Source organism: Hypanus sabinus, chromosome 7, assembly GCF_030144855.1.
Source record: "Hypanus sabinus isolate sHypSab1 chromosome 7, sHypSab1.hap1, whole genome shotgun sequence".
Taxonomy (NCBI): Eukaryota; Metazoa; Chordata; class Chondrichthyes; order Myliobatiformes; family Dasyatidae; genus Hypanus; species Hypanus sabinus.
The window spans coordinates 106,619,595-106,689,981 of NC_082712.1; the positions used below are offsets into that span (position 1 = coordinate 106,619,595).

A 70,387-nucleotide genomic window follows, 5' to 3' on the forward strand; every position below is an offset into this window, starting at 1 on the left:
TTGCAACTCCTCTCGCCTTTGAATTAAATGAAGCTGCAATAACATTTCCAACCCAGTCTCTTTTTAATTTCTGATGTTCTATCTCTGTTAAGTGTGTTTCTTGTAAAAAAGCTATATCTATTTTCATTTTTTTAATGTATGTTAAGATTCTTTTTCTTTTCACTGGTCCATTAAGCCCATTAACATTAGAACTTTAAAAATTCAGTAAATTAGTCATTATTTTTAATTGTGTTACTCCAATCTATAATAATACCTAATCTTTCAACTTCCGTGGTATCTTGGGGAATCTTATTAAAATTCTCCATGTTGCTATGTGTGTCTCCACCAATCATCCAGGCAGAAAGATAGAAGAAAAATAGATTATAAAGAAAAAAACAAAATACCCCTCTACTAATGTTGTGAAAAAAAAGAACACAACATTACCCCCCTCTGTTGTACGGGTCATGGCAATTGCCATGATTACACATGTGAATCCCACAGTAATTGATCCAAAGCTCCCCAGCCCCCCCGCAACATAAAAAAGTATATATATATATAAGAAGAAAAAAATACTATTCTCAATTAGTATTTCTCAAATTTTGCCTTTCTCCCCTGTATCATCCTTAAATGTCCATCACTTCCATTCAGTGTCTCTGTCTTCATCTTTAATCCATTACACTTGGAAATCTCTATGTGTAGTTAGTGAATAATTGGGAGTTTTTGTGCGAACTCCTCCGCTTCTCGATAATTGGTAAAAAATCTTCTTTTTCCATCCTCCAAAAAAATTATCAGTGTTGTTGGGTGACGCATTATAAATTTATAACCCTTTTTCCATAAAGCTTTTTATGCTGGATTAAATTCCTTCTTTCTCTTCAAAAGGTTATAACTTATATCAGGATAGAAAAGAACTGCTTGCCCTTCTATCATCAGTGGCCCATTTCTCTTTTTGGCACATTGGGCAGCCGCCTTCAGGATCTTTTCTTAATCTTGGTATCTTAAGCATTTTATCAAAATTGATCGTGGATTTTGATCAGCTTGAGGTCTTGACCTTAAGGCTCAATGAGCCCTTTCAATTTCAATTAGAGTTTCTCCTTCCATTTCCAAGCTTTCAGGGATCCATTTTTGAAAAAAATTTATTGGATCTTCTCCTTCTATATCTTCAAGTCCAACAATTTTAATATTGTTTCATCTACTAAAATTTTATCCATTTTTTCCAACAATTGTTTTCTTTCTGATGTCCAGGCAGAAATATCATCTTCTATTTTATTCATTCTTTCAACCATGTCTTCCGTTGTAGCTTCCAAATCTATAATTCTCTTTTCCATTTTTTCCTGTCTTTTTGTCATTTTATCAAACATAATCTCCATGTTTATCTTTTTTTTGATTACTTTTAATGTGTTTCATTTTTCTAATTTACGCATTATTTGCATCAAAGTCTTTTCTATATTTCCAGAAAAACTTTTACCTCCATCTTCGTCTGATTCTTCCAGAGAATCTGAATCTACCTCAGATTCACTTTCACTTTTGGTTTCAATCATAACTGGGATTTGTAGTTCTGGTTGCTTCTCGTTTGCTCATGCTCCTTCCTTCATGTTTGCGCAGTTCTCATTAGTCTTCTTCTTTAGAAATGGTCGATGTTGCCCCAGTTTCCTGTCCTGCCAGCAGAGAACTTGGAGGTTCTGATTAACCCGTCCATCCATCTCAATAATTGTCCGGCAAAGCCAAACTGGGACCACTTCAGTAAGTTGAAGAGCGCTGGTCTGAGCCCAATCACTACACATCGCAGTTCCACTCCACAAGCTTGGACCGTGATCAGCCCATGCAGGTCAATTGCACGAGGCTCTCTGCCGAGGTCCCGGTGTTGGAGTCAAGGTTGCTGCTTTTACTGTGGGGAAGCAAGACACCTGCAGTTCCAATGTCCAAAGCTACAGCCAATTCGGGAGCTGCTAAGACTATCCAGTGTCGGGAGAACAGTGATGATAGCAGCCACTACGGCCAATCCCACGGATTCTGGTTTTGTGCTGAAGGTAGAGAACTTGAGACAAGTGAAGGCTTTTGTGGACTCTGGGGCAGTGGGTAATTTTCTGGATTTAGGTACCGCCTGTCAGTTCAATATACTGCTGCTTGAGAGTTGAGCCAGTTCTTGCCTGCAACTGTCTTTGACAGCTGCCCTCTAGGTTCAGCATTCTGCACATGAGAAGTCACTGTCTGAATAACAGTGTGGTTATCCTCCACCTCTTTCCAGAACAAGAGGCCAAGGTTTGGGTCCCTGTGGCCAAAGATCTCATCCAATGCTGGAAGCAAAATTGGATTAGGGCAAGAGCAATTTTGCTGGACTCTACTCAGAAAGTGGAGACCAAGGTGAATGGAAGGAGAAGACAAGGACCTGCTTTACAGCCTGGGCAATTTGCATCTGAGTGGAATCTAGAAAGTTGGCACCAAAGTTCATTGGACTTTTCAGAGTTCTGAGGAAAGTAAACCCGGTGGCTAACACTTGCAGCCCCCCCAAGACCTTAAAGATCAACCCCACTACCACATCTCTAAATTAACACCTGTCTGCACCAGCCCCACCGCCACCCAGGTTTATCGAGGGGGAACAGATCTTCACGGTGAGAAGACATTTGGACTCGTGCACTATTCAACTGGGAGGGATTCAGACTGGAAGAAAAGTGCTGGTTGCCAGGAGACATCCTGGATCCGACTCTTACCTCTGACTAACATTACCACCTCTCCGAGCAGCTAGAGCTGTCAGGGTCAGCCATAGGGGAGGGGTTTCTGTTACGAGACACTCCCAACTACACCAGCCTCTGGAATTTAGACTCACTAATTCCCTGGAGTACTAATAGCTGGTGCGTCCCCTTTAGGGGTTCAGGATGAGCCCACTAACTGGTAATTATGCTTTGGGCATGGAAAATCAAGTACTTAAGTAACACTGGAGCTGGTTTGATGCTCAGTTGTAAGCCTACTAGTAATGTTGTCTAGAGTTTGTTTTGTGCTCAGATCTAGTTTGATACTGTGTCTTGAACCTTGCTCGGATAGCCTAGCATTTGGGTCCATCATCCACAAGGACACTCATCGCAGCACTTCATGATCGTTGAGGTTATTGTCACTGGGTGGAAATTGTTTTGGCCAGTTACAGTCTCCCTTTTGGACACCAGAATGAATGTGGCTGCCTTGAAGTCAGCAGGGACAATGGACTGTTGCAAAGAGATGTTAAAGATGTCCACTAAGACCTCTGTTAGCTGGGCCACCTGGCAAGGATCCTCCTCATCTGGGCTGCAGCCAGACAGAGAGACAGTCCCTAAAGGGGGAGGGGTCTTCCCTCGATATCACTTCATTCATTGTGTCAAATCCAACCAAGACCTCAACGGTGGAACAGGTGGACAAGGTTACTTCAAACTCAATGGCTGTGAAGGCGAATGAAGGCTGCAACAAATCCATCAGCTCCAATCATCATGGTTTCCATGCCATTGGAATCATTTGGTAGATTTGTGAAGTATCGTGTGCTTCTTGGAGTGCAACATCAAGTACACGTTAAACAAATACATGCACAGGCATCTTCGCTCTTTGGGCCAGATCAACGGAATGAAGACCATCATCCTCAACCTTGAGGGTTGACAAATTAGACATAAAAGGCATTCAGCCTACCAGGGAGGGAGGTGTCACTATCGTTTACATGCAGGGTGGACTGTTAATCTGTTTTGTCACTTACGCTATGAATTTCCTGTGAGAACTCTTACTTTGCCTTCCTAATGGCACAGAGAGTGGTGCTCTTCTGACCTTGGAGTTGTTTTATCTCCCAATCTGAGGGCAGCTTCCCCAATCCCTAAGCAATGCATGAAGCTCTGCAGTCAGCATGGTTTCCGGTTTACCAAAGCAGTGTAGTGTATAATCATGGTAACATCTTCAATGCATTTTCCTATGTGGCCAGTCACCGATCTCATTTATTCATAAATGCTGATGTGATGGTCATAGGTAGCCAGCTCCCTGAATATGTTCCAGTTTGTGCTTTCAAAACAGTCCTGTAGCGCTGAGATGGTGTCTTCTGGTAGAAACCGATCTCCCTGTGAACTGGTTTGACTCATTTAACCAGTGGTATGTATGCAGGGATAAGCAAAATGGAATGTGGTTTGAGTATCTGAGGTGAGGGTAGCCTTGTAGGCTCCACGTATGTTGGTATAGATCAGGTCTAGTATATTCTCTCCTCTGATTGTGAAGTTGACGTACTGGGAGAACTTCGGCAGGACTGTTTAAAGTTGGCATGATTAATGTCACCAGCAATGAAACCATTGGCTTGGAGGTGTGGAACTCCTGCAGTGCTCACCCAACACTAGCACAAGAGGATGTAAGTACTAACAATCACAATGCTAGTGAACTTGGTAAGTAGAAATCCCTGTGCCGCACCTTTGCTAAAAACTCCTCCAGTAGTGAGCAGTGGGCCATTACTACCAAGGTATTCACACACCAGTCCTTATTGATGTAGACACACAAACCTCATCCATGAACCATAAGATTAAAAGGCCATTCAGCCCATCAAGTCTGCTCTACCATTTCATTATGGCTGATCCACTTCCCTATCAACCCCATTCTCCTGCCTTTTCCCCATAACCTTTCACACCCTGACTAATCAAGAACCTATCAACCTCTGCTCTAAATGCACCCAGTGACATAGCTTCCACAGTAGTCTGTGGCAATGAATTCCACAGATTAACCAGCCAATTGCTGAAGAATTTCCTCCTCACCTCTGTTCTAAATGGACGTCTCTCTATTTTGAAGCTGTACTCTCTGGTCCTAGACTCCCCCACCAAAGGAAACCTCCTCTTCACATCCACTCGGCCTCTCAACATTCATTATGTTTCAGTGAGACCCTCCCTCATTCTTCCAAATCCCATTGATTACAAGCCCAGAGCCATTAATCACTGCTCATATGATAAGCCTTTTATTCCTGGAATCATTCTCCTGAGCCTCCTCTACACCCTCTCCAATATCAGTGTAACCTTTATCAGCATAAGGGGTCCAAATCTGCTCATAATACTGGCCTAGCCAATGCCTCAGCAGTCCATCCTTGCTTTTATATTCTAATCCTGAAATAAATATTAGCTTTGCAGTTGTCATCCTCACCACTGATTCAAACTGCAAATTAACCTTTAGGGGATCCTGCATGATGACTCCCAAATCCCTTGCACCTTGGATTTTTGAATTTTCTCCCTGTTTAGAAAATAGATGCAAAGAAAGCAGTAAGATAAAATTGATGAGAGTGATGCCAGGGACAAAGGGCTTCTGCTCAAGAGTAAGGTTAGAGGAGCTGGATCAGTTCCTGGAATAAAGGAGGTTGTGAGGTGGTTGTTTGAGGTGGACAAGATTGTGAGGGTAAGCAGATCAATGCTGTCCTGATTAGCAAAAGGTCAACATACCAGGGATAGGGTGTGCAAACTAGTTCAGATGTGGATCTCACTGCTCAGTAAAGAAGGAGCATAAGAAATCTTTCTTTCTTTTTCAATCTTTTTATTAATATCAACATATTAAAAATAACAAATATTGATACATAATTATTGGGATTGCAATATTAAAAGTTAACATAGATGGATATATAAACAATAGGTACAAGAGAATTAAGTCTCCCACAATCATACATGATACAAATATAATGTATGCAAGAGAAAAAAATTGATGTAACAATAAGAAAAAATACAGAAAAAGAAAAAAAATTATATACCCCAAACAAAAAAATTCTAATCTATCCAAAGCTAACCACTAACTAAAAAAAAAAGAAAAAGAAACATGGGCTGTTTATATCTAAGAAAAGATAAAGAATCATCAGTGTCATCCACTCCGATTCTCTCTACATGTATATAATCAGAAAAAAAAAGTAAGAAATAGGTTTGGAAAAAGGTCAAATTACATCATATGAAAATATTGAATAAATGGCCTCCAAGTCTTTTCAAATTTAATAGAAAGATCATATATAATGCTTCTAATTTTTTCCAAGTTTAAACCTAACATAGTTTGAGAAAACCGATGAAATGTGGTAGGGGGATTAATCTCTTTCCAATTCAACAAAATAGATTTTTTAGCCATTAATGTAAGAAATGCAATCATCCGACGAGCTGAAGGAGATAAGTGAATTGGCTCTATCGTTGGTAAAGCAAAAATTGCAGTAATAGGGTGAGGTTGTAAATCAATACTATTGAAATAATATCAAAGATATCTTTCCAGTATTTTTTCAAAGATAGACATGGCCAAAACATATGAGTTAGAGAGGCTGTCTCAGAATGACATCTGTCACATATAGGATTTATATCGGAATAATAACAAGCTAATTTATCCTTGGATATATGAGCCCTGTGCTCAACTTTAAACTGATTCAACGAATGTTTGGAACATATAGAGGATGAATTAACTAATTGAAGAATATTTTCCCAGTTCTTAATAGGTATAGTAAACTTAAGTTCCCTTTCCTAATCATTCTTAATTTTATATGAAACATCTGAATGTATTTTTATAGTTATATTGTAAACAGTTGCTATTACACCTTTCTGAAAAGGATTTGATTCTAAAATTTTCTCCAAAATACCCATAGAATCCAGATTTGGAAAGGTAGAAAGTTGTTAAGGATCCGGCCTGAACACTGGGTCGCAGGGCCTCTGCTGATAGCTCTGGACCACGACAGCCCTTAATTTCTGCCTTCTTTCACCTGGCCATGAGGGTTTTGACCCAGCCCCTTTCCTTATTGGACTTTCGCCAATTACCCACTTATCTCCTCACTAGCACCCACCTGCTTCTGTTTTCACTCATTACCCGGTCCATTTAAACCCTGCCTTGACTCACATTCTCTGCCAGTTTGTCCCAGCTCTGACCTGAGTTGTTCTAGCCTGCCGTTGCGACTGCTGCCAACTGATTTTGCCGGACTCAGTGTTTCTGGATTTTGCCTGTTTTGGAACGTGATTTTTGCCTGTGCGCTCTGGATCGTCTGCCCTCGCCGGTAAGACCTCCGCCGGCCATTCCGGATTCGTGCCTGCCTCCTGTTTTTGAAAGACTGTTGCCCTCGTGCTCCCTAATAAATCCTGGTAAAAGAGCATTCATTAGTCTGCACTTGAGTCCTACCGTAACCCGACCCAACCTGACAGAACGAACTGGCCATTATGGACTCAGCAGACCCCAACCAGGTGCGTGAGGCCCTCTCCCGACAGGGAGTGTTGTTAGGGAGACATGAAGCACAGTTCGCCTCAGTCGATGGAAGTCTTCTCCGCCTCTCTGACAAGTGTGGCCTCCCAATGTACTACAGCAGATTCAGCTGGCGCTGAGCTCTAACCCGCCTCCTGTTCTGGCACCATCAGCCCCACAGACTCCAACCCTACCAGCCCGAGAGCCCCGTTTACCTCCACCTGAAATTTACAATGGTGAACCAGGCACCTGCAGATCCTTCCTGTCTCAATGCTTGCTGGTTTTTGAGCTGCAGCCCGCTACCTTTATCACTGATCGATCCCGTATCGCTTATGTGATCACGCTGCTGTCGGGAAGAGCAAGAGAGTGAGGTATGGCTGTGTGGGACAGCAGAGCCCCTTTTTGCCACATGTTTAAGGACTTCTGTGAGGAGATGAGAAGAGTCTTTGACTGTTCCCAGCAGAGGCGAGAGGCAGCGAGGGAAATGTTGCAAATTCGTCAGGGTAACCGCTCTGTTTCAGACTATGCCATTGAGTTCCGCACGCTAGCCGCCACTACCAACTGGGATTCGGCAGCCCAATCTGACGTGTTCCTCTACGGGCTGAGCAAAGAGATTAAGGATGAACTAGCCACCCGCGACCTGCCTGCTGGCTTCCAAGAGCTAACATGAGGAAATCTGCAGATACTGGAAATTCAAACAACAACACACACAAAATGCTGGTGGAACACAGCAGGCCAGGCAGTAGCTATAGGGAGAAGCGCTGTCGACGTTTCGGGCTGAGACCCAACAGCGCTTCTCCCTATAGATGCTGCCTGGCCTGCTGTGTTCCACCAGCATTTTGTGTGTTGTTGGCTTCCAAAAGCTGGTCGATTTGGCCATTAAGATTGACAGCCGCATAAAACAGCGTCAGCGGGAGCGTGATACCCGGGGGGTCATGAAGAACCACCAGGGGGCGTCTGACATCTTCCCAGCCCGCACCCACATCTCCTTCTCCGAGTCCTCACTCACCCCCATCTAGCCCAACGGAGCTCATGCAGATTGATCATGCCTGTCTGTCTCCTTCGGAGTGAAGGAGGAGAGTCAGTACCAACTCCTGCCTGTATTGTGGTCAGGCTGATCACTATGTATCCAGTTGTCCTGTAAAAGCCAATGCTCGCTCGTAAAGAGACTATGGGTGAGCAGTGCTTCCTTCCCTAGGTCCCCCGTCACTCGAACCCTGCTACCTGCTTTCATACTGGCTGAAGGGAGGAGACATACTGTTTCAGTTTTCATCGACTCCGGGGCTGAGGGAAACTTCCAGTTTGGTGGCCAAACTCGGGATGCCACTCTCCCGTCTGAAGCAACCCCTGGAGGCCAATGGCTTAACTGGAGTGAAAATGGCCTTGATTACCTACTCTACAGCTCCGGTGAGTCTCCTCATTTCTAGCAGTCACCAGGAAAGCATTATTTTTCATGTAATAGATTCCCCCAAAGCTGAAGTTGTGTTCGGCCACCCATGGCTAGCTCAGCACGGTCCACACATTGATTGGTCTAAGAACAGGGTGTTAAGCTGGAGTCCCTTCTGCCGAAATCATTGTCTGCGTGTTGCTCATCCTACTCCGGCTCCTCTGCCTACAGAAGAGTTCCCAATCTGTCCTCTGTACCCCCAGAATATCGGGACCTAAAGCTGGTATTCAGCAAGACTCGGGCCACCACCTTACCCCCGCATCGCCCCTATGATTGCGCTATAGATCTCCTTCCGGGAACCTCGCCACCTAGGGGCCGTCTGTGTTCCCTGTCTCCACCTGAAAGGGCGGCGATGGACAAGTATATCCAGGAGGGCCTGGCTGCAGGAATTATCCGTCCCTCTTCCTCCCCAGCAGGTGCAGGGTTCTTCTTTGTAGCCAAGAAGGACGGGTCACTGCGCCCTTGCGTGGACTATAGAGGTTTCAATGAGGTCACCGTTAAGAACCGCTATCCTCTTCTGCTTATGTCATCTGCATTTGAATTGCTCCAGGGTGCATCTATCTTTTCCAAGCTCAACCTCCGCAACGCTTACCATCTGGTCCGCATAAGGGAGGGGGATCAGTGGAAGACCGCGTTCAATACGCCATCTGGGCACTATGAATATTTGGTGATCCCTTTCGGACTTTCCAATCGTCCTGCTGTGTTCCAGTCTCTGGTAAATGACATCCTTGGAGACATGCTGAACCAATTTGTATTTGTGTACCTGGATGACATCCTGATATTTTCTAGGTCCCTCCGAACACATCCAGCACGTCCGCCGGGTACTCCAACGACTCCTGGAGAACCAGTTATTTGTGAAGGCGGAGAAATGTGAATTTCACCGGAGTTCAACTTCGTTTCTGGGATATGTGATCAGCGCTGGATGGATCCTCAGAAGATCAAGGCGGTAGAGGAGTGGCCACAACCCGCCTCTCGACGGGGTGTCCAACGCTTTCTTGAGTTTGCCAACTTCTATCGCCGATTCAGCATCCTGGAATCCAGCGGCTGAGAAAGACTTTTCTGATCTAAAAACTCGTTTCACCAGGGCACCTATTCTCCTTCAGGCCGATCCTACTAGGCAGTTTATTGTAGAGACTGATGCCTCTGATGTAGGAGTAGGGGCTATACTGTCACAGCGTTCAGCAGAGGACGACAAGCTACACCCGTGCGCTTTTTTTTCTCAAAAACTTTCGCCCGCAGAACGCAACTATGAAATCGACGATCGAGAGTTGTTGGCTGTTAAACTTGCTCTTGAGGAATGGCGGCATTGGCTTGAGGGAACGACTACCCCTTTTCTAGTCTGGACGGATTACAAGAACCGGGAATATATCCGTTCAGCCAAACGCCTCAATTCCCACCAGGCTCGGTGGTCCCTGTTTTTTGCCCGTTTTAGATTTACCCTGACCTACTGTTCTGGCTCTAAGAACGGCAAGCCTGACACACTTTCCAGGCAGTTTCCAACAACCGACCGAGGTTACGACCGTTTTCCCCAAGCAATGCCTGGTCACCGCAGCACAGTGGGAGATTGAATCTGTGGCCCAACAGGGTGAGTCGGTTCCTGGTGCTTATCCCGCTAACCTATTGTATGTCCCCCAGTCTGTCCGCTCCCAGGTTTTCCAGTGGGGACGCACCTCCAGACCGGCATGTCACCCTGGCATCAGATGCACGACGGCTTTCATCAGACAAATATTTTGGTGGCCATCCCTGAGGAAGGATGTCGAGAGCTTCATTTCTGCCTGCCCAGTCTGTGCACAGAACAAGACCTCCAGCCAACCACCTACTGGTCTCCTGCAACCCTTACCTGTTCCTAGAAGGCCCTGGTCACACATTGCACTGGACTTTGTCACTGGACTCCCTCCATCCAACAGTAACACTACCGTTCTTACCATAGTGGATCGTTTTTCCAAGTCAGTCCACTTAGTGCCCCTTCCCAGGCTGCCCTCGGCCAAGGAGACTGCTGACCTGGTGATTCAGCATGTTTTCCGTATTCACGGTCTTACCGTTGAAGTGGTGTCTGACAGACGTTTGCAGTTTACCTCCCACTTTTGGAGGGCCTTTTGCAAACTACTCGGGATCAGGGTTAACCTCTCATCTGGGTTTCATCCACAGAGTAATGGCCAGACCAAGCGGGCTAATCAGCAGATGGAGGTGATGCTCCGTTGTGTGACGTCTCGGGAGTCTTTCTCTTGGAGTCAGCAACTTCCCTGGGTCGAGTACGCCATCAATTCCTTGCCTTCTGCTTCATCAGGCTTATCACCATTCCAGTGCTGTCTTGGCTATCAGCCCCACCTTATTTGCACCTCAGGAGGAGGAAATGGGCCTTCCCTCAGCCGAAGCGTTTGTCCAGAGGTGTTCGCGGATCTGGAGGTGAGCCCGAGAGGCGCTGCTTCAATCGACAGCCAGAATGAAGCAGCAAGCAGACCGTCACTGCATCGAGGTCCCCTGTAACCGCCAGGGTCAGATGGTGTGGTTATCTTCGCGGGATATTCCCTTAAAGGTGGACTCCCACAAGCTGGCGCCACGCTACATTGGACCTTTCCCCATCACCAAGGTGATCAGCCCTTCGGCGGTGCGCCTAACACTACCCCCTACCCTTCACAGGGTCCATCCTACATTCCATGTTTCAAGGATTAAGCCCTTCGTCTGCAGCCCCCTCTGTCCTGCCCCAAAGCCCCCTCCCCCTCCCCATCTCATTGATGGCTCAGAGACCTTTACTGTGCGCTGATTACTGGACGTTTGACACAGGGGTCATGGACTGCAATACCTCATGGATTGGGAGGGCTATGGCCCTGAAGAAAGGTGTTGGGTTCCCGCTCGAGATATCCTGGATCCCTGTCTAATTGGGGACTTTCATAGGAACCATCCCATTCTGGCAAGAAGGGTGGCTGGAGACACCCGTGGGGGGAGGGGGGGGGTTACTGTTAAGGATCCAGCCTGAACACTGGGTCGAAGGGCCTCTGCTGATAGCTCTGGACCACGACAGCCCTTAATTTCTGCCTTCTTTCACCTGGCCATGTGGGTTTTGACCCAGCCCCTTTCCTTATTGGACTTTCACCAATTACCCACTTATCTCCTCACTAGCACCCAACTGTTTCTGTTTTCACTCATTACCCGGTCCATTTAAACCCTGCCTTGACTCTCATTCTCTGTCAGACTGGGGTAAGAGTGGATTCGGCTGGTGGGAAGATGGTCGAGTGAAAGGCAGTGCATGCGTGAATATGGTTTGGAACTTGTTGAGGGAAAGAGAGTGGGGAAGGAGCGTGAATTGCTGGGAGGGGATTGTCCAGGTCTGGTAATGGCAGACAAGGTGAGAGGAGGGGCTGAGGGAAAGAGAGTGGAGAAGGAGCCGGAATTGCTGGGAGGGGGTTGCTTGGGTCTGGTAATGGCAGACAAGGTGAGAGGAGGGGCTGAGGGAAAGAGTGGAGAAGGAGCGGGATAGGGATTTGGGATCAGAGGTAGGCAGCTGGGGAGAAATTGATTATTGTGAAGGGAGAAATAAAGGGAATGAGGAGATAGTGAGGGGGTGGATGAATGAAAACCGAGACAAAGGGAATAAAAGAATAAGAAATGACAGTGGAGAGAGTTCTGAAAGTGAGGAAGATGAACAAGTTCAGAGAGGTGTTGTCATAATTAGGTTTAATGAGAAGGCGCAAGGACACATGAAGAAAATTAACCCGTTTGTGCTAACAACAACTCTGGCAAATAAGATAGGGGAAATAGTATTTGCAAAAGTCCTTAATGATGGCAATCTATTGGCAAGATGTGCGAATGAGGAACAACTTGAGAAAGCACTTAAGCTAAAAGAGATAGGAAAATGCAAGGTGGAATATACAGGGAGGGCGGGAGCATGAAACGGTGGTTGTAAAGGAGTGATCACGGCTGTACCAATGAGTATAAACATGGAGGAGTTAAAGAGAAATCTCAAAGGGGGGAAAGTAATTAATGTTCTAAGACTGAAAACAACAAAGGAGGGAATGAAAAAGGAAAGTGAATCAGTATTGATTGAATTTGAAGAAGGAGTGCCAAGGGAAGTGTTCCTGGGTTTCATGAGTTACCCAGTAAGGGTATATGTGCCAAAGCCATTGAGGTGCTATAATTGTCAAAGGTTTGGACACATAGCTTAAAAACTGTAAAAGGCAGAGGAACATAAGAACATAAGAGATAGGAGCAGGAGTAGGCCAATCGGCCCTTCAAGCCTGCTCCGCCATTCAACAAGATCATGGCTGATCCAATTTTAACTCTAGTTATCACCGAATCCCACAAGGTAACAGTGCCAACCAACAGGGCACCATGCCGCCCATTTTATTTTATTATTCATCCCGCCCAAACCCATGTGATCACCCGGGGGGGAAAAAAAAATGATTTCCCAATTGAGGAGAAAAAAATCTGGAAAATTCCTCTCTGACCCATCCAGGCTATCGAAAACTGGCCCAGGAGATCACATGGTTGATCTAAACCTAACCTCATGTCCACTTACCTGCTTGCTCACTGTATCCCCTAATGCCATTTTTATCCAGGAAAATGTCTATCTCCGTTTTGAATTTATTGAGTGTAGGTAGCTTCCACAGCTCTCTGGGGCAGCAAATTCCACAGCCCCACCACCCTCTGAGTGAAGAAATTTCTCCTCATCTCAGTCCTGGAACGGCATCCCCTTATTTTAAGATTATACCCCCTAGTCCTAGTTTCACCCATCATTGGGAACATTCTCCCCACATCCACCCGATCAAGCCCCTTCACAATCTTATATGTTTCAATAAGATCGCCTCTCATTCTTCGGAACTCCAATGAGTAGAGTCCCAATCAACTCAACCTCTCATCATACATCAACCCACCCATCCCCGGAATTAACCTAGTGAACCTTCTCTGCACTGCCTCGAGAGCCAGTATGTCCTTTCTTAAATATGGACACCAGAACTGCACGCAGTACTGCAGGTGTGGTCTCACCAATACCCGGTACAACTGCAGTAAGACCTCCCTGTTCTTATACTCCATTCCCCTAGCAATAAAAGCCAGCATTCCATTGTCCTTCTTGACCACCTGCTGCACTTGCATACTAACTTTTTGTGTTTCCTGCACCAGGACCCCCAGATCCCTTTGCACAGAAGCACTTTCCAGTTTCACTCCATTTAGATAATAACTTGCTCTATTATTTTTCCTGCCAAAGTGCAAGACCTCACACTTGTCAGTATTATATTTCATCTGCCTAATGTCTGCCCAATCACTCAGTCTATCTATGTCCCCCTGCAGGGTTTCAATGTCCTCCACACTCATCACACTCCCTCCCATCTTTGTGTCATCAGCAAACTTCGATACGTTGCACTCAGTCCCTTTCTCCAAATCATTAATATAGATTGTAAAGAGTTGGGGTCCCAACACCGACCCCTGCGGAACACCACTAGTCACCAACTGCCAGTCTGAGAATAAACCATTTATCCCAACTCTGTTTTCTGTTAGAAAGCCAATCCTCCACCCATGCCAGAATATTATCCCCAATCCCATGATTTTTTACTTTAAGTAATAATCTTTGGTGTGGCACCTTGTCAAATGCCTTTTGGAAGTCCAAATACACCACATCCAGTGGTTCCCCTTTATCTACCCTATATGTTATGTCCTCAAAGAACTCCAACAAATTTGTCAAACATGACTTCCCTTTTGTAAAGCCATGCTGACTTTGTCCTATTAAGCTATGTTTATCCAAATGCCCTGTTACTGTTTCCTTAATTATCGATTCCAACATTTTGCCAACCACAGATGTTAGGCTAACTGGCCTATAATTCCCAGCCTTCTGTCTATTGCCCTTTTTAAATAAAGGAGTTACATTAGCATTTTTCCAATCTGCCAGGACCATTGCCGAGTCCAGCGAGTTTTGAAAAATTATCACTAATGCATCCACAATCCCAACCGCCACTTCCCTTAAGACCCTAGGATGCAAGCCATCCGGTCCAGGGGATTTATCCACCTTCAGTCCCATTAATTTATCAAGTACCATTTCCTTGGTGATTTGAATCGTAGTTAGCTTCTCTCCCCCTAGAGCCCCCTGTTTATCTAGTGTTGGGATATTTTGAGTGTCCTCTACTGTAAAAACTGATACAAAATATTTGTTCAGCGTTTCCACCATCTCCATGTCCCCTACCATTAATTTCCTGGTCTCATCTTCTAGGGGACCAACATTTACTTTAGCCACCCTTTTTCTTTTTATGTAACTATAAAAACTCTTAATATCTGCTTTTATGTTTTTTGCCAATTTACTTTCATAATCTATCTTCCCCTTAATCAATCTTTTTGTTGTGCTAGATGTGGGGGTGATCATGAATATGGAAAAATGCAGAACAGGAGTGCAACCAAAATGCTGTAATTGTGGAGGAGCTCATAATGTGGCATATAGTGGGTGTGAGGTTATGAGACGGGAGAATAAAATTCAAGAAATAAGAGTGAAAAGAAAGATCACTTATGCAGAAGCTGTAAGAATGTGAAGAGAACAGAATAATGCTCCTAATGAACAGGGAGCAATAGAGATGTGAGAGATGCAGCAAAGAGTAAATGACAGGATTAATGTAGAAAAAAAAGCTCTAGTAACATTCATTGCAGGAGTGATTAATAGTACGGCTGAGGCAAAGTCAAAAAGTGACTAAGTTCAGCTGGTGGTCAAAGCAGCAGTAAACCATTTAGGGTTAGTAGAACTGATATGGGAAGAAGTGAGGGAGAACCTCACTAATCAGTCAAGCCAGGAAGTGTCATAGGTTGGTTAATATTCATTATGGTGATTCTTTTGCAATGGAATGCAAGGAGTTTACTGGCCAATGGCCAGGAATTTAAGGACTTTATTAAGGAAATGGTTGTAAAACCGGATGTAGTGTGTATTCAGGAAACTTGGTTGAAACCAGCTTTAGACTTTGTTGTATACGGGTATATAATGATAAGGAAAGATAGAAATCTAGGGGGAGGAGGGGTTGTGCTATGTTAATCAAGCAAGGTATACCGTATAGAGTACTGGAAAAAGGAGACGATCAGGAATACATAGTGGTGGAAGTGTGGGAGAGAGGGGAGGGAGTGGTTATAATTAACTACTACAATCCATGTAAAAGGTTGGATTTGGACAGCCTATTAAGGATACAAGGACAAAACTGACATAAAGTAGTGTGGTGTGCAGATTTCAATGCTCACAGCACAATATGGGGGGATCCGATTACAGATTCAAATGGAATGGTAATTGAAGATTTAATGGAAGAAAGGGATTTAGTGTGTATGAATGATGGTAGAGGAACAAGGATAAACATAACAACAGGAACTGAGTCGGTATTAGATATTACATTAGTGTCTAATATCTTGGCTGGCATCAGTAACTGGGGAATTTGGCCTGCTTCAACAGTAGGCAGTGATTACTACCCAGTTTTATGTTCAGTGGGTGAAAGAGTTGAAGTACGACCAGGTGGTGGAATCCCAAAGTGGGTGTTTGGAAAAGCAGATTGAGGTAAGTTCCAGAAGAAGTGAAGAAGCATTGACAAAGATTGACATTTCTTTTAAATGTAGATGAATTGAACAGTCAGGTGACTTCAGCTATTATTACGGCAGCAGAAAGATCTATACCCAGGAGTAAAAATAGGATGAATAGAAAAATAGTGCCTTGGTGGACAGAGGAATGTTGTCAGGCTGTTTTTTTTTAAAATAGAGCATTCAGGCTAGTTAAAATATGCAGCATTTGATTCAGTATAAGAAGACACAGGCAGTGGTGTGAAGAACTATACGTCAAGCTAAAAGGGCAAGTTGGAGGAGTTTTTGCAACAAGATAGGAAGAACAACGCCTGTGGGAGAGGTATGGAGAATGATTAAGAGGATGGGGGGAGATAGACGTGTTTGGGAATATCCAGTAATGATATCTGAGGAGTAAACAGCAGTCTCCAGCAGGGATAAGGCTGAGATCATGACCAAGTCATTTGTAAAGATATACATAGTTCAGAAAATTTGTCTGAAGAAGGGAAAGAACAATGAGTCAATACCCAGGTGTGTTAAACAGGAGGGAAGAAACAGATGATATAATTGATGATCCATTTATTTTGGCAGAAATGGTGAGAGCAATAAAGAGATCGAGACCAACCTCCCCAGGGAAAGATCTAATATGCTATGTTATGCTAAAAAATCTAGGAGAAGGAGCGCTCTTGAAGTTACTGCATTTTTATAACAGAGTGGGAGGAGGGAAGATTACCAAGTGCATGGAAAGAAGCAGTAGTAATTCCAATAAGGAAACCTGGCAAGGATCCATCAAAACCCACTAGCTACAGGCCAATATCACTAACATCAAATATATGTAGGGTAATGGAAAGGATGATAACTGAAAGGTTATCATATGATCTTGAGAAGAGAGGAATGCTGGCAAGTCATCAAAGTGGTTTTAGGAAGGGAAGGAATTCCATTGACTCAGTGATAAGGTTAGAGACTGAAATAAGAAGGGCCCAGGCAAATAAAGAATCAGTAGTTGCAGTGTTTTTTGACATTGAAAAAGCCTATGATATGATGTGGAAGGAAGGATTATTAATTAAACTGCACAAGATGGGGGTTGGGGGGAAGTTTTTAATTGGATTAAAGATTTTTTGTTTGGTAGAAAAATTCGAGTTTGGATTGGATCAGAATTATCAAAACAGTACATAGTGGGAAATGGCACTCCTCAGGGTGATTTGGTAAGTGCATTTAACTATCATGTGATGGAAAAGTATAGTGATTATACTCGGGTCTATACAGATGGTGCTAAGGAACCTGAAACAGGAGTGACAGGGTTTGGGGTGGCTATACCAGCAAAAGCAATTGCAATCAGCAGAAGAACATCTGATAAGTTAGCGGTGTATACAGTGGAGATGATGGCAGTGTTGGTTGTGTTGCGATGGGTGGAGAAAGCTAGACTAAAAGTGTTGATATGCTCAGATTCATCTTCAGTTCTAGCAAGTTTAAGGTCTTCTCACTCAAACAGCCAGCAAGATGTACTTCATGAAGTCCTTCAGTCAGTCACAAGAGTTGCAAATCAGGGAGGTCAGGTTAAATTTCTATGAGTTCCAGCTCATGTAGGGGTGAAGGGGAATGAAAGGATGGATGAGTTGGCAAAGAGGGCATTAAAGAAAGAAAATATAGAAATGCACATTAGTATCAGTAAAGCAGAGGTTAAGTATGTAATCTGGGGGGAAAAAATCAACCAAATGTGGCAAGAAAGATGGGACAGGGAGGGGAAAGGGAGGCATTTATATCAAATACAAAAAAGTGTTGCAGGTACTAGGGTAGGTAGATACAGAAGAGAGGAAATTGTATGGACTAGGTTAAGGCTGGGGCACTGCACTAAATCAAACATTGAAATTGATAGGGAAACACTAGATGGACTGTGAGGAATGTGAGTCAGTAGAACATGTAGTTCTGAGTTGCAGGAAGTATGGGATACAGAGAGATGATGAGAATTAATCTAAGGGAATTGGGGGTGCAGGAATTCACATTAAAAGGGTTGCTGGGCATGGGTGAGAGAACACAGGATAGGGTATTTTTAGCTTAAGGGGTACAGGGGTTTTTTATAGGATATGATGGATAACAGGAATAGGGTACTAGGATGGCCAAAGATGGGAGGATAATGTGTGTGTGTGTGTGGATTTAGAATGTGAGTCTATTGCACACTCTGGAGCAGAAGGTGGTGTAAATCACCATTAAGCTGGATGCCAATCGCCGTAAAACAAGACAGAGAGAGAGACATTCTCTGCCAGTTCATCCCAGCTCTGACCTGAGTTGTTCTAGCCTGCCATTGCGACTGCTGCCAACTGATTTTGCCGGACTCTGTGTTTCTGGATTTTGCCTGTTTTGGAAAGTGATTTTTGCCTGTGCGCTCTGGATCGTCTGCCCTCGCCGGACTGCCTTTCCCGGGTAAGACCTCCGCCGGTCTTTCCGGATTCGTGCCTGCCTCCTGTTTTTGAAAGACTGTTGCCCTCATGCTCCCTAATAAATCCTGGTAAAAGAGCATTCATTAGTCTGCACTTGAGTCCTACTGTAACCCAACCCAACCTGACAGAAGTACAGTGTTTAAAAAGTTCCTAATCTATAAATATCTAAAAAAGTGGGAAATTATATTTATAGATAATTGTTCAAAAGACATGAAACAATTATCCAAAAATAAATCAGAAAATCGTAGTATACCTTTAGTCTTCTAAGCTAAATAGGCTTGGTCCATAATAGAGGGATGAAAAAAGAAATTAGATATAATAGGAATTGCTAAAATAAATTGATTCAACCCAAAGAATTTCCAAAATTGAAGCCATATTTGTAGAGTGTATTTAACTATCGGAAAGTCAATTTGTTTATGCAATTTAGAAAAAGCAAAGGTGAGTGAAGTCCCTAAAATAGAACCCAATGAAAACCCTTGTACAGATTTGGTTTCCAAATTTACCCAGTGAGGACTAGAAGTTATATTCAAGTCCCATAACGAACATTTCATATATTGGATATTGATTGCCCAATAATAAAATCATGAAATTCAGAGTGATACAGAGAGGTATAAAAATCTTGAAGATTTATCTCATCATGATTAACTGTCAAACCACCATTCTGTTTACGAATCTTATACGTAAATCTTATACGTAAATTAATTATGTATATTGAATACATTTTTAAAATGTGCAAAAAAAGAAATACTATATATTTTTTAAAAAAGTGAGGTAGTGTCCAAAGCTACAATGTCCATTTAGGATTCGGATGGCAGAGGGGAATCGTTGAGTGTGTGCCTTCAGGCTTCTGTATCTCCTGCCTGATGGTAACAGTGAGAAAAGGGCATGTCCTGGGTGCTGGAGGTCCTTAATAATGTATGCTGCCTTTCTGAGACACCGCTCCCTAAAGGTGTCTTGGGTACTTTGTAGGCTAGTGCCCAAGATGGAGCTGACTAGATTTACAACCTTCTGCAGCTTCTTTCAGTCCTGTGCAGTAGCCCTTTGATACCAGACAGTAATGCAGCCTGTCAGAATGCTCTCCATGGTACAACTTAGAAGTTTTTGAGTGTATTTGTTGATATACCAAATCTCTTCAAACTCCTTTTTAAAAAAAAGTATAGCCACTGTCTTGCCTGCTTTATGACTACATCAATATGTTGGGACCAGGTTAGATCCTCAGAGATCTTGACACCCAGGAACTTGATACTGTAAATGATTCAATGGGACTTCAAGTCCATATATCAAGTTTAATTGTTAAACAACCATACACATGAATACAACCAAATGAAACAATGTGCCTCTGGGGCTAAGGTGCAAAACACAAAACCAATAGACACAGTCAGCACAAGACTAATCTACTGTAGCATATATAATTATGATAGCAGAAAAACATTAGTCAAAAGTAAAAAGAATACGGGCCAAGTCCTTGAGTGTCATGGCTTGTAGATTGATGGTGCATGAGATGTTGTCCTCGCGCTATCTTTTCTGCAAGAACAAGCAGCAGTTCCTCATCTCATACTAGTGTAGCTTCAGATGAATTCAATCCAACTTGTCTTCCACCAAGCAAACGCTGGAGCACAACATCAATGGGCGAGAGCCAGCTCCCAACTCTGCATGGTTGCCTGCCACACCACACTGCCTCCGGCATCTCCTCCCATGGGTTGCTACAAGATGACTCCCGTGGCAAAAAGGCCTGGTCCGTGCCACAACCAAGGCCACATAGCTCCCTGGCTTTTGGTCTCGCCAGTGAACCAGATTTGCAGTATTCTACTTTATCAATATCCAAAACGATCTTTCTGTAATGAGCTTTTCAGAATTGTGAGCACTGGGCTCTGAGGGCTTTTGAGCACCTAAATTGCTTCATTGAGAGTTATTAATTATTTAGATTTCCTTGTGTTTTTATGGAGTGACTTGCTCTTTGTAATGCGATTTCCTGGTGCTTTCTGTTTAAGCTTATGAAGTTTATTTTTATAGGCTCAGAGATCCAGTGTTATATAACTTGGAGAATATATATGGAGAATATAACTTCTGACAGTGTCGCGTGGCCAAACCATCAATATTCTTTTAGAATTACGAACTAACTCCTGTCACTGTCCATACATCAAATTCTGGCTTTCCTCCACACTTGAGTTTCAATATCGCCCGCTCACATCATTGCACCTGGGATTACAAGAAAAATAGACTATCATTTGCCCCATTTGTTGGACTGCACACCACCTCCATGCATACTTTGTTATGCATCTTCTACAAATATAAAGCTTGTTCTCCTTTTCTACCCCACCACCTCTAATAATAACATATAAATATCACTGCATATTATTTCGGGCGTGACCAGAGCCAAGTGCAGGGTAAAGTTCTCTGCAATCCATTCCGGGTCCTTCTTGAACTGTACTGAAAGGCACAATGTAATCATTTGATTCCTTTCAGGGAATGTCAAAATCTACAAACGGTCGTCCGGTTATATTCAGATGAACACTGACTTTGGTTTGGAGATGCTTTTTAAGATCACTGAGGTTTTCCAGGTGTATATTACGCTTGAAGTGATGTTCCAGGGAAGCACAAATGGTAAGTGTAACATTTCTCGTTATTTCTTAGTTATTGAAGATGTCTTGTTTCCACTCCGCTTCTCTGGACTCTGGAGTGCCTGGAGAATCTAATCTAGGGACAGCAGATAAGATTAGTGGCAACTGATGGCATTCAACCTTGACAGATGCAGCTGGGTCTCATGTAGTTTTAATGTTTTTACTACTGAATTCATAATTTTAGCATCTAGTGCAGTAAAGGAACAGGGTCTTGTCCATGATGTCGAGCTGAACTAATTAAGCTGACGAGACCTGCACATGATCTGTACCTCTCCATTCTCTCCACTCCAGGGAAAATATCGCTAGTTTGTCCAAACTGTCTTTGGAGCACATCCTTTCTGATCCAGGCAGCATGCTGGTAAACCTTGCCTGTATATTCTCCAAAATTTCTACATCCTTCCAATAATGGGTACCAAGAGTTGAACACATACTCCAGACGTAAGCTAAGAGCCTCTTAAACACCTCTAGAGTATGTGTTTCCTCTAGAATCCCTGGCAGTGCATTACAGGCCCCAACTTCAACCCTGGGAAAAAGATACTAGATGTCTATTCTGTCTATGACTCTCATATCTTATAAATTTCTATCAAATCTTCCCTCGGCCTCTGCCACTCCAGGGAAAATGTCCAAAATTTGTCCAACCTCTTCCCAAAGTATATGCCCTCTAATCCAGATAGCTTCCTGGTATCCATCTTCTGCACCCTCTCCAAAGCCTCAATACCCTTTGTATAATGGGCAACAAGAATTGAATATGGTACTCCAGATGTGACCTAACCAAAGTTTTATAAAGCTTGAACTCAATGCCTTAACTCATAAAGGAAAGCATGTCTTCTTTACCGCTCAATCAACATGCAGCCACTTTTAGGAAGCTATGAGCTTGAATTTAAACACTGAAACCCTTCCACACATCAGTGTGAAGAGTTGTGCCACAAATTCTGTTTTCCCTTAACACTGGATTACCTCACACTTACCCAGATTAAAGTTAATCTGGCATTTCTCTGCCCATATTTGCAACTGATCTACAGATAGTCTTGGGCACATATATGTAGCTAGGTTGCCTAAGACTTTTGCCCAGTACTGTATCTGTCAATGTGGAGCAGAAAATGAGTTTCTAAATCTGGCGGGAGCGAAGGATGTGAAGAATGGTGAGGGTGGAGTGCCATGGGAGGGGTATGGGACAGATGGCAGAGAATGAGTGCTGGGGCAGTGGGGGGGGGGAGGTGGCACGGGTGCAGACACACCCAGCCCTGAGATATCAGGGAAGGTTATTTAATTCCTAACAATTGGTTTAGTGATCATTATACAATGTCTCTCTGGTGCTTCCCACTCCCTTCTTTTTGCCAACCATGATTCCCTTCTCCCTGCCTCCTTCCCACTCTCAGCCCACAATAGAGACCCCTATCAGAATCAAGTTTATTATCACACACACACGTCATAATATTTACAATTGAGTGCAATACATAAAATCACTAAGGTACCGTGCAAAAGTCTAGGGCACCTTAACTATATACTGTATATGCGCCTAAGATTTCTGCAGTCTGTCAATCCTGCAGAATAGATCCCATCAACTATCAGTCTGTTTTCTATGAGCAAGACAGTTCTGAATCTAAACAACCAAGTCAGTGGGATCCCATGCGCTTAAACCTTCTGAATGAGCTTACCTTTCTAAAATTCATCTAGAGATTATCAACTACTTTTCCTTCATCAATTACCTCCATCACCACCTTAAAATAACTCAATCAAGTTAGTAAGAGATGACTTGCTCTTCACAGTCATGCTTATTGTTCCTATTTAGACCATGATTTTCCAAATACTCATAAATCCTGCCCCTAAAAATCCTCTCCAAAAGCTTGCTTACCACTGCAGTGAGACTTGTTTGTCTAGTTTCTAGAATTATCTCTATTTCCTTTCAACAAAAGAATAACATTAACGTCTTGGCAGGACCTCACCTGAGGCTACAAAGATGTAGGTCAGGGCCTCAGCAATCTCATCCCATACCTCTTAATAAACTTGGTTATATCCCACCAGGACCTGGGGACTTGGCCACCTTAATATTCTTCAAGAGGCACTGGACTAATGCTCTATCTCAATGTGCACTATCATATTATTATGCACCACACCAATCTTGCTACTCTCCACATCCTGCTCCTTGGTGAATGCCAGTACACTGTGTTCATTTAGGAGCTTGCCCACATCTTCCACCATCAAGCATATGGTCCCTCCATCTTTGAGTGGTCATACCTCTCTAATTATTTTCCTGCTCATGTATGTGTATGATGCCTTGGGATCTCTTTAATCCCACTGCTCAGGACTCTCCATGGCCCCTCCAGCCTCTGCTAATTTGCTTCCTGAGTTCTTTTCTGCTTTCTTTATAACTCCAAAGGCCTTGTTCACAAGCAGTGTTCATAGGTTTATGGACCATTCAGAAATCTGAGGGTGGAGGGCAAGAAACTATTTCCTGAATTGTTGAATGTGGGTCTTCAGGCTCCGGTATTATTTGGCCATAATGAGTAGAGGACGTGCCCTGAATGCTGAGGGTCCTCAGTGATTGATGCCAGCAATGAGGCACCCTCCTCGAAAATGTCCTCAATGGCAGGGAAGGCAATGACACTGATGGAGCTTGCTGAGTCTACACCCTAACCCTGAAGCTTTGCGCAATCCAGTCCATTGCCCAGCTGTGACAATAAATGTAGATAAGTATTACCTTCAGAAATTTGCATCTCATATAAAGAAAAACACAGGTTCCTGATTTTCAGAATTAACAAGATACTAGCAAAGCTCTTTAGGAAAAGTTTAAGCATTCTACAGCATATTTATATAGTTAACAGTTTATTTTTGTGCTCCTAATTTTAATTTTGATTGATGCTATTTATTTTTCATGTCTTATATAGGGCTATGTGGTAATTTCAATGGAGACTCCACAGATGATTTTACAAGCAGTATGAAAATCATAGAACAGAAACCACATTTTTTTGTGAATTCCTGGAAAGTTACAGCAAATTGTGGACCTGTTTATGATGAGGATTTGGACCCATGTTCGTTAAGTCAAGTAAATGGTGAGTACCTTTGAATTCCCTTACATGATAACCATTTTAAGACAGTTTGGATTTTTGTCTTCTGCTAATATAACTGAAAATATTCATAGTCATAGAACACTACAGACATAAGCAGGCCCCTCAGCCCACCTTCTCTGTGTTGAACCATTTAAACTGCCTATTCCATTGACCTGCACCCAGACAATAGCCCTTCATAACCCTCCCATCCATATACCTATCCAAATCTCTAAAATATTGAAATTGACCACACATCCACCACTTGATTCTGCCCCTCATTCCACATTCACAACAGGCTTTGAGTGAAGAAGTCCCCCCCCTCAAATATGTCACCTTTCTTTCTTTCTTTTTCAATCTTTTTATTATTGTTATTAATATCAACAAAATAAAATTGATACATAGATAATGGGATTACAAACATACACATTTCAACTGAACATAAAAGAATACATAAGCAATGATTACAGTATAAATGAGTATTCCCAAATCATGGACGATACAATATACAAATAAACAAGGCAAACCTAGGTATATCATAATATATATTAAAAAAAACAAAAAAAGAATTAAGAGAAAAAGAAAAAATGGGAAAAAAAAGGGCTGTTTATAATATCTCACAAAAATACAAAATCATCAGTGTCGTCAACTCCGATCCTCTCAACATATATAAAATCAAAACTGGAAAAACAAATAGGCTTGGAACAGGGTCATATTACATCATATGAAAATATTGAATAAATGGTCTCCATATCTTTTCAAATTTAATAGAAGTATCAAATACAACACTTCTGATTTTTTCTAAATTTAGACATAACATAGTTTGAGAAAACCAATGAAATACAGTAGGAGGATTAATTTCTTTCCAATTCAACAAAATAGATCTTCTAGCCATTAATGTAAGAAATGCAATCATTCGACAAGCGGAAGAGGATAAATGGAGTGAGTCCATCATTGGTAAACTAAAAATTGCAGTAATAGGATGAGGTTGTAAATCAATGTTCAATACTGCAGAAATAATATCAAAAATATCTTTCCAATATTTTTTCAAAAGCGGACACGACCAGAACATATGAGTTAAAGACGCTATCTCAGAAAGACATCTGTCACAAATAGGATTTATATGAGAATAAAAATGAGCCAATTTATCCTTGGATGTATGAGCCCTGTGCACAACTTTAAACTGTATTAATGAATGTTTAGCACATACATATGATGTATTAACTAATTGAAGAATTTTATCCCAATTCTCAATAGGGATAGTAAGGTTAAGTTCTCTTTCCTAATCATTTCTAGTCTTATAAAAGGGCTCTGAACGTATCTTCATAATTATATTGTAAAGTTTTGATATTAGCCCTTGTCACCTTTCTAAACGATATTTCATGATCCAGTTTTCTGATTGCCTTAAATGCTTTGTGATACAAATCTAAGTTTTGATGATTATGAGGCAAGGGAACACTGAGGGTATCAAATGAATGGTTTAGGATTGGATCAAACAGAAGAAAACAGGAGCAGGAGTAGGCCACTCAACCCCTCAAGCCTACCCCACCTGACCTTAGCTGGCCTCAACTCCTCTTTTGTGAAAGTCCCCCATCGTCATCAGACCCTCAATTATTCATTTATTTATCTATCGCCGTTTTAAATATATCCAAAGATCTGGTTTTCTCCACAATTGGGGTCAGTGAATTCAGACTCTCTACTCTCTGATACAAAAAATGCACCTTTGTTTTAAATGTCTGGCCTCTCTTATTTTGTAACTGTCTCCTTGTTTGAAACTTTTCACAAATGAAACATTCTCAACACCTACCCTCTTCGAGTCTTTTCTGTTGAATAAGATCCAGGAAGATCATTGAGGTAGAAAAAAGAATGCTGAATGTTGTGTTACAATATCAAAGGAATTGCAGTGCAGGTGGACAGACAAAGAGCAAGATCCACGATGGGAGATTGAGAGTTTATCCATCTCCATTGATCCACATGGATGCTGCTCAATCTGATGATTTTCTTTCAAGGTGTTCTGTTACTACATCCTTCTTTATGTTCTTCTCTGATGTGAGGCTAACAAGTTAAGAGCTTCCTGTTCTTCTCATTCACTTTTCTTTAAAAATGAAGACACATTTGATACACTCCAGTCCAGAGGACAAATTATATACCAAGATCCATATATTACCTATATCCATCATTTTCACACAGTCCCAAAAAATAATTTGCTTTTACATTCCTCTCCCACTTTATCTGCCTTCTGGCCCACTCCCTTGACATATCCACATCTCACAACCTGCTATGTCACCCGATCCTCACAGGCAAGTCATGTGATGTTTGCTTGGGACTGATGCTGAGATGTGAAGTGGATTTTTATCAACTGTACCAGAAGTTTTGGCAATCATTTGGACTGTATTTCCCAAGAAATTTATACTTGTTGGAGCTTAAACTAAAAACTTTTCATTTACATTTTGTAGAAATCTTTGCAGAGATCCATTGTTCAGTATTGTTGGAAGAGACCTCTATATTTGGACAATGTCATGAGTTTTTAGATCCAACAGAATTTTATAAGGTAAAGAAATTCTCTATTGTTACTTCCTCAAATTCAGTATCTTGATTGCTCATTAATACAGTCATAAACTGTCAGATATTGAGAGGGTTGACAGTTTTCTCCTGAATGTTGGTCTTTTCTCTTGCAATCACACTGAAGCTTACTGGAATCTGCATCCTGAAATGCAAGAAAGGAAAGATAAAAGCTCAAAGCGGCTGACTACAAATTTGAATGAATCTGATCAGCAAAAACAAAATCAAAATCTTGATGTATTGTGGTAGATCAAAGCTCCTGTTGTTGGTGTTACACAGGATTAACAATCACTGCTCATTGCAAAATAATGCACATATTCAGGTGGTTTCCTGATCACTCCCCTGCCAGTCCCTCCCCCACTAGCCAATCTACAGTATTTACTTGGTTTATACTTTCAGGAATCTTTTTCGCATTTTTAAGTCTTCATCATTGAATGCACTATCATCATTTGACAGCTTCTGATACTTGGCTTGGCCTGTTGTGAAATTCCTTTAAGCAGGTTTGAGGAGGGGCTCATCCCTATGTCCACTCCTATTTGCATGACACTGTGAGAACTCCAGCCCCACTACCCTGGTGGATCAACTTACAGAAACATGGAAAACCTACAGCAGTATACAGGCCCTTCAGCCCACAAAGTTGTGCCGAAGATGTCCCTACCTTATAAATTACTAGGCTTACCTATAGCCCTCTATTTTACTAAGTTCCATGTACCTATCTAAAAGTCTCATAAAAGACCCTATCGTATCTGCCTCCACCACCATTGCTGGCAGCCCATTCCACACACTCACCATTCACTGAGTAAAAAACTTACCCCTGACATTTCCTCTGTCCCTACTCCCCAGCACCTTAAACCTGTGTTCTCTTGTAGCAACCATTTCAGCCCTGAGAAAAAGCCTCTGAGTAGCCACATGATCAATGCCTCTCATCATCTTATATACCTCTATCAGGTCACCTCTCATCCTCCTTCCTGTAGTGAGGTGACCAGAACTGAGCACAGTACTCCAAGTGGGGTCTCACCAGGGTCTCATATAGTTGCAACATTACCTCTTGGCTTCTAACTTCAATTCCATGATTGATGGAGGCCAATACACCGTACGCCTTCTTAAACACAGAGTCAACCTGCTTTGAGCCTCCCATGGACTTGGACCCCAAGATCCCTCTGATCCTCCACACTGCCAAGGGTCTTACCATTAATACCATTCTGCCATCATATTTGACCTACCAAAATGAATCACTTCACACTTACCTGGGTTGAACATCTGTCACTTCTCAGCCCAGTTTTGTATCCTATCAATGTCCTGCTGTAACCTCTGACAGCCCTCCACACTATCCACAACACCTCCAACCTTTGTGTCATCAGCAAACTGACTACCTTTTTTTTATCAAGATTGCTACCATTGTGGTCCTGCTTCTCAACTTCTTTCCTAACTCCCTGTGGTCTTTTTTCAGGACCTCTTCCCTTTTCCTGCCTATGGCATTGTTACCAATCTGTACCACGACCTCTAGCTATTCTCCCTCCCACCACAGGATATCTTGGACGCAATCAGAAACATCCCGAACCCTGGCATCTGGGAGGCAAACTACCATCCGAGTTTCCTGTGTCCACAGAATCGCCTGTCTGAACCCCTGATTATAGAGTCCCCTATCACTACTCCCTTCCTCTTCCTTTCCCTACCCTTCTGAGCCACAGGTCCAGACTCTGTGCCAGGGGCACGGCCTCTGTTGCTTCCCCCAGGTAGGTTGTCCCCCCCCAACAGTACTGAAACTTGGGGTACTTGTTGTCAAGGGGTACTCTCTAGTACCTGACTCTTCCCCTTCCCCCTTCTGACTATGACCCACTTGTCCATCTCCCGTGGTCCCAGTGTGAGGTTCTGGGAAGCTGGGAGATTCCAGGACCCTGCATATCTGACACTGAGCACAGAAAACTGGCCTACCTCCTTTCCACAAATAGCACAGTTAAACCTATCTCGCCTCGTCCCGTTACCGCCTCAACCCGTTGAGCTGAAGCCCTACCACTCTGCTGCCTCTGACTCCACTGCCCGCTCCAATGTAAATTTCTCCACACAGACTTCTGCTGAAGCAATGTTCAAGAGCTGCTGCCATCTCAGAGAGACTGGCTTCATACTTATCAGATGTTTTTCCTATCTTGATATATCTTCTAACACTGTAGATTTGTCCACATACATTATTTTACTGAATGACATGTGTACTGATCATGAAATGTTGTTACCCACCAATTTTCACCACTTGCACACTTACTGGCATGAAAATAAACAGGAATAATGTAACATCACTTCCTCTCCAAAAATTCCCTGGGATCGAGAGGAATTGTTTCCACTGTGCTTCCGCAGTTTTGAGATGGCTAATCCTCAATGTAAGAATGGGAGGTTTTTCCACAGATTCCATTGCTGAGATTTGAGCTTTCATATTCACTGGTTCTAATCTAGCTTCAAACTGTTGGTGACAACAGGCTGTAGTTGGAATCTGAAACACTCAGAGAACCAGTCTCCCCACAGAACCTGGTCAGCCTACTGGGTTTTTCCAGTGTTCTGCTTTTTAATTCAACTGGTGCTGGTAATTGTCTTTCCATTCATTTCTTTCTGTTCAGAACTGTAGATACGAAACCTGCAACTATGAACAAACAAGGGATTTCATGTGTGCAAGCTTGGCATCGTACGCTTTTGCCTGTGCCAAAAGGGGTGTCATCCTGGTCGGCTGGAGAAACATTATAGACGGATGCAGTAAGTACTCGGTCGTAATCACCACACTGTAAGCCATGTTTGACTACATCCTTATGTCCTGAGGCAAGGCACGTTCAGTCAGTGGGACAGTTCTGAGCAATCAGGCTGGCAGAAAACAGCTCCTTCAAAGATTTATCTGCCTCAGGAGATCTGGGCTGCCCACGTATTCCAGGACGAGGAATGGGTTGTTAGAGAGCTGCACAGAAAACAAGTGGCTGGAGGAATTCAGTGGGTCAACAGCATCTGTGGAGAGTTTGACAGTGGGTCAAGGCTTTGTATCAGGACACAGTGCAGAGTTGGTCAGTTTAAAATGATAAAGGGGACATGTGATACAGGAGCTGATAGATTGTGAATATAAGGAAAGAACATGGGCGTTTCAGTTAGATGGACCAGGTGAGGGGCACAGGGGTAAAGACAGATAATGGTGGAATCTGAAAAGGGAGGGATATTGGGCAGATGGAAGCAGGTAGGAGAGAAGATGCAAAAGTGAACTAAGAGAGAAGAAACCCTGGCAGAGAGGTTGTGATGAGGGTTAGATGGAACCAGGTGGGGGAGGGAGATATGTAGCTAATAAGGGAGAGGGGGCAGAGATGGAAGTTATACAAAGGGGTAAAGACTCTGGGTGTTCTGGTGGGAGTGGGAAAAAGAACACCTGCGGAGTGGGGAACATGAAAATGGAAAATTCTGTTCATGACACGTGCTGCAGGCTGCTTATGGTTTACCAGGGAGTGGGAAGTAGAAAGCGCCCCCCCCGGCCCTTCCACAGTTAAAGCTGATATGCTCTTTGTCAAGTGGGACTGCTTGCTAGGTGATTGAAGAAGAATGCCATCTTAAACATAATGCTTCTTTGGCCAGAATAAATGTGGTGGCCAACAGCATTCAGACATCATGCTGGTTACTGGCTCCAGAAATAGATAACTGGTGACTGAAGAGAACAGAGCTAACCTCATGGCTGGGATGAATGACGTAATGTGGCTGGAGTTGAGAGAATCTATGTCATGGTGAGGGAGATTGCAAGTCAGGATTTCGGTAAGGTGTTTGGGCAGAAACTAAGGATGGGCATGGACATGGTATGCAACACTTCTCCATCGGTCTCTGCTCCAGGGTGAGAGAGAGATATTGCAGCGGTACACGGTTTATAAGGAATGGTGGTAGGTAGCTGAATGTTTGAGGTTTGATGCAAAGTACAAATGACAGTGGCACATGGCAAGAAGGAACAGCCATCATACTGCGAGGGAACAACTAGCACACTGTGGGCAACACCAGTGTGTGGAACAACCATCACACCGTGGGCGGCACTAGTGTGTGGAACAACCATCACACTGTGGGCAACACTTCGAGGGAACAACTATCACACCATGGGCAACACCAGTGTGTGGAACAACCATCACACTGTGGGCGGCACTAGTGTGTGGAACAACCATCACACCATGGGCAACACCAGTGTGTGGAACAACCATCACACTGTGGGCGGCACTAGTGTGTGGAACAACCATCACACTGTGGGCGGCACTAGTGTGTGGAACAACCATCACACCGTGGGCAACACCAGTGTGTGGAACAACCATCACACCGTGGGCAACACCAGTGTGTGGAACAACCATCACACCGTGGGCAACACCAGTGTGTGGAACAACCATCACACCGTGGGCAACACCAGTGTGTGGAACAACCATCACACCGTGGGCAACACCAGTGTGTGGAACAACCATCACACCGTGGGCAACACCAGTGTGTGGAACAACCATCACACCGTGGGCAACACCAGTGTGTGGAACAACCATCACACCGTGGGCAACACCAGTGTGTGGAACAACCATCACACCGTGGGCAACACCAGTGTGTGGAACAACCATCACACCGTGGGCAACACCAGTGTGTGGAACAACCATCACACCGTGGGCAACACCAGTGTGTGGAACAACCATCACACCGTGGGCAACACCAGTGTGTGGAACAACCATCACACCGTGGGCAACACCAGTGTGTGGAACAAACATCACGTCGTGGGTAGCACTTGTGTGTGGAGCAACCATCACGCCGTGGTTGGCACCGGGGGAGTGTGTGAGGCTGCAGCCTCTTTTTGCATATTTGCGTGGGCTGCTTCTCGCCTTCTGGCTGCATTTTAGTCCCACCCTGTTTATATATGGTCATCCAGTAAGGAAGGGGGCATGGAGGGATGAGGACGTCCTAGTCAACTTGCTCCTGGGGCTGGTGAAATCCGCCATCCGTGGGTCTTGGAAACGGGTGGCGGGAGGATCTCCCTGGGCAGACTGCCTGGCGATGTTTAGGGGGTATGTTCGTGCCCGGGTAACTATTGAAAAAGAAAACGCGCAGTCCACGGCGACCTTAGAGGAGTTTTGAGACCGTTGGGCTCCGCGGGGTGTAAATGCCATCGTAGATAGGGATGGCAACATTCTGGTGTAATGTCTATTGTCTATTTGTAGTGCAGTAATTGTGTTTGCCACTGTTTTGTGTATATTGTATAGCACCGATATTTGTAATAAAGGATTTTGTAATAAAGGATTTTGTAATAAAAAACAAAAAAAAAAGAGGGAAACGACTGTCCCTCCGTGGGTAGCACTAGGAGGTAAAACTGCAAAGGAAATGTTACTCTGTGAGGCAATAACGGGGGGTAGGGGGGAGGTGGATGTGGCAGCATATTTCCAGATATGCCTGGCTGAGAAATCCATCTCCGATGGGAAATCCGTCCAAAACTGAAAGATCACCGCACCTGGCTAAATGCTTTTTGAAATGAAAACACTAAAGTTCAGAATTTGACACAACAGATTATAACTTAATGCAATATTATAAAAGCATTGATCTTGTTTTTCCAGGAATTCTGTGCCCCTACAATCAGATTTTTAGCTACGATTCCAAAACATGTAACCGCACCTGCCTGTCACTGTCCAATCCGGACTTTGAGTGCTCTTCAGTATATCTTCTGGTGGATGGCTGCAACTGCCCAGAGTTTACATACAAGGACAACACTGGACGATGTGTCAGTGCAGCTGAGTGCCCGTGCTACCTGGCTAATGAGGTCATTGCACATGCCAACCAGCAGATAACTCATTATGGAGGAACGTGGTAGGTAGATTGTATTATTGGGAACTTAATGAGTATTTATTGGTTGAGAGTAAATTATAAAACTTTCTGGACATTAATGGTGGCATTGCTTAGAAAGTAACATTATATAATGGTTAGTGTGTTTTACAGAAGGAAGGTGAGCAGTCTTACTCTGTGGGCTTCACCCTAGTGACTGGTGTTCACCAAGGATAGCTCTTTCCACAGACTCTGGCCAAAAAGATGCACATGCTTGTACTGATTGCCAGAATGTCTGCAGACAACCCCCAAAATGCCTGCAAATTCCACTTATAATTAGATTTAGGCTGGAATAGGAAGCACCTTGACCGGAGCAGAAAACAATAGACAATAGACAATAGGTGCAGAAGTAGACCATTCGGCCCCTCCAGTCTGCACCGCCATTCTGAGATCACGGCTGATCATTCACTATCAATACCCAGTCCCTGCCTTGTCCCCATATCCCTTGATAACCCTATCCATCAGATATCTATCCAGCTCCTTCTTGAAAGCATCCAGAGAATTGGCCTCCACCGTCTTCCGAGGCAGTGCATTCCACACCTCCACAACTCTCTGGGAGAAGAAGCTCTTCCTCAACTCTGTTTTAAATAACTGACCTCTTATTCTCAATCCATGCCCTCTGGTACTGGACTCTCCCAACATCTGGAACATATTTCCTGCCTCAATCCTATCAAATCCTTTAATTATCTTAAACGTTTCAATCAGATCCCCTCTCAATCTCCTCAATTCCAGCGTGTACAAGCCCAATCTCTCCAATCTCTCTGCGTAAGACAGCCCTGCCATCCCAGGAATCAACCTAGTGAATCTATGCTGCACTTCCTCAATTGCCAGAATGTCCTTCCTTAAACCTGGAGACCAAAACTGTACACAATATTCCAGGTGTGGTCTCACTAGGGCCCTGTACAAATGCAAAAGAACATCCTTGCTCTTGTATTCAATTCCCCTTGTAACAAAGGCCAACATTCCATTTGCCCTCTTCACTGCCTGTTGCACTTGCTCATTCACCTTCATTGACTGGTGAACTAGGACTCCTAGGTCTCTTTGCATTTCTCCCTTACCTAACTCTACACCGTTCAGACAACACTCTGCCCTCTTGTTCCTGCTTCCAAAGTGGATAACTTCACATTTATTCACATTGAATGACATCTGCCAAGTATCTGCCCACTCACCTAGCCTATCCAAGTCTCCCTGTATTCTCCTAACGTCCTCTTCGCATGTCACACTGCCACCCAGTTTAGTATCGTCAGCAAACTTGCTGAAATAGTTTTCAATGCCCTCTTCTAAATCATTGACATAAATCGTAAAGAGCTGTGGTCCCAATACAGAGCCCTGTGGTACCCCACTAGTCACCTCCAGCCAGTCTGAGAAACACCCATTCACTGCTACCCTTTGCTTTCTATCTGCCAACCAGTTTTCTATCCATGTTGAAACCCTGCCCCCAATGCCATGAGCTCTGATTTTACTCACCAATCTCCTATGTGGCACCTTATCGAATGCCTTCTGAAAATCTAGGTACACAACATCTACTGGCTTACCCTCATCTAACATCCTTGTTACACCCTCAAAAAACTCCAACAGATTAGTCAAGCATGATTTGCCCTTGGTAAATCCATGCTGGCTTGGCCTAATCCTATTTCTGCCATCTAGATGTGCCACTATTTCGTCCTTAATAATGGACTCAAGCATCTTCCCCACGACTGACGTTAGGCTAACAGGGCGATAGTTCTCCGTTTTCTCCTTCCCTCCCTTCTTGAAAAGTGGGACAACATTAGCCACTCTCCAATCTTCAGGAACTGATCCTGAATCTAAGGAACATTGGAAAATGATTACCAATGCATCCGCAATTTCCTGAGCCACCTCTTTTAGAACCCTCGGATGCAGACCATCTGGACCCAAGGATTTATTAGCCTTCAGTCCTACCAGTCTCCTCATCAGTTTCTTTCCTAATGTCAATCTGTCTCAATTCCTCTGATATCTTATGACCCTGGCCCATCCATACATCTGGGAGATTGCTTGTGTCCTCCCTGGTGAAGACAGATCTAAAGTATGCATTAAATTCTGTTGCCATTTCCCTGTTTCCCATAACAATTTCTCCCAATTCATTCTTCAAGGGGCCAACATTGTTCTTAACTATCTTCTTTCTCTTCACATAGCTAAAAAAGCTTTTGCTATCCCCTTTTATATTCTTGGCTAGACTGAGCTCATACCTGATTTTTTCTCTCCATATTGCTTTTTTAGTTAAGATCTGCTGTTCCTTAAAACTTTCCCAATCATCTGTATTCCCACTCATCTTAGCCCTGTCATACTTCTTTTTCTTTAATGCTATACAATCTCTGACTTCCTTTGTCAACCACTGTGGCCCCTTCCCCCTCTTTGAATCCTTCCTTCTCATTGGAATGAACTGCATTTGCATCTTTTGTATTATGCCAAAGAACAAATTTTTGAAGTATAGTCACTATTGACAATGTGTACAGAAATCACAGAGACAACAGAAAAGTAGCAACTTGAGTGAGCAATGATATTGTCCGGAATACCAGGAAAAGCTCCCCTGCACATTTTTGAAAGATTCTGTGATCTTTGGTGCCAACATTTTATGACTATTCGGTCACGCTATGCCAATGTTATCAAGGTCATTTTGGGCTCTTCAGTGAAGATGGGCTTTGTGAGAAACATTGGCATAGCGTGACCGAATAGTCATAAAATGTTGGCACCAAAGATCACAGAATCTTTCAAAAATGTGCAGGGGAGCTTTTCCTGGTATTCCGGACAATATCATTGCTCACTCATCTTCACTGAAGAGCCCAAAATGACCTTGATAACATGATAAGTGCACTTGGCCAAACTAATACAGAACTGTAGTTCAAGTACTGGGACAGAGGCAGGTCCAGGAATTTCATCCAGTGGCCTTTCAGCAATAGTGATATTTCTCCAAGTCAGGATGACGTGTGACATTAAAGATCACTTGTAGATTCTGGTTTTCCACCACAGTTGCTTCCTTTGTAATGGTTTTGTGAACTGCTTCAAAATACAATTGCTGAATTGCAGATGGTACATCCATCGTGCTTTGGTGATGGACAGAGTCATTACTACAGCTGAAGAAAATGCCACTGTGAGGCGTCACCTCAGTGCTGGGGAGGCTAGTGGCCGCCACGATGGAGCTGGCTGAGTTTACAACTCTCCACAGCTTTAGATCCTGTGCATTGGCCCCTCCATGGCAGATGATGTTGCAACCAGTCAAATGCCTCCGTGGTACTCACTCTTGTTTGCCTTCTCATCACCATTTGAGACTCAGTGCATGCATCAGTTGATTTCTTGGCCTTTGTTTTTACGTTTAATATCACTGACGTATGTTATTAAATTTGTTGCTTGGTGGCAGTGGGACAGTGCAGTACTTAAAGTACCATAAATTATAATAAGAAATATGTATAAAAAATTAAATTCAATAAGTAATGCAGAAAAAGAGCAACATCATGAGGTAATTTTCATGGGCTGGTTCATTGTCTGTTCAGAAATCTGATGGTGGAGGGGAAGAAGGTCTTCCTAAAACATTGCATGTATGTCTTCAGGCTCACATACCTCCTCTCTGATGGTAGCACTAAGAAGGCAGCAAGTCCTGGATCGTGAGATTACTTAATGATAATTGCCTCCTTTTTGAGGCATCACCTTTTGAAGATGTCCTCGATGCCGGGCCTTTCTTGTGATGGTGCAGGGGCTCCTCCATACCAGATGCTGATGCAATCAGTCAGAATGCTCACCATGGTACATCTGTAGAAATTTACTGGCATCTGGTGACACACCAAATCTCCACAAACTGCTAATGAGATGTAGCCATTGCCATGCCTTCATAATTGCATCAATATGTTAGGCCAGGGCAGATCTTCAGAAATGTTGACACCGAGGAACAAAACTGTTTACCAGCCGGGGAGTAAGTGTACACACACTTATAGTGCACCTGTGCTTATGTAAATTGTGGAGGACATGTTGCCAGTCCAAACTGACTGAGAGTCTGCCAGTGAGAAAATAGAGGATCCAGGTGCTTAAGGAGGTATTGAGGCTAAGGTCTTGGAGCTTATTGATTAGTTTTGAGGGGATGATGATATTGAATGTCAAGTTGTAGTCAATGAAGAACATCCTCATATGTGCATCTTTACCGTCCAATGTTGCAGCTTGAGTGATGAGCCAATGAAATGGCATCTGCTGAGGACCTGTTATGCTGGTAGGCAATTTGAAACAGATCCAAGTCACCTCTCAGGCAGGAGCTGATGTGTTTCATCACCAGCCTCTCAAAGCATGTCATCACAGTGGACGTACAGCAAGTGCTGCCTGATGCTAGTCATTGAGGTAGCTTCTACCAGTCAGAAGAGCAGAAAAGCTGACACCCAGTTTTGGAGAAATGATGCAGAAAGTGCCGGTTTGCTGGAGGAGCAGTTGTAGTGATAAGAGGCTCTCCATTGTCTCCATACTCTTGAAAATGAGACTGCAATTAAATGGCCTCTATCTCATTATGTGTCTGAGCAAGCTGAAGTGGCCAGGCAGCCTACTCCTGCCCTTTGCTGGTGTGTTTTCTGTGATTAAGTGAACTTGTCCCTCAGGCTGAATTAGATAACCACAGGCCAAATGCTGAAATATGGGATTAATGGGAATGGGTGGCCACGCTGAGTGTGGACGTGGTGGACAAATAGTCCAGTGCACATAGGAGTCGATGATCGGGGCAATATAGTTAGGTCAACTGCACCCAGAGCAGATTGTACAAGTGATCCTTTTGGGATGAATTTGCATTAGTCATGAAATTATAAGATACTTTGCATCAGTACAATACAGCACATTTCCATAAGTCACCACAAAACAAGAGCTGAGAGCTTCACACCAACATCTTCCTGCAGCACTGTTTGGTTCATTCTGCTGACACCAGGAGCCCCAAGGCTGTGTATCCCTCCACATTGAGCTGTCATGCACTCATTCCATGGGTGCCTCGTTGCTGGGGTCAGCTGCACTCTGTTACTGAAAGCCTCGGGGTAGGTGAGACAGTATGTCAGGGAGGGGCACACAGGCATGGCCACCTGTGAAGAGCTTCCTCCCACAGGGCACATGGAGACAACAAGTCCTACCAGAACCTCTTTGTTGGGGAATGCTTCAGTAGGTTCAACTATCATCACTGAGATTTGTCTCACTGGGTGGGGTGGGGGTGGACTCGTAGCTGCCCTCTCCTGTCTGGAGAGCGCTCTCATGCTAGGTTAAGGTCACATTGACTTCCTCATCACAGGTTACAGTAATCCCTGCTCCCAGTTTGCTGTTCCCAGGCCACCCAGCCTAAGTCATACCAAGGTAACCTCATCTACTTCAATCTTCAAAAGAAGATGGTGAACCTGAGTTTATGGGCAATGTTAGTCAGAAATACCTATGAGCTTCTCCCAAAAGGACAGGTTTCCACTCCCTCAAGCTGCTGGTGGTTGGGCCGAAGGGACATTTACTATTATGTGTGGTTCTATTTTTCTATACAGCACAAGAACATAGAATCAGGACTAGGCCAGCAGACCTCTCAAGCCTGGCTTAACTTTCAGTATGATCATGACTGATTGATACCAGTCTTAACACCTCCTCATTTCCTCAATCTTACAAATATTTGTCCATCTCCACTTCTACAAAAATGCAATAGTCTGGCCTTCACCACTAATTGGTAGGTAGTTAGACTAGAATTATCTTGTGTTTTACCAACAGGGCATTTCTAGGCAATTTTCCACACTGTTAAGTAGAAAACATTGGCTGGAGACACCGTCATCTGTGAAATTCATGTCTTCAGTGCTGCAGCTGTGATGACCTGACCTTCTGTCAGCTCTTTCCTGGTAAGATGTGGAGCAAAGCAGGATTGGTATAAATGGGAATACAGTCACCTTAGATGCAAGGGCCACAGGGCCTTTTTCTTGGTTGGAGCAGTTCAGTTATAGGAGACTGGAAAAACTAGGTCCTTTCTCTCTGGAGTGGAGGAAATAATGAGGAGACGTGATTGAAGTTTTTAAAATGTATGAAATGCAGAAATTTAAATTATAGACTTTAGGAAATGTTTTGCCATATTAGAAGTGGTTAAAACTAGATGATACAGGATTAAATTAGTGGGGAAGGTGGGGGGTGGGGGGAGAATTTGAGCTGATATGACCTGCAACATTGCTTACTATAGAGTGATATATACCTGGAATACAGAGGCTGAGAGAGTGGTGGAACTTAGTTCATTTGCAGCACATGAGGAATGTCCAGAATCAGGTGCTCCCAAGCTTGGGTCCATTGACCCCTTGCTTAATGCTATTGGTTCATAGCATTAAAAAAAGGTTGAGAGCCCTTGGCTCTCGGTGAACACTTGGCTTCCATGACATGGTGATTCATCAGCCAAGCATTGGGCAATGGGGATAATATGCAAAGGTCCACATGTTGTAGGATTCTGTGATTCTTTGAAATCAAAGTGGACTGGATTCTGTGATGTTGGGGATCTCAGGAGAAAGTGAGACAGATCACCCACTCAGCAGTTCTGGCTGAACACTGGTTACAAAATCTCACCCGTAAGCAGTTTGAACAGTGAGAAACTGACTCTTTTCATACATAACAATTTGAGACTTCTCTTGCTTTATCTCCTTTCACTGAGCTAAACTTAACTGTGAGAGAGCATTAACATGAAATAAGCCAGACTGATCTAACAGCCCAAAGATATATGAGTGCTTATCAGTATATAATTGATTACTGTTGTGTTTCTAAAGGAGAACTGTTATGAATTTGAGATGTGACTTTAACTGAATGAGGCATTGCTAAACTGGGCAAATCAACAAACTGGACAAGTGGCAGAAGGTGTTGAAATGAATACACTACATATCTCATCAAGTGCACTAAGGAAAAAGGTGTTTTCTTGCCAAAAAAAATCCTGAATGGCAAAACTAAAATAATGCAGGAAAAGTAAAAGTTGCAGGATTTGGGTAGCTAGGTGACTGAGGAGAGATGAAGGGAATAGTCATAGTGCAGCATACCCCTGTGGTCATCCCCTCATTAACAAATATACTGATACTGTTGTGGGGAACAAGCAACCAGGAGAAAGACAGTGACCAATTCTCTTGTACAGTCTGGCTCCATGGCTGAGAGTGGAAGGGGGTAGAAGAGGCAAGTGGTGATAGGGGATTTAATGGTTAAGAGAACAGACAGGAGATTCAGATTCAGTTTATTGTCATTTATAAACCACAAATACAATGCAGTTAAAAAAAATGAGACAACATTCTCCGGAATGATATCACGAAAAAGCACAAAACAGACCACACAAGAAAAACCACATGTTTGGTAATCCCCAATCCAGAGTCCGGCGAGGCTGCTGCGTATTGATATCGCGCTACTGTCTTAGCACATTGCCCAGAAAGGAACTACAAACCCATCAGACAAAACTAAAGCTACAAGACCTACACAAAACCACATAGTTACATATAGTTATAGTTAACATATAGTTTCAACAGTGTAAGCAATACCATAATTAATAAAAGACTAACTGACAAAGACCACATAATTATAACACATAGTTTCAACAGTGCAAAGCAATACTGTAATCTGATAAAGAGCAGTCCATGGCACGGTTTAAAATAAAGTCTCAAAGTCCTGACAGCCCATCAACTCATGCAGATGGTAGAAGGAAGAAAAACTCTTCCTGCCGTGAACCTCCAAGGTAACAGCTTGCCGATACAGCACTCTGGGAGGTCCAACCACAGCCAACTCCGAGTCAGTTTGAAAACTTTGAGCCTCTGACTAGCCCTCTGTCAACATGAAAGAGATTCACAGTATGTTGCCTCCCAGATGCCAGGATTAGGTCCTCAACATTCTAAGGGAGAAGTGTAAGCAACCAGAATTCATGGTCCTTACTGGTATCAATGACATAGCTCAGAAAAGAGGTGTGGTCCTGAAAAGCAAATATAAGGATTTACAAAGAAAACTGAAAAGAAGGACTTCAAGAGTAATCGTTCCTCAATAACTGCATGTGCCACACACCAGTTACGGTAAGAATAGGATGAGATAGCAGGTGAATGTGTGGCTGAAGAATGGGTGCAATGGATCATTGGGATCATTTTTTTTTGGGAGACACAACCTGTAGAAAAGGAATAGGTTGTACCTGAGCTCAAGAGGGACCAAAGTCGTAATGGGCAGGTTTAGACCCTAAGGCATAGGAGCCAAATTAGGCCATTTGGCCCATCAGGTCTGCTCCACCATTCAATCATAGCTGATCCTATTTTCCCTTCCACAATCCCACTCCCCGGCCTTCTCCCTGGAATATTTGATGCCGTGTCCAATCGAGAATCAATCATGCACTGCCTTAAATACATCCAATGACCTGGACTCCACAGCTGCCTGTGGTAACAAATTCCATAAATTTCACCACATCTGTTTTAAATGGACACCTCTCTATCCTGAAGCTGTGCCCCCTTGACCTAGACTCCCCCACAATGGGAAGCATCCTTTCCACATCTACTCTGTCTAGGCCTTTCAACATTCAAAAGGCTTCAATGAGATCCCCACTCATTCTTCTGAATTCCAGTGAGTCTAGACAGAGAGCCATCAAACATTCCTCATATGATAACCCTTCCATTCCTGGAATCATCCTTGTGAAACTCCTCTGAACCCTCTCCAATGCCAGCACACCATTTCTTAGATGAGGAGCACAAAACTGTTACACAGTACTCAAGGTGAGGCCCCACCAGTGCCTTAGTATCCCATCCCTGATCTTGTATTCTAGACCTCTTGAAACATTGCATTTACCTTCCACACCACTGACTCTACCTGCAAGTTAACCTTCAGGGTGTTTTGCAGTCCCTTTGGTTTAGAAATTTTCTCCCTGTTTAGAAAATAGTCTGCTCATTTATTTCTACCGCCAAGGTGCAAGACAATGCATTTTCCAACATTGTATATCATTTGCCACTTTCTTGCCCATTGTCCTAATCTGTCTAAGTCCTTCGCATCCTACCCATTTCCTCAACACTACTTGCCCCTCCACCAAACTTCGTATTGTCACGTACCCCGTGACTGGGTTACCAAACCAGCAGGAATGGAATGATACATTGGAGTCTGGTGGTACTGTAACTAAGAGTGTTTATTAGTAAACTAAGTAATACTGTACAATGGTGGTGGCATCAGTTGGTCTCGAGAGACCATGGATCTGCGCCTGGAGTTTCCAGAGAGCAGGCCTGGGCAGGGTTGTATGGGAGACCGGCAGTTGCCCAAGCTGCAGGCCTTCCCCTCTCCACACCACCAATGTTGTACAAGGGAAGGGCACTAGGACCCATGCAGCTTGGCACTGGTGACGTCGCAGAGCAATGTGTTAAATGCCTTGCTCAAGGACACAAACACGCTGCCTCAGCTGAGGCTCGAACCAGTGACCTTCAGGTTACTAGTCTGATGCCTTGCCCACTAGCACACTGTACAATAAAATGCAAATATACATATAAAACAGGTTAGCAATGATGTACACAGAAGTGTAGAAATATAAATCAAAACCAAACTCTTTCAAAGCCTAGGGGTAAATGAATAGTCTTAAGATGATGCAGAGTTCAGTTCAAGTCAAGGTAGTTGCTGTGGTACCGTTGGAGAGAGGGAGAGAAAGAGAGAGCAAGTGAGAGGTGAGCAGTTGCAGCAGGCAAACCTTCCGTTATCTTCTTGTCCTTTTGTGATGTTGTGGTCACCGATTGTGACCCCTCCATTCCCAGCCAGACCGTTCTTCAGTGGTGAGCTTGTCACCCAGGCGAGGGTGATCGATTCCCCCGAATCGATCCTCCAAGCCCCACCTTCCTGTGGGTGCACAATGCTCTTTCAGTGTCCAGTGGTGTGTCTGCCGGTGTCTCAGCAGACTCCCTTTTTATCTCCCCTGCCGGTGTACCAGCCATCCACCAACTGACCATGTCCATATCCATCAAACTGGGCCACTCCTTGCTGTCTCAGCAAGAATGTTAATGAGCAAAGAAGAGTGTCTTTGTAGCAAAGGTAAATAATCAGTGAAGAAGCCATAATACTAAATCATCCATGGAGCCATGACTTTAAATCTTTGTCTCTCTCTTTCACATCTGTATCAGGATGCTTCCCCCCCCCCCCCCCCATCCCTCTCTCTCTTGTTAGCAGCATTGTTTACAGGGGGTTAACTGGACCCCATCTCCATCTGGTTTTCTCATCACACATAACAGTATCATCTACAAACTTGGCAACAAAACCATCTATTCCATCATCTAAATCATTTACATACAGCTTAAAAAGAAGCAGTTCCAACACTGACCCCTACGGAACACCACTAGTCACAGGCAGCCAACTAAGCAAGGATCCTTCTATTCCCACTTGCTGCCTCCTACCAATCAGCAAATGCTCTAACCATGTTAGTAACGTGCCTTTAATACCATGGGCTCTTAACTTAGTAAGCAGCCTCCTGTGTGGCAGCTTGTCAAAAGCCTTCTGAAAGACTACATATATGACTTCCACTGAATCCCCCTTATCTATCCTGCATGTAATCTCCTCAAAGAATTCCAACAGGTTTGTCAGGCAGGGTTTTCCCTTAAGGAAACCAGGCTGACTTTCTCCTATCTTGTCCTGTGTCACCAAGTAGTCCATAACCTCATCCTTAATAACTGACTCTAAGAAAGGAGGAAAGCAGCAGAAAGGTAATTATAGACCAGTTAGCCTGACCTCAGTAGTTGGGAAGACGTTAAAGTCAATTATTAAGGAGTGGAGTGACATCTGCAATTTTCCAGTCCTCTGGCATCATGCAGAGTCCAATGATTTTTGAAAAGTCATTGCTAATGCCTCCGCAATCTCTACTGCTACCACTTTCAGAACCCTAGGGTACAGTTCATCTGGTCTGGGTGGCTTATACCCTTGGGTCTATCAGCTTTTTGAGCATCTTCTCCCTCATAATGGTAACTGCACCCACTTCTCTTCCTTCACAGAACATCAGGCACACTGCTAGTGTCTTCCACTGTGAAGATTGATGCAAAATACTCATTTAGTTCATCTGCCATCTCCTTGCCCCCTATTATTATTTCTCCGGCCTCATTTTCTAGTGGTCCTGTGTCCACTCTCATCTCGTTAATTTATTTATTTATTTTTGTGTGCCATGCTCTGCCAGAGCCTCGGCACCACTTTTTTTTCAAGTGGTTGTCTTGGAGGAAAGATTCTGTGAGTGGTCCCCCACGTCCTTCTCACAGCACAGTTGTTATTTTTTACGAGGCTGAGTTGTGAGCTCAACACTCAACCCAGCACAGATGGAAAGCATGCCTGGGAGCAGCCCGACTGGGTTCGAATTCGGGAACCTTCGCTCCGGAGTCTGGTGCTGATGTCACTGCACCACCAGCTTGCTTTATATTTTTTATTTTTTTACAAACATTCAAAAGCTTTTACTATCCACTTTGATGTTGTTTTCTAGCTTGCTTTCATAATTCATCTTTTCCCTTCTAATGATTATTTTAATTCCTCTCTGTAGGTTTTTAAAAGCTTCCCAATCCTCTATTTTCCTGTTAATTTTTGTTTTGCTTTCATTTTTCCATTATATTTGACTTTGTCAGCCACCATTATACTATTTTGCCATTTGAGTATGTCTTTTCTTTTGGAATACATCTGTCCTTCACCTTTCTCATTTTCCCAGAAACACACAGTATTTCTGCTCTGCCGTCATTCCTGCCATCAGTTCCTTCTAGTTTACTTTGTCCAACATATCTCTCATACCACTGTAACTTCCTTTAGTACACTGAAATACTGCTTTACTTTCTTGCTATCAAATTTCAAGTTGAACTCAATCAAATGTTGATCATTGGGTCCTAAGTATTCTTTTATCTTAAGCTCCATAATCACCTCTGGTTCATTACGTAACACCCAATCCAGTATAGCTGATCCCCTAGTAGGCTCAATGACAAACTGCTCTAAAAAGCTATCTCTTAGGCATTCAACAAACTCACTCCCTTGAAATCCATTACAAATCTGATTTTCCCAATTGACTGCATGTTGAAAAAATCTGCCATGACCATGATAACATTGCTCTTTTGACGCACTTTCTATTTCTTGCTGTAATCTGTGGTCCACATCCCAGCTACTGCTGGGAGGCCTGTATATAACTGTAGTCAGGGTCCTTTTATCCTTGCAATTTCTTAACTCAACCTACAAGGATTCAACATCTTCCGATCCTATAAGATTGTATCTTTCTACTGATTTGATGCCATTCTTTACCAGCAGAGCCACACCTCCCCCTCTGCCTACCTTCCTATCTCTCCAATACAATGTGTAACCTTGGACATTCAGCTCCCAACTGCAACCATCCTTCAGCCACGATTCAGTGATGGTCAGAACATCATACCTGACAATCTGTAATAGTGCAACAAAGTCATCCATCTTATTTCTTATACTCTCTACATTGAGATATCACACTTTGAGTGCTGTATTTGCGACCCTTTTTGATTCTGCATCCTTAATGCGCTGATACTCACTCTACTGGCTGCAATTTTGTCCTATCATCTGCCTGCCCTTCCTGACAGTCTGACTGCACGCTATCTTTACTTTTTTACCATTCGTCCTATCCTTCATTCTGGTTTTCAGAACCTCCTGCCAAATTAGTTTAAACCCTCGCTAACACCTGTAACAAACCTGCCCGCAAGAACATTGGTTCCCCCTCAGGTTCCCATCACCTTTGTAGAGGTCATACCTGTAGCAGGTTTGCTTGCACAGTTGAGAAATGAATGGTAGATTGGGTTGGCAAATGAATGGTAACATGTAGCAAGAGCATGAGGAAGAATAGGCCGTTAATAAGGGGATTGGATTCTGCAGTTCATGTTATGTGTTTTTGCTTTCTGGTTACTCCTTGTTTTTGCTATTTTGTTCAATTTTGATCGGGGTGGACTAGCTTCTGCAGCCTGGAGTCAACAAAGTGCTAAATTGAACTGAACTGAACCAAAGTGTGGTTTGATGTGTTCCTCACTCACTTTTGGCCATTTGTTTCCATGTTGGATGTTTGATGTTTTCTTTGAACAGATCCATGGTGCATGATGTTTCTTGGTTTCATGGCTGTGTGTAAGAAGACAAATCTCAGGGTTGTATAGTGCATACGTACTTTGATAATAAGTGCACTTTGAAACATTGAATCTTTGAAAACTGCGGGATGTGTTTTATATGTCTATTTTAATGTGAGAACTATCAGGAATAAGAGTGATGAAGTTACACAAAACAGCAACCATTACACAGACTTGGCTGTCATAAGGGCAAGAATGGCTGCTGGAAGTTCCAGTCTATAGATATTACTAAAGGGACAGGGAGGGAGGTAAAAGATGTGGAAGCAGCAGGGATGGTAACTCAAGTTGCAGAAAGAAGACATCATGGAGGAATTGTCTACTGAGTCATGTGGGTAGAAGTCAGAACAGTTAGTGAGAAATGATATGGAACTCTCTGCATCCCTTGCAACAGCAACACCAAGGAACAGATTGGGAAGTAGATATTGGTAAGGTGCAAAAATAATAGGGTTGTTGTGATGGATGACTTAAACTTCCCCAATATTGAATGGCACCTCCTTAGTGCAAAAGGTTTAGATGGGGTAGAATTTATTAGGTGTGTCCAGGAAGGATTCCTGATGCAATATGTAGACAGGCTAACTAAAGGAGAGGCCATATTGGATCTTGCGCTAGGCAATAAACTTTGTCAGGTGATAGAGCTCTTTATGGGTGAGACAGTGACTATAACTCACTGACTCTATAATGCCTTGGACAGGGATAGGAGCAGACGACATGGGAAGTATTTAATTTGAGGAGGGTGAAATATGATGCTATCAGGCAGGAAATTTAAAGCATAATGTTGTGGCCATTACAGAGACTTGGATGGCTCAGGGGCAGGAAAGGTTACTTCAGGTGTCAGGCTTTAGATGTTTCAGAAAGGACAGGGAAGGAGGCAAAAGAGGTTTGGGCGAGGCACTGTTGATCAGAGACAGTGTCATGGCTGCAGAAAAGGAGGAAGTTATGGAGGGATTGTCTACGGAGTCTCTGTGGGTGGAAGTTAGGAACAGGAAGGGGTCAATAACTCTACTGGGTGTTTTTTATACATCATCCAATAGTAACAGCAACATTGAGAGCAGATAGGAAGATAGATTCTGGAAAGGTGTAGTAATAATAACAGGGTTGTTGTAGTGGGAGATTTTAAATTCCCAAATATCAATTGGCATCTCCCTGGAGAGAGCGGTTTAGATGGTGTAGAGTTTTTTAGGTGTGTTCAGGAAGGTTTCTTGACAAAATATGTAGATAAGTCTACAAGAGGAGAGGCTGTACTTGATCTGGTATTGGGAAATGAACCTGGTCAGGTGTCAGATCTCTCAGTGGGATAGCATTTTGGCAATAGTGATCACAATTCTTTCTCCTTTACCATTGCATTGTAGAGGGATAGGAACAGACAAGTTAGGGAAACATTTAATTGGAGTAAGGGAAAATATGAAGCTATCAGGCAAGAACTTGGAAACAGATATTCTCAGAAACGTACGGAAGAAATGTGGCAAATGTTCAGGGGATATTTGTGTGGCGATCTGCATAGGTACATTCCAATGGGAGAGGGAAAGAATGGTAGGGTACGTGATGTACAAAGGCTGTTGGAAATCTAGTCAAGAAGAAAAGCTGACAAAAGTTTCAAAATAGATAATGATAGAGATCTAGAAGATTATAAGGCTAACAGGAAGGAGCTTAAGGATGAAATTAGGAGAGCCAGAAGAGGCCATTAGAAGACCTTGGCGATTAGGATTAAGGGAAATCCCAAGGCACTCTACAAGTATGTGAAGAGCAAGAGAATTCGACATGAAAGAATAGGACCTATCAAGTGTGATAGTGGGGAAGTGTGTAAGGAACTGGAGGAAGTAGCAGAGGTACATAATGAATACTTTACTTCAGTATTCACTATGGAAAAGGATCTTAGTGATTGTAGTGATGACTTGCAGCAGACTGAAAAGCTTGAGCATGTAGATATTAAGAAAGAGGATGTCCTGGAGCTTTTGGAAAGCACCAAGTTGGATAAGTGGCTAGGACTGGATGGGATGCACCCCAGGCTACTGTGGGAAGTGAGGGAGGAGATTGATGAGTCTCTGACAATGATCTTTGCATCATCAATAGGGATTGGAGAGGTTCTGGAGGATTGGAGGGTTGTGGATGTTTTTCCTTTATTTAAGAAAGGGAGTAGAGATAGCCCAGGAATTAATAGAGCAGTGAGTCTTACCTCAGTGGTTGGTAAGTTGATGGAGAATATCCTGAGAGGCAGGATTTATGAACATTTGGGGAGGCATAATATGATGAGGAAGAGTCAGCATGACTTTGTCAAAGGCAGGTCGTGCCTTATGAGCCTGATTGAATTTTTTGAGGTTGTGACTAAACACATTGATGAAGAGCAGTAGATGTAGTGTATATGGATTTCAGCAAGGCATTTGATAAGGTACCCCCTGCAAGGCTTTTTGAGAAAGTAAGGAGGCATGGGATCCAAGGAGACATTGCTTTGTGGATCCAGAACTGGCTTGCCCACAAAAGGCAAGGACCTGTTGCGAGGTCCTGGTCTCTGCTGGGAAGAACAGGCCCCCAGTCTTCGGGGTCGCAGTGCCAGTGGCAGGAGTGTCATAGTGCGCTCAGTAGAGGGTGGTGCACAGAGAGGCTGTGCCGGAGGGGATGTTGGAGGCTGGAGGCTTGATGGACACGGAGTCCGCTGCGGTCGGGGCACCTTCACTGTGTGCTGCGTCTGTGAGGCTGGGTCCGAAAGTGCTTTCATTGTGTGCTGCATCTGCGAGGCTGAGTCAGGCGGTGCCTTGGAAGTCCATAGCGGGGGTATTCCCTTCTGCCGCTGATGTGGGATGGCGAGTCTGTCGGGACCCTGAGGACTTGTGGAAACTGTGTGGTGGTTTCTTTCAAACTTAGTCTTTTAACATCTTTGGACTATTTTTACTGTGCCCATGGTCTGTTTTTTTATCAATTATGATATTGTCTGCACTGTTGTAACTATGTGGGTTTGTGTAGGTCTTGTAGCTTTAGTTTTTGGTTTGTTGGGTGGTAGAGTTGGTCTCCTGACTTGGTGTGTCTGGGTAGTCTTGTTTTGTCTGGTGGTTTGGAGCTCCTTTCTGGGGAATGTACTAAGACGCTAACTTGATATTAATACACAGCAGCCTCTCCGGACTCCGGATTTGGGGATTGCCAAACGTTATGTGGATTTTCTGATGTAGTCTGTTTTGTCGTGTGCTTTGTGATATCATTCTGGAGGAACGTTGTTTCATTTTTTAACTGCATTACAGTTATGGTTTCTAAATGACAATAAACCAAAATTCAATTCAATTCAATAATGGGCCCAAACCTGCTCACAATACTCCATGTGAGGCCCCACCAATGCTTTATAAAGTTTCAACATTGCATCCTTGCTTTTATATTCTAGTCCTCTTGAAATGAATGCTAACATCGGATTTGCCTTCCTCACCACAGACTCAACCTGCAAATGAACCTTTAGGGAATCCTGTACAAGGACTCCCAAGTGCTTTTGCATCTCAGTTTTATTGTATTTTCTCTTCATTTAGAAAGTAGTGAACCCTGTCATTCCTTCTACCAAAGTGCATGACCATACACTTCCTGACATTGTATTCCATCTGCCATTTATTTGCCCATTCTCCTCATCTGTTTAAGTCCTTCTGTAGCCCTTCTACTTCCTCAAAACTACCTGCCCCTCCACCTATCTTCGTTTTGTCTGCAAACTTTGCAACAAAGCCATCAATTCAAATCATTAACAAATAATGTAAAAAGAATCAGTCAATATAGACCCCTGTGGAACACCACTAGTCACTGGCAGCCAACCAGAAAAGTCTCCTTATTCCCACTCTTTGCCTTCTGCCAATTAGCCACTGCTTTATCCATGCTAGAATCTCATAGCTTGTTAAGCAGACTCATGTGTGGCACCTTAATAAAGGCCTTCTGAAAATCCAAGTACACAACAGAAACTGATGTCTATCTTGCTTGTTATTTCTTCAAAGAATTCCAACATAATTGACTCCAACATCTTCCCAATCACTGATGTCAGACAAACTGGCCAATAGTTTCCTTTCTTCTGCCTCTCTCCCTTCTGGAAGAGTAGAGTGATATATGCACATTTCTAGTTTTCCAGAACCATTCCAGAATCTAGTGATTCTTGAAAGATTATTACTAATGCCTTCACGATCTCTTCAGCCACCTCTTTCAGAACCCTAGGGTGTATACCATCTGGTCCAGGTGACTTGTGTGTCTTCAAGAACTTTTTCTCTGCTAATGGTAACTTCACACATTTCATGCCTCCTGACACCTGGAACTTCCATCATACTGCTAGTGTTTTCCTCAGTGAATAAAATACAAAATACTCTTTCAGTTTGTCTGCCATTTTGTTGTCCCTCATTACACCTCTCCAGCATTGTTTTCCAGCAGTCTGAAATCCACTCTTCCCTCTCTTTTACACTTTATGTGCCTGAAGAAACTTTTGGTATCTTCCTCAATATTATTAACTAGCTGTCTTTCATATTCCATCTTTATATTCTTAATGATTTTAGATGCCTTCTGTTAGTATATGAAAGCTTCCTAATCCTGTAACTTCCCACTAATATTTGCTCTATTATATGCCCTCCCTTTGTTTTTTATGTTGGCTTTGACTTCTCTTGTTAACCACAGTTGTGTCATCTTTCCCTTAGAATACTTCTTCCTCTTTGGGATGTACAATAGCTTTGGAAATTCCAGCCATTCCTGCTTTGCTGTCATCCCTTTTCCAATTACTTTTGGACAACTCCTCTTTCATGCCTCTGAATTCCTTTTATTCTACTGTAATACTGATATATCTGATGTTAGCTTCTCCTTCTCAAATTTCAGGGTGAATTTGATCATTTTATGATCACTACCCCTAGGGTTTCTTTTAAGCTCATTTCTGGTTCATTGCACAACAGACAATCTAGAATAAATGATCTCTTAGTAGGCTTAACCACAAGCTGCTCTTAAAAGCCATCTTGTAGACATTCTAGAAATTCCCCCCTTGGAAATCAGCAACAACCTGATTTTTCCTATCTATTTGCATATTGAAGTCCCCCATGAGTATTGTAACATTGCCCTATTGGCATGCATTTTCTATCTCCCATTGTAATTTGTGGGCTACATCCTTACTACTTTTTAGGGGGTCTGAATACAACTCTCATCAGGGTCTTTTTACCCTTGCAGTTCCTTAACTTTATCCACAACAATTTAACACCTTCTGACCAATGTCAGCTCTTTCTAATATTTTAATTCATTTTTTACCAACAGAGCTATGCCACCCCCTCTGCCTTCTTGCCTTTCCTTTTGATACAATGTGTATCCTCGGACAATAAGATCACAGCTATAAGCTCTGAGCCATGATTCCGTGATGCCTACAATATCATACCTACCAATATGCAATAGTATGTGGAGACTCTGGAGAGGGTGCAGATGTACATGAGAGTGTTGAATATATTAGCTTTAGAGAGGTAGGACAAACCTAGGTTTTCTCTGGAGCCTTAGAGGCTGAGGGATGACCTGACAGAAGTTTATAAATTTATAAGACCCATAGAGAGAGTAGCAGAATGTTTTCCCCAGGATTGAAATTTGAAATCCTGGAGGGGCACCATAGGTTTAAGGTGAGAGGGGAAAGTTTAAAGGAGATTTAGAGAGTTTTTTTTAGCAGAAAGAATGATTGTTACATGGAACTGCTTGCCAGAGGAGGTGGTAAATGTAGATGTGATAGCCACATTTAAGAGGCACTTCCCCAGACACATGAACAGGCAGAGAATGAAATACATGCACAGACAGTAAGCAGCACAGACAATGGTATGATGAAGAGGCTGTTCTTGTGCTGCAATCTTCTACGTTCTATACTTCATCTGCCAACTTACTGTCAATTCACCACTGAGGAGACTTAAAGAGATCTCAGCTGCTGGTTTATTAGTCAGATATAAAGTAGTACTCATGCTATTTAGATGCATTGTGCCAAGGTGTGCCACACACAAAGTTGAGATATTTTTAAATTTAGAGATACAGCACAAAATAGGACCTTCTGGCCCTTCCAGCCATGCCATCCAGCGACTCCCCCCCTCCCCAATTTAATCCTAGCCTAATCACGGAACAATTTACAATGACCAATTAACCTACTATCTTTAGCCTTTAATTTCAATTTATAGTCATAGAGATACAGCGCAGCAACAGGCCCTTCAGCCCATCTGGTCTGTGCAAAACCATTTAAACTGTCTGATTCCATCTACCTGCACTGGGACCACAGCCCTCCTTATCCCTACCTTCATGTACCTAACCAAACTTCTCTTAAAAGTTGAAATGAACTCACATGAACAACTTACCCTAGCAGCTTGTTCCACAATCTGAATGAAGAAGTTTCCCCTCATATTCCACTTAAACTTTTCACCTTTCTCCCTTAACCCATGACCTCTAGTTGGAGTTCCATCCCACCTCAGTGGAAAAAGCCTGTTTGCATTTACTCTATTGATACCTCTTATGACTTTGTATACCTCTATCAAATCTCCTCTCAATCTTCTGTGTTCTGCAGAATACAGTCCAAACTGATTCAACCTTTCCTTATAACTCAAACCTGACAAAATCCTTGTAAATTTTATCTCTACTATTTCAACCTTATTTACATCTTTCCTGTAGGTAGATAACCAAAACTGCACACAGTACTCCAAATTAGGCCTCACCAATGCCTGATACAATGTCAACATAACATCCCATCTCCTGTACTCAGTGCTTTGACTTACGAAGGCTAATGTGTCAAAAACTTTCTTTACAAATCTATATACCTGTGATGCCACTTTCAATACTTTCAATGAATTATCGACATGTATTCCCAGCACTCCTCAGTACGCTACTATTCACTGTGGAAGACCTGCCCTGACTGGTCCGACCGAAGTGCAAAACCTCGCACTTGTCTGCACTATATTCCATCTGCCATTTTCAGCCCATTTTTCCAGCCAGTCAGATAATCATATAACATTTACAGCATGGAAACAGGCCATCTCAGCCCTTCTAATCCGTGCTGAACGCTTACTCTCACCTAATCCCACTGACCCACACTCAGCCCATAACCCTCCATTCGTTTCCTGTCCATGTACCTATCCAATTTTACTTTAAATGACAATATCAAACCTGCCTCTACCATTTCTACTGGAAGCTCATTCCACACAGCTACCACTCTCTGAGTAAAGAAATTCCCCCTCATGGTACCCCTAAACTTTTGCCCCCTAACTGTCAACTCATGTCCTCTTGATTGAATCTCCCCTACTCTCAATGGAAAAAGCCTACCCACGTCAACTCTATCTATCTCCCTCATAATTTTAAATACCTCTATCAAGTCCCCCCTCAACCTTCTACACTCCAAAGAATAAAGACCTAACTTGTTCAACCTTTCTCTGTAACTTAGGTGCTGAAACCTAGGTATTTTCTAGTAAATCTCCTCTGTACTCTCTCTCTTTTATTGACATCTTTCCTATAATTCGGTGACCAAAACTGTACACAATACTTCAAATGAGGCTTTACCAATGCCTTGTACAATTTTAATATTACATCCCAACTCCTATACTCAATGCTCTGATTGATAAAGGCCAGCATACCAAAAGCTTTCTTCACCATCCTATCCACATGAGATTCCACCTTCAGGGAACAATGCACCATTATTCCTAGATCACTCTGTTCTACTGCATTCTTCAATGCCCTACCATTTACCAAGTATGTCCTATTTGGATTATTCCTACCAAAATGTAGCACCTCACACTTATCAACATTACACTCTATCTGCCATCATTCAGCACACTCTTCTAACTGGCCTAAATCCCTCTGCAAGCTTTGAAAATCTACTTCGTTATCCACAACACCTCCTATCTTCGTATCATCTGCATACCTACTAATCCAATTTACCACCCCATCATCCAGATCATTAATGTATATGACAAACAATATTGGACCCAGTACAGATCCCTGAGACATGCCAGTAGTCACCAACCTCCAACCTGACAAACGGTTATCCACCACTACTCTCTGGCACCTCCCATCCAGCCACTGCTGAATCCATTTTACTGCTTCAATATTAACACCTAAAGATTGAATCTTCCTAACTAACCTTCTGTGTGGAACCTTGTCAAAGGCCTTACTGAAGTCCATATAGACAACATCCACTGCTTTACCCTCGTCAAATTTCCTAGTAACCTCTTCAAAAAATTCAATAAGATCTGCCAAGCATGACTTTCCACGCACAAATCCATGTTGACTGTTCCTAATCAGACCCTGTCTATTCAGATAATTATATATACCATCTCTAAGAATACTTTCCATTAATATACCCACCACTGACATCAAACATTTTATCAAAATAATTGTTAGGTTTATTCTTGTAAACAATGGAACCACATGAGCAATACACCAACCCTCCGGCACCATCCCTATTTCTAATGACATTTCAAGTATTTCTGTCAGAGCCCCTGCCAGTTCTATGTTAACTTCCCTCAAGGTCCTAGGGAACATCCTGTCAAGATCCAGAGGTTTATCCATTTTTATATTCCTTAAAAGTGCCAGCACTTCCTCCTCTTTAATCGTCATAGTTTTCATAACTTCCCTACTTGTTTCCCTTACCTTACACAATTCAATATTCTTCTCCTTAGTGAATACCGAAGGAAAGAAATTGTTCAAAATCTCCCCCATCTCTCTTGGCTCCACGCATAGCTGTCCTCTCTGATTCTCTAAGGGACCAATTTTATCCCTCACTATCCTTTTGCTATTCATATAACTGTAGAAACCCTTTGGATTTATTTTCACCTTATTTGCCAAAGCAACCTCGTATCTTCTTTTAGCTTTTCTAATTTCTTTCTTAAGATTGTTTTTACATTCTTTATATTCCTTGAGCACTTCTTTTACTCCATGCTGCCTATATTTATTGTAGGTCTCTCTCTTTTTCCGAACCGAGTTTCCGATATCCCTTCAAAACCATGGCTCTCTCAAATTTTTGACCCTTCCTTTCAACCTAACAGGAACATAAGGATTCTGTACCCTCAAAATTTCACCTTTATATGACTCCCATCTCTCTATTACATCCTTCCCATAAAACAAATTGTCCCAATCCACTCCTTCTAAATCCTTTCGCATCTCCTCAAAAATCCTTTCTTCAATCAAAAATCTCAACCCTGGGACCAGCCCTATCTTTCTCCATAATTATATTGAAACTAATGGCATTGTAATCACTGGACCCGAAGTTCTCCCCAACACATGCCTCCATCCCCTGACCTATCTCATTCCCTAACAGGAGATCTAACACTGCCCCTTCTCTAGTTGGTACCTCTATGTATTGCTGCAAAAAACTATCCTGCACACAATTTACAAACTCCAAACTATCCAGCCCTTTTACAGTATGGGCTTCCCAGTCTATGTGTGGAAAATTAAAATCTCCCACAATCACAACCTTGTGCTTACTACAAATATCTGCTATCTCCTTACAAATTTGCTCATCCAATTCTCGCTCCCCATTAGGTGGTCTATAATACATCCCTGTAAGTGTTACTACACCTTTCCCATTCCTTAATTCCACCCAAATAGTCTCCCTAGACGAGCCTTCTAATCTATCCTGCCAGAGCACTGCTGTAATATTTTCTCTGACAAGCAATGCAACACCTGCCCCTCTTGTCCCTCCGATTCTATCACATCTGAAGCAATGAAATCCAGGAATATTTAGTTGCCACTCACACCCCTCCTGCAAGCATGTTTCACTAATAGCTACAACATCATATTTCCAGGTATCAATCCATTCTCTAAGCTCATCCACCTTTCTAACAATGCTCCTAGCATTAAAATAAATGCATTTAAGAAATTATCCACCTCTTCCTCTCTGTTTATCTCTAATGGTGCAAACAATTTTACTATCTTATTTTTCTTCCTTCTCCCATACATCTGTTCCTATACCCTGGTTCCCCTCCCCTCTTGTATCTAGTTTAAATCCACTGGATCCTCGTTAGCAAACCTACCTGCAAGAATATTTGTCCCCCTCCAGTTCAGATGTAAACCGTCCTGCCAGAACTGGTCCCACCTTCCCTGGAAAATGGCCCAATTATCTGTAAATCTGAAGCCCTCCCTCCTGCACCATGTCTTCAGCCATGTGTTGATCTGTGCTATCTTACTATTTCTAAACCCACCTGCGCGTGGCACTGGTAGCAATCCTGAGATTGCTATTCTGGAGGTCCTGTCCTTTAACTTGGCGCCTAACTCCCTAAACTCACCTTTCAGTACCTCCTCACTCTTCCTACCTACGTCATTGGTCCCTACATGGACCACGACATCTGGCTGCTCACCCTCCCTCTTGAGAATATGGAGAACTCGATCCGAGATATTGGGGACCCTGGCACCAGGGAGGCAACAAACTATCCGGGATTCTCGATCTCTTCCACAGAACCTCCTATCTGTCCCCCTAACTATTGAATCCCCTATCACTACTTCTCTCCTCTTTTCCCTCCTTCCCTTCTGAGTTGAGGGTCCAGTCTCAGTGCCAGAGATGCAACCACTGCAACTTGTCCCTGGTAGATCGTCCCCACCAACAGAATCCAAAACAGTATACTTATTATTGATGGGATCGACCACAGGTGTGCTCTGCTCATTCTGTCTAATCCCCTTCCCTCTCCTGACAGTCACCCAGCTACCTGTCTCCTGACTCTTAGGGCTGACTATCTCCCTGAAACTCCTGTATATTTCTGCTTCTACCTCACGAATAATCTGAAGTTCATCCAGCTCCAGCTCCAGTTCCCTAACACGGTTTGTCAGGAGCTGCAGATGGATGCACCTTTTACAGGTGTAGTCATCAGGGACAACTGTACTTGCCCTGACTTCCCACAGTCTGCAAATGGAGCACTCATCTGCCCTAACCGCTGCAATCTCTGATAGTCTTTCTTGCCATCTACTACACTATCAGTTTTGGTGTCATCTGCAAATTTCATGATCCAGTTAACCACATTATCATCCAGATCATTGTGGCACACCACTCGACACCATCTCCTACCACTCTCTGGCTTTTTCCACAAAGCCAATGTCTAATCCAATTTACTACCTCATCTTCAATATCAAGCAGTTGAACCTTTTGACCAACCTCCCATGCGAAACCGTGTCAAATGCCTTCATAAGACCATGTAGACTACATCTAATGCCTTGCTTTCATCATCTTCCTTGGTAACTTCTAAAAACTCTCTTAAAATTGGTTAGATATGACCTACCATACATGAAGCCATGCTGACTATCCCTAATCAGTCCACATATACGCACATACTCAAATATCTGGTCTCTAAGAATACCTTCCAATAACTTTCCCACTACTGATGTCAGGCACTTCAGTCTAAAATTTCCTGGTTTATTTTTAGAGCCTTTCTTAGTGGAACAACATTAGCTATTCTGAAATCCTCTGCTAAATTTAAATATCTCTGCTAGAGCCCCTGCAATTTCTGCACTTTCCTTGCACAGGATCTAAGGGAAAAACTTCTCAGGCACTGAGAATGTATCTGCCCTAATTTGCCTCAAGACAGCATACACCTCATCCTCTGTAAACTTTATGGGGCAATGAACTCAATGCTGTTTTTTTGCCTCAGTTCTAGAGACTCTGTGCGTCACTTGCAAAAAAAACATATTTAAGATCTCCCCAATCTCTTTTGGATCCATGCACGAATTATCATTTTGATTGTCCTGTGGACTAATTTTGTCCCTTGCAATCCTTTTGCTCCTAACATATTTGTAATAATTTCTCCCAGAGATAGCGCCTTCTTCCCTGTCAGATTCCATTTTGACTTATCAATGTTCATGCCTTCTTGAGGAGGTTGAATCTAATTAATTGTTCAATAAGTGCCAAGGTACTTGCTTCAAATTGAGGTTCTGTTCCAAATTAATTTCCCAAAAATCAGTTGCAATCAAGGCATAACTGGCATCAGCAGATACTGAGAAATAGTTGCACTAGTTCAGCTGTTTCTTGAATGGTCTTGTGATCTGGGCTCACTACTCAAAGAAGAACAGGATTTTCTAGAGTGTTTTGATGAGTAGTTATTCCTGAACCAGTATCACTGAAATAAACAGGACATTACTGCAGTGCTTTTTATCGGAGCTTCCTGTGCTTGTTCTCCAGATTGACTGTCATGTTTTCTACTTCACAAAGGTGACTGCACTTCACATATACCTCCATCAAGTAAATCACTTGGTATGATTATGACTATAAAAGGAAATAAATATGATTACATTTTTATCTTTAACAGTAGTATTCTAATGTAATATGCATTATCAGTGTTATAAATGGAAAGTCAGCAGTAGACATGTAAAATTCTTTAGAACAACATACACCTTGTTCCCTGACTGAATTATTACTTCATGTCCACCAACCATCTCTGTGTCACTTTAGTGCTTGTATTATGTCTCTGAAAATCCCCATATATAACACCCAGACCAATCTTCTTCTGTACCCAATGACTCAAAAAATTAATTCAATTAACTAAAATCTGCCCTGTTTAGAATGGCTTTAATAGCCTGGTTTAATCTGTGAGATTTTATTTTTAATTCACTCTACTGCAGGCATTATAGGCGAGACTTTCCAATGTGCCCTTGTAATAAGAACACATTCTACTTCCAATAAATTTGATAATTAATTGTACTATTTCTAGGTGCATTTGAGCAGGGATTGAAACTGAACTTTGAGACTTGTCCAAAGAAAGGATATTCTTTCTAATTATCAAATGAATTCTTAAGGGAAAGTTTGTCAACAGAGTGCAACTTTGTAATGAAATTATGTACATATGTATGCTACACTTGATAATGCTGTTACCTAGTTAATTGAGTAGCTTCCGTTCTATGAAGTCTTGATGAGTTAATGAAAGTAAATTGCTGTTCTATCTTGACAGTATATGCCAGAATGGAAACTTGAAGTGCAGTGGTCAGGCCCCTCAGGGTAAGAACACGCTTACTTATTCTGTTCAATGTGAATGCAATAATTGAATGTAAAAGATTACGTATATAATACAGATAAAAAGGATATCTATGGAATGAATGGTGTCCAGAGAAAGTTAGATTCCTCATTGTGAATGCAGTACTGTGTGTATAGGGAGGAGAAAGGAGGGAAGAATAACGAAGGGAGGGGAAAAAATGGGAAGATTAAGAAATGAAAACTCAGCTAAAATGAAAGTACAGGAAATAAGAATGAGAAAGGATGCCTTTGGAAAGCCTGCAGAAAAACCTTTTTTGGATATACAGTATCTGAAGAATTAATCATTGTGGGATTGATATTTCTCAGCTTTAAGAGTGTTCCTACCATCATATAAGACCATATAGGAGCAGAATTGGGCCATTTGGCCCATCTAATCTGCTCCACCATTTCATTATGGCCTATCCATTTTTCTTCAGCCCCAATCCCCTGCTTTCTCCCTGTATCACATGCCCAGACTAATCAACAATCTATCAACCTCTTCCCAATGACTTGGCGTCCACAGTCACCCATGGCAACGAATTCCACAGATTCACCACATTACGGCTGAAGAAATTATTCCTCATCTCTGTTTTAGAAAGACGCCCCTCTATTCTGAGGCAGTGTCCTCTGGTCTTAGACTCTCCCACCATAGAGAACATCCTCTCCACGTCTACTCTATTAAGGGCTTTCACCATTTGATAAGGTTCAATAAAGTCATCCCTCATTCTCATGAATCCCAGAGCCATCAAGTGCTTTTCATATGGCAAGTCATTCAATCCTGAAATCATTTTGGTGAACATCTTTGAACCCTCACCAATGTCAAAACATCCTCTCTAAGACAAGAGCCCCAAAACTGCTCACAATACACCAAGTAAGGCCTCATCAGTACTTTATAATGTTTCAACATTACATCCTTGCTTTAAATACTAGTCCTCTTGAAATGAATGCAAACATCAACTCAACCACAGACTCAACCTGCAAATTAACCTTTAGGGAATCTTGCATGACATTTCCCAAGTCCCTTTGTACCTCAGATTATTGAATTTTCTCACTATTTAGAAAATAGTCTACCCTTTCATTTCTGCTACCAAAATGCATGGCCATACAATTCCTAACACTATGTGCCATTTCTTTACCCACTGCCCTAATCTGTCCAAGTCCTGCGGCCTGTCTACTTAAAATTACCTGACCCTCCACATTTTGTTGTATTGTCTGCAAACCTTTCAACAAAACCATCAATTCCATCGTCTAAATCATTGACATATAATGTAAAAAGAATTGGTTCCAACACAGGGCCTGTGGAACACCATGAGTCTCCAGCAGCCAACCAGAAAAGTCTCCCTTTATTCCCACTCTTTACTTCCTGCCATCAGCCACTGATTTATCCATGCTAGAATCTTTCCTGTAATACCATGAGCTATTAGCTTGTTAAGCAGCCTCATGTGTGACACCTTGTCAAAGGCCTTCTGAAAATCCAAGTAAACAACATCAACCGATTCTCCGTTGTCTATCCTGCTTGCTATTTCTTCAAAGAATTACAACAGCTTCATCAGGCAAGATTTTCCCTTGAGAAAGCCATGCTGACTATAACCCATTTTATCATGTGCCTCCAAGTACCCTGAAATCACATCCTTAACAATCACCTCCAGTATTTTCCCAACCACTGAGGTCAGATTAACTGGCCTATAGCTTCCTTTCTTCTGCCTCTCTTCCTTCTTGAAGAGTGAACATGAACATAGAACAATACAGCACAGTACAGGCCCTTTGGTCCACAACGTTAAACCCTGCCTCCCATATAACGCCCCACCTTAAATTCCTCCATATACCTGTCCAGTAGTCTCTTAAACTTCACTAGTGTATCTGCCTCCACCACTGACTCAGACAGTGCATTCCATGCACCAACCACTCTCTGAGTGAAAAACCTTCCTCTAATGTCCCCCTTGAACTTCCCTCCCCTTACCTTAAAGCCATGTCCTCTTGTACTGAGCAGTGATGCCCTGGGGAAGAAGTGTTGGCTGTCCACTCTATCTATTCCTCTTAATATCTTGTACACCTCTATCATGTCTCCTCTCGTCCTCCTTCTCTCCAGAGAGTAAAGCCCTAGCTCCCTTGATCTCTGATCATAATGCATACTCTCTAAACCAGGCAGCATCCTGGTAAATCTCCTCTGTACCCTTTCCAATGCTTCCACATCCTTCCTATAGTGATGTGACCAGAACTGGACACAGTACTCCAAGTGTGGCCTAACTAGAGTTTTATAGAGCTGCATCATTACATCACAACTCTTAAACTCTATCCCTCGACTTATGAAAGCTAACACTCCATAAGCTTTCTTAATTACCCTATCTACCTGTGAGGCAAATTTCAGGGACCTGTGGACATGTACCACCAGATCCCTCTGCTCCTCCGCTCCTCCACACTTCCAAATATCCAAGTGGAGTGACATATGCAATTTTCCAGTCTTCCAGAACCATTCCAGAATCTAATGATTCTTGAAATATCATTACTAATGCCTCCACAATCTCTTCAGCCACCTCTTTCAGAATCCAGGGGTATACAACATCTGATCCAGGTGACTTATCTACCTTCAAACCTTAGTTTCCCAATAAACTTCTTCTTTCCTAATAAACAACTTTGTACACTTCTGACCCCTGACATTCTGGAACTTCCACCAGTCTTCTACAGTGAAGACTTGCAAAACTCTTATTCAGTTCGTCACCATTTTTTTGGCCCCCTTTGCAACATCTCCAGCATCATTTTCCCTCTCACCTCTTTTTTATACTTTATGTATTTGAAGAAACTTCTGATATCTTCTTTGTCTGTCTTCTTGATAACTTTTTTAGTTTTCTTGTTAGTTTTTAAAAGCTTCCCAATCCTCTAACCTCCCACTAATTTTTCTCTATTATATGTCCTCTCTTTGGCTTTGACTTCCCTTGTTAGCCATGGTTGTGTCAACTTTCTTTTAGAATACTTCTTCCTCTTTGGGACATATAAATCCTGAATTGCTTCCAGAAATTCCAGCCATTGCTGCTCTGCCATCATCCCTGCCAGTGTTCTTTTCCATTCAATTTTGGTCAACTCCTCTCTCATGCCTCTAATTCTTTTCACTCCACTGCAATTCTGATACATTTGACTTCAGCTTCTCCTTCTCAAATTTCAAGACGAATTCAATCTTATTATGATCACTTTCTCCAAAGTGTTCTTCACCTTAAGCTTTGTAATTGATTCCAGTTCATTGAACGACGCCCAATCCAGAATAGCTGATCCCCTAGTGGGCTGAACCATGAGTTGCACTTAAAAGCTGTCATGTAGACATCCTAGAAATCCCCCTCTTGGAATCCAGCACCAACCTGATTTCCCAATCTACTTGCATATTGAAATCCCCCTTTGTCCTTTTAGCATATGTTTCCTATCTCCCACTGTAATCTGTAGACCACTTCTTTACTATAAAATCTGCATATAACTCCCATCAGTATCTTTTTACTCTTGCAGTCCTTAGCTCTACTCTTCCTAATGGTTTGGTTTCATATTTTACCAACAGAGCCACACCAACCCCTCTGCCTACCTGCCTGTCCTTTCAATACAATGTGTATTCTTGGATGTTATGCTCACAGCTATAATCTTCTTTTACCAATGATTCAGTGATGCCTACAACATCATACATTTTGTATGTTCTGTAACTGTCTTTCTTCAATAGAAACTATTATTATTTACTTTACTTAAATTATTCTATCATTAAGACTGCCTCACCTGTTTCATAAAAAAGCAATTACCTATCTAAAAAGTAATTGGCTAACTTGGTTGAAAATAGACAGGGACTCAAAGGCTAAGTTATTCTCTTTCCTCACCAAGCTTCCAGTTACTTCTAATCCAATCATGTTTGAAACATATTTGAAAGAATAAACCAGAATAAGAATTGTGTCAGTTGCTATCTTAACCAATTTCATAAATGACTGATTTCTCAATATTAAAAATTGAACCTAGACAGGGTGGGAATGTATTTAATGTTATGGAAATACAGAAAACTGTAATATTTATTATTGTTATAAACATACCAGCATCTGCTTTGCACTGTCAATTTTAAAATGTTACTTTCTCTGACAAACCAGATTTTCTTTATCTATTTCATGAGCTGTTTGAGTTGTATTCTTGCGCAGATTGATTATCAATAAAAAAAAATGTTATTGAGTAAAGAAGGCCTAATGTATTCAGTATTGCTTTTAATTCTTTTTTGGAAATGTATTAAAATATTTATATTTGAATTAAAATATTTGCAATCGTATAGAGGAGGCTACTTCCACGTCCCATTCCCATTCTGATATGTCTATCCATGGCCTCTTCTACTGTCAAGATGAAGCCACACTCAGGTTGGAGCAACAACACCTTATATACCGGCTGAGTAGCCTCCAACCTGATGGCATAAACATTGACTTCTCTAACTTCCGTTAATGCCCCTCCTCCCCTTCTTACCCCATCCCTGATATATTGATGAGCAATGTTATACACATTTCTTGTTCAAATTTTTTTGTAAAAATTGTGTATAATTTATGTTCAACATGTTTTTATTGTGAATGCTGTGTCTCAGATGTAATATGCCTGTGAATCTATGTCTGCTTTTCATTGCAGCTGTCTATTTTGGTACTTGTGCAATGACAATAAATTCAATTTTGGCAAATTCGAGAATGTGGGATTTCAGACCATGATCTTATTAATCTTAAGGGCAAATGACTATTCATGGTCCTGATTCATGTGTGTACATAAAACTAACCATGTATACAGCCAAACGAAATTATGTTTCTTTGGGGCCAAGGAGCAAAATGCATTACCATAGCACAAGGCACATTTCACACATTTGTTGTTTGTCCATCGTCATCGATGAAGACCTGGACACCATTATGATAATGATGATGGTGGTGTCGAGACTAGCGCTTGGTTTCGATTTAAGTGAGGGAGAGTTGGGCAGCATCAGCCTCACTCTCTCTTCCCAATTCCCATCTGGATCTAGTGGCAAGACCACAGTTGAGACGGCTGGAGATGGGATAAGATGGGATGGGATGGGAGATGGGATAATAGATGACCAGGACATTTAAGATAGCTGTAAACATACACAAAAAATACATAATACAGCACAAGACCCTGAATCCAATGAATATTGTTGGCAGGAACAAGCCCACAGCAGTCTGCAAATGAAATCTAGTTTATCTGGAGGGCAGCAGCAATGCCAGCATGGCATACCATTTCTTTCCTGGGCAGCTGCAACAGGCGAAACTGTGACATGAGGCTTAGTCTATGCTACAACCGAGGCCATGCAGTGAACCAGACTTTCAGCATTCCACATCACCAATGTCTACAGAGTCTTGCGATCACAAGAAAAATTACTAAGATGATTACTACTCGCTGTTAGACTGCACACTGTGTTTACATACTGACTCTGAATGCAGCAACTGGATCCACAAGTCCAGCATCTCTACCATCAAATGACCTGCTGATGGAGTAGACCTGCAGTGCTTGAAGTTTGTAATGTCTTGCAATCATTAAAAAAACTTTATAAAAGATAATAACACCTTTGACTGGCCCTGCTGTGATTATTAGATTATGGAGCTATCTAATGTATATCTCAATAACTGGCAAATAAAGTTTAAGTAGTACACCAGAACATTTTTCAAAGAGATAGATGTCTGTCTTTCCAGAACACTGTTACCCTCCCAAAGTTTACTTTAATTGTGAGAATGCACAAGAAGGTGAATATGGAGCTGCTTGTGCACCAACGTGTCAGATGTTTGCGGCAGAGAGCCAGTGTGTGAGTACAAAGTGAATTTCAGCTTTTCAGTTAAACCATCAAACAGACCTCGTACATTGTTATTGTTCATTGTATGTAAATCAATTTAAAATGTCATTTTTTTGATTTCTCCAGCTGGCAACAAAATGTGTGTCTGGCTGCATTTGTCAGAGTGGATTGGTGCTGGATGGAAAGAAAGGATGTGTTCATCCTGATGATTGCTCTTGTGAATATGGAGGCCGTCCATATGGACAGGGTGAGGTCATTGTGAAGGATTGTATGACATGGTAAGAAATTTTCCACTTCTGTTTCCTTAATGACATGGTTTTCAATTGAACCAATGTAAAAGGAAGAATTTTATTTACAAGCCCACATAAATTGGGATTGATGAACTGGCTTTTGCAATGCATCGTAAACACTATTCCCTTGAATGACTGGAATCAGGAAACGGGAGCTCTGTTTAAATATTTTTCACAGAACTACAGGATTTTGGACAGTAGTGTAATCTTTGAAATGTCAGCTTAGAATCAGACAAAGTGAGAACATTTAATATTTCTCAAAATCTCTCAAGATTATAGGAAGAGAGCTTACAATCAAACAATTATCAAGTTGTTCAGCATAGATTCATGCACTTTTGTCCCACCATGATGCCTGTTTGCCAGCATTAGGCTCATATCCCTCGCTTATCCAATTATCTGTCTAAATGCCCTTTAACCATTGTAGTTGTACCCGTGTTCAGCTACTATCGAGTCATAGAGTGATACATCATTCTAACAGGCCCATTGGCCCAACTCATCCACACTGATCAAGATGCCTATCTAGATGAGTCCCATTTGGCCCATATCACGCCCCCCCCCCCCCAATCCTTTCTTATCCACGTACTCGTGTAGTAATTGTAGAGCATTGTCTTGTTACTGCCTTGCACTTGTCCCATATACCCACCACCAGCCACTATGAAAAATGTTGCCCCCGGTCCCCTTTACAAAATAAACTTATGCTCTTTAGTCTTTGCCACACCTACCCTAGGGAAAAGATTGACTATATACCGAACTATGCCCATCATGATTTTATAAACCTCTGAAATGTCAGCACTCAGGTGTGGTCTAATGAACATTTTGAACATCAGTAATAAGATGCTACAGCTCTTGTAGCTAATGAAGACATATATGCTGTCACCATCTTCACCCATCTATTTACCTGTTTGGCCACTCAGGGAATTACAGTATGTACCTAAGTTTTTCTGTTCAGTCACATGCTCCAGAACAGTACCATTCACTGAATATGTTTGGTATACTATGGTATAATTTTCCTAAACTCCATCACTTTGTACTTGTCATTTAAATTCCATCTGCCTTTGTTTTGTCCACTTTCCCAGTTGATCAATAAACCTTGGTTACCTTAGACAACCTACTTCATGATCCACTATACCTCCAATTTTGGTAGCATCCCAGAATTTTACTAATCATTCAACCTACATTTTAATCCAACTCATCATGACAAACAACAGTGGACCCAGCACCATTCGCTGTAGTACACCACTGGTCACGGGCCTCCAATCTGAAAAACAATCCTCCACTACCACCCTCTGAGTCCCATCACCAAATTAGTTTTGCATCCATTTGGCTAGTTTGCGCTGGATCTCACGTGATCTCACCTTCCTGACAAGCCTCCCACATGGAACCTTGGAAAGGTCTTGTTAAAGTCTATGTAGACATGATCCACGTTTCTGGACTTCCCTCATCAATTGTCTTGGTCACATATTCAAAAAATACAATCGAAGACATGAGACACATTTCCCACACTCAAAACCATTGTGATTTTCCCCTAACCTATTCTTGTGTTTCTAAGGGCAATATTGTACCTTCTATCTCTCAGAATCCTCCACTTTCCCACCAGGATTTTATGCGCACCAGTATATAGTTCCATGGCTTCACTTTGCCGCCCCTCTTAAATAAAGGCAAAGCATTAGCTGTTCTCCAGTCCTCCTCTACCTCTGCATGGCTAACAAAGATACAAAAATCTCTGCCAGGGCCCCAGTAGTTTCTTCCCTTGCTTCCAAATCGTGAGAACAAGAGGAACCCTATCCCTGGTAGGGTGGTGGGAGGATGGGGTAAGAACAGATGTGTGAGAAATCTTTTGGAAGAAGACAGCGAGGCTTTGAGAGGAAGTGCGGCAGCGGCCATTTTCAAATTGTCCAATTGCATCTCAGATCAGAGTTCTGAGAGGCGGGACTGCACAGGCGCGTGAGGAGGCCTGGGAAGGAGGGAAGATATAAAAAGAACGCAGCCTTAAGAAGCGGGCAGCTTCATTTGCGGGCAGCGGAGAGAGCTGGGAGCAGTGTAGGGCTTGGGCTCAGGGGGCTTAGGCAGAAGAGGGCACAGTAGGCTTATCTTTTAGTTCTTGTTATTTTTCAGTTATTCAGGAAGTATGAGTATGAGGGCAGCTTGTTGTTCTCGGTGTCGGATGTGGGAGATCCTGGAGTCTCCAAGCCTCCCGGACGTCCACATCTGCGCCAGGTGCGCTGAACTGCAGCTCCTGAGGGACCGAGTTAGGGAACTGGAGCTGCAGCTCGATGACCTTCACCTGGTCAGGGAGAGTGAGGAGGTGATAGAGAGGAGTTACAGGCAGGTGGTCACTCCGGGGCCACGGGAGGCAGATAGGTGGGTCACGGTCAGGAAGGGGAAGAGGCAGGTACTAGAGAATACCCCGGTGGCTGTACCCCTTGACAATAAGTACTCATGTTTGAGTACTGTTGGGGGGGGGGGGGGGACAGCCTTCCTGGTGGAAGTGACAGTGGCCGGGTCTCCGGCACAGAGGACGGCCCTGTAGCTCAGAAGGGTAGGGATAGAAGAAAGAGGACCATAGTAATAGGGGACTCAATAGTCAGGGGTTCAGACAGGCGGTTCTGTGGAGGTGATCAGGAGTCCCGGATGGTAATTTGCCTCACTGGTGCCAGGGTTCGGGATGTTTCTGATCACGTCCAAGATATCCTGATGTGGGAGGGTGAGGAGCCAGAGGTCGTGGTACATGTAGGTACCAATGACATAGGTAGGAAAGGGGAAGAGGTCCTGAAACGAGAGTATAGGGAGTTAGGAAGGCAGTTAAGAAGAAGGACCGCAAAGGTAGTAATCTCAGGATTACTGCCTGTGCCACGTGACAGTGAGAGTAGGAATAGAATTAGGTGGAGGATGAATGCGTGGCTGTGGGATTGGAGCAGGGGGCAGGGGGCAGGGATCCAAGTTTCTGGATCATTGGGACCTCTTCTGGGGCAGGCGTGACCTGTTCAAGAAGAACGGGTTACAATTGAATCCTGGGGGGACCAATATCCTAGTGGGGAGGTTTGCTAGGGCTACAGGGCAGACTTTAAACTAGTAAGATGGGGGGCGGGAATCAAATTGAGGAAACCATGGGAGAGGAGGTTAGTTCACCAGTAGAGCAAGTAAATAGACAGTATGTGAAGGAGGAAAGGCAGGTGATGGAGAAGGGATGCGCTCAGCCCGAAGATGTAGGGGAGAAGAAAGAAAAGGATAATAAATTTGAATGCATTGTTAGGGATGAAAAGAGAGAAGGGGGTGGAGAGTATCTTAAATGTATCTATTTTAATACCAGGAGCATTGTAAGAAAGGTGGATGAGCTTAAAGCGTGGATTGATACCTGGAATTATGATGTTGTAGCTATTAGTGAAACATGGTTGTAGGAAGGGTGTGATTGGCAACTAAATACTCCTGGATTTAGTTGCTTCAGGTGTGATAGAGTAGGAGGGGCCAGAGGAGGAGGTGTTGCATTTCTTGTCCGCGAAAATCTTATGGCGGTGCTTTGGAAGGATAGATTAGAGAGCTCCTCTAGGGAAGCTATTTGGGTTGAATTGAGGAATGGGAAGGGTGTAGTAACACTGATAGGAGTGTATTATAGGCCACCTAATGGGGAGCGTGAGTTGGAAGAGCAAATGTGTAAGGAGATAGCAGATATTTATAGTAAACACAAGGTGGTGATTGTGGGAGATTTTAATTTTCCACACGTAGACTGGGAAGCTCATTCTGTAAAAGGGCTGGTTGGTTTAGAGTTTGTGAAATGTGTGCAGGATAGTTTTTTGCAACAATACATTGAAGTACCCACTGGAGATGGGGCAGTGTTGGATCTCCTGTTAGGGAATGCGATAGATCAGCTGACAGATGTATGTGTTGGGGAGCACTTCGGGTCCAGTGATCACAATAGCATTAGCTTCAATATAATTATGGAGAAGGACAGGACAGGACCTAGAGTTGAGATTTTTGATTGGAGAAAGGTTAACTTTGAGGAGATGCGAAGGGATTTAGAGAGAGTGGATTGGGTCAAGTTGTTTTATGGGAAGGATGTAATAGAGAAATGGAGGTCATTTAAGGGTGAAATTATGAGGGTACAGAATCTTTGTGTTCCTGTTAGGTTGAAAGGAAAGGTTAAAGGTTTGAAAGCACCATGGTTTTCAAGGGATATTAGAAATTTGGTTCGGAAAAAGAGGGATGTCTACAATAGATATAGGCAGCATGAAGTAAAGGAATTGCTTGAGGAATATAAAGAATGTAAAAGGAATCTTAAGAAAGAGATTAGAAAAGCTAAAAGAAGATTCGAGGTTGGTTTGGCAAATAAGGTGAAAGTAAATCCGAAAGGTTTCTACAGTTATATTAAAAGCAAGAGGATAGTGAGGGATAAAATTGGCCCCTCAGAGAATCAGAGTGGTCAGCTTTGTGTGGAGCTGAGGGAGATGGGAGAGATTTTGAACGATTTCTTCTCTTTGGTATTCACTAAGGAGAAGGATATTGAATTGTGTAAGGTGTGGGAAACAAGTAAGGAAGTTATGGAACCTATGACAATTAAAGAGGTGGAAGTACTGGCGCTTTTAAGAAATTTAAAAGTGGATAAATCTCCGGGTCCTGACAGTATATTCCCCAGGACCTTGAGGGAAGTTTGTGTAGAAATAGCAGGAGCTCTGACGGAGATCTTTAAGATGTCATTAGAAACGGGGATTGTGCCGGAGGATTGGCGTATTGCTCATGTGGTTCCATTGTTTAAAAAGGGTTCTAGAAGTAAGCCTAGCAATTATAGACCTGTCAGTTTGACATCAGTGGTGGGTAAATTAATGGAAAGTATTCTTAGAGATAGTATTAATAATTATCTGGATAGACAGGATCTGATTAGGAGTAGCCAGCATGGATTTGTGTGTGGAAGGTCATGTTTGACAAACCTTATTGAATTTTTTGAAGAAGTTACGAGGAATGTTGATGAGGGTAAGGCAGTGGATGTAGTCTATATGGACTTCAGCAAAGCCTTTGACAAAGTTCCACATGGAAGGTTAGTTAAGAAGGTTCAGTCGTTAGGTATTAATGCTGGAGTAATAAAATGGATTCAACAGTGGCTGGATGGGAGATGCCAGAGAGTAGTGGTGGATAATTGTTTATCAGAATGGAGGCTGGTGACTAGCGGGGTGCCTCAGGGATCTGTTTTGGGCCCAATATACATAATATACATAAATGATCTGGATGATGGGGTGGTAAATTGGATTAGTAAGTATGCCAATGATACTAAGGTAGGAGGTGTTGTGGATAATGAGGTGGGTTTTCAAAGCTTGCAGGGAGATTTATGCCGGTTAGAAGAATGGACTGAACGTTGGCAGATGGAGTTTAATGCTGAGAAGTGTGAGGTTCTACATTTTGGCAGGAATAATCCAAATAGAACATACAGGGTAAATGGTAGGGCATTGAGGAATGCAGAGGAACAGAGAGATCTAGGAATATCAGTGCATAGTTCCCTGAAGGTGGAGTCTCATGTAGATAGGGTGGTGAAGAGGGCTTTTGGAACGCTGGCCTTTATAAATCAAAGCATTGAGTACAGAAGTTGGAATGTAATGTTAAAATTGTACAAGGCATTGGTAAGGCCAAATTTAGAATATTGTGTGCAGTTCTGGTCACCGAATTATAGGAAAGATATCAATAAATTAGAGAGAGTGCAGAGACGATTTACTAGGATGTTACCTGGGTTTC

The 70,387-nt window shown here is 42.7% G+C and overlaps 1 protein-coding gene across 1 annotated transcript; it reads left to right on the forward strand.

Annotated features, from left to right (window-relative positions):
- Positions 1 to 10,272: 10,272 nt before the first annotated feature.
- On the forward strand, positions 10,273 to 58,623 carry LOC132397527 (mucin-6-like). Its single transcript, XM_059976358.1, has 7 exons — positions 10,273 to 10,372; positions 21,004 to 21,141; positions 24,047 to 24,211; positions 26,662 to 26,756; positions 29,377 to 29,509; positions 32,347 to 32,596; positions 58,530 to 58,623. Exons 1-7 carry the CDS (start codon positions 10,273 to 10,275, stop codon positions 58,621 to 58,623), a joined length of 975 nt encoding a protein of 324 aa, XP_059832341.1.
- The last annotated feature ends 11,764 nt before the right edge of the window (positions 58,624 to 70,387 follow it).

What these genes read in the sequence shown, in the direction of transcription:
- LOC132397527 (XM_059976358.1), top strand. Translation starts at nt 10,273, where the DNA reads ATGTCACCCTGGCATCAGATGCACGACGGCTTTCATCAGACAAATATT. An exon ending in AAACATTATAGACGGATGCA is followed by an intron (nt 29,510 to 32,346) that starts GTAAGTACTCGG and finishes TTGTTTTTCCAG; the next exon opens with GAATTCTGTGCCCCTACAAT. An exon ending in ACTCATTATGGAGGAACGTG is followed by an intron (nt 32,597 to 58,529) that starts GTAGGTAGATTG and finishes CTATCTTGACAG; the next exon opens with TATATGCCAGAATGGAAACT.